Consider the following 60948-nt stretch of genomic DNA (forward strand, 5'->3'; position numbering starts at 1 on the left):
CTAATGTTCTTGTTGATTTTGTGAAGGGATAGCTTTATGTAGGTCTTAACTCTACCATCTCTGCTGATGTCTGGGCAGAGAATTAAACATGTAATTATGATGAAATATACTTAGCTTTTTGATAGAAAAAAAAAGATAGCTAAAGAGGCATATATTGGGGAATGTGCTTAGTATCAATGTAGCTTTATATAAAAATTAACATTTAATATGAGAAGTGAAAAATGAGCAGAAATTTTCCAGGTGAATAGGGCAAGGGAAAAGCCTTTTAGATAGGAGCAAATAGTACAAGCCTCAGAGGTGAGAGGAAAGATGGTCTAATAGAGAAACTGACAGAAATTCAGTAAAGTGGGACTCAGGAGAGAAGCAAGAAATAAAAAACCAAATAAATGCAGTTAAATAATCTAGAATTATTCCAACCACAGTGCAAAGTCTCTAAAGTGTTATAAATTGGGGACTGACTGAGATTAGATACTTATGTTTAGAAGTACTGCTCAGGCTGAATAGTACAGGGCAGGTCTAATAACCATTAGGAGTGAGAGATGATTGTATTCAAGACTAGGTTGGGTGCAATAGAGATAAAAGAAAGTTGTGGAATTAAAGACATGATTAGGTAAAAAAAAAATCATTTGGCTGATTGGATGAGGGAATTTAAGGAAAAGAGGTAATGAGAGAGAGTCAGAGTCAGAGGTGGTCCTTAAGTTTTGATTCACACAACATTGGGCAGTATTCCTTAAATAAGATGAAGAATAAAGATTCAACTAGGTATTTTTATTTATTTATTTATTTTTTATAAACATATATTTTTATCCCCAGGGGTACAGGTCTGTGAATCTCCAAGTTTACACACTTCACAGTACTCACCATAGCACATACCCTCCCCAATGTCCATAACCCCACCACCCTCTCTCGACCCCCCTCCCCCCAGCAACTCTCAGTTTGTTTTGTGAGATTAAGAGTCACTTATGGTTTGTCTCCCTCCCAATCCCATCTTGTTTCATTGATACTTCTCCTACCCCCTTAGCCCCCCATTCAACTAGGTATTTTAAGAGGAAGTTGGATATATGGTTTTAGCCTGACACAGAGGAGTCTGATCAAGAAAAGAACCTGTCTTCCCTATCCTTTGGTTTATTTATTTCTTATTTTTTAAAAAGATTTTATTTATTATTAATTAATTAATTAATTAATTAAAGAAAGGCAGAAACAGAGAAAGAGAGTTAGGGATGAGCAGAGGAAGAAGGACAAGCAGACTTCATGCTGAGTGCAGAGCCTGATATGGGGCTCGATCCCAGGACCCTGAGATCATGACCTGAGCAAAAATCAAGAATTGGTCACTTAACCAACTGAACCACCCAGTCACCCATATCTTTTGGTTGAGAAAGTGTCTTTCCATCTGCAGTGGATGCAGTGATGTATCCCCACTCTGGACTAGGTACCCAATACTTCAGCTGCCTGGGAGTTGGAATCTGAAAGCTTTAGTTGAAACGCTATGGCATGGCTTTTAGTCAACAGTACCACCTTCTCAAGGTCACACACTCTGTTGGGACTGACTGACTCAAATGACTGGTTCATGTTAGACTTTGGAAGCCTGGACTTCCTCCCTTGTATTGGAGCAAATATTAAGGGTCCACTCAGCTCGAGTTCCCTATAGTGTCCGCTATAGCTTTTGTTGGGATGGAATCACTGTTCAAAGTTTTCCTTTGCCCAGACAGAAGTATCTCCCAGGTTTTGATTTTGAAATAGCTCCTTAATTAGCATTCTGTATGCAGACCCCCATCTGAGAGTGTTTCTTTTTTTTTTTTTTTAAAGATTTTATTTATGTATTTGACAGAGAGAGACACAGCGAGAGAGGAAACACAAGCAGGGGGAGTAGGAGAGGGAGGAGCAGGCTTCCTGCTGAGCAGGGAGCCCGATGGGGGGCTCTATCCCAGGACCCTGGGACCATAAACTGAGCCAAAATCAAACGCCTAATGACTGAGCCACCCAGGCACCCCTTAGAGTCTGTTTCTTGAGGAACTTGACCTACAATAAAATCTGAAGAAATATTGGTAATATATCCTAGAAAAAAAAGTTGAGTTCCATCCTTGATCTATTTATTTTTTGAATGATACATGCAATTTTTACTCCCTAGGAGCAGTACTACAAAGGAATAAACAAATGTAGAATTTCTCTGCAGTCTATATCTCCCCCCCCCCCAAGCTAGAGAGAGAGAGAGCACAAGCAGGGGGACTGGCAGGCAGAGGAGAAGCGCACTTCTAAGCAAGGAGCCTGATGCAGGACTGGATCCCAGGACCCTGGGATCATGATGTGAGCCGAAGGCAGACACAACCACCTGACCCACCCAGACGTCCTGCAGCCTATATCTTGATGATAGCTGCTTTCCCAACTCCTCCTTGAATCTGACATTCTTGAAGAATGGTGATAATGAATATTTTGACTCTGTAATAACAGCTGGATTTGAATATTTTGCAAGAAACCTATCATATTTCTAGAAACCATAAAAATGATTGATACAAAAGAAAAACAAAAATGGTTCTATTTACTGAGATCAGAGTGTATAGATTCATATTTTATCTCACAACATCTTCATTTGTCCATTTTAAAGTAATGACTTTAACCAGAGGAGTGGTATACTCTAGCTGACAGCCTCCTAAGACCATATGATGTAAGCAAATGATTATTTCCAATGAAATAGGAAGGAAGAGGTTGTAAAGACAAAATTTATAATCATGACTATCATAGCTGAGGCTGTATATCTATTTAAATGTATGTTTTTTTTCTTCATTAACCAAATGACTGATAGGCTTAAGTGGTAGGGGTCCTGAATTGAATGAGATTGAATGGTAAGGTCAATGAGCACCTAGTGTCTGGAAGAACAGCAGAGCTAGTCAATATTAAATTGATGAATAAAATAGGAAATATCTTTATTATCCAATTTTTCAACTGCAAAGGTCTAGTGTCCCACACTTCTCAATAGCGAACAGAAAAAGAAAAATATAATTACAAAATGATACAACTACCCAAAATGGTAAAAGGAAAAGATTTAACAAAAAGCCTTGCTAAGGGCTTATATGGAAAACCAGTTGTAGATAATATACTTAACAATCTTGCTTTCAATGTTGAAACAGTTTTTCAACTGGTCAGGTTTTGGGAAAAATCACCTTTCACTTTTCATTAAAGTCACAGAATTCATTTGCAACTCGGTAAGGGAGCAACGCCTATGCATCTGTTTCCTTTGCATGTTTCTTTTATTTTACTATCAAAGCTGTGTAATTTATAGGAAGTCAATTTGGTTTCCTTACATAGAAACAAGAAGTTACAAATTTCAGGGGGTATTTTTTAGGGGTACCGGAAGTTCATAATTTTACTTCAGGTTTAAGAAAAAGAATTGCTTAATTAAGGTTAACATTTGTAACTCTTATTAGTGTAAGAAAATCCTAACATAAAATATAGGTCAAAGTAGCAAATAACTGAATTAATTCTAAAGAAGATAAAATAAGAACATGGGCGCCTGGGTGGCTCAGTGGGTTAAGCCTCTACCTTTGGCTCAGATCATGATCTCAGGGTCCCGGGATAGAGCCCCACGTTGGGCTCTCCGCTCAGCGGGGGGCCTGCTTCCCCGCCACCACCCCCCGCCTGCCTCTTTGCCTACTTGTGATCTCCCTCTGTGTCAAATAAAGAAATAAAATCTTAAAAAAAAAAAAGAACATTAGCAAAGAGTATAAATATAGAATTCAAGGTGCCTGTGAAGCAAAAAATATTTTTCTTAAAATGGTTGTGTCTATAAGAGTCTTGAGTGGCCTGGGATTGTAAAATTCTTATAGTGACAGCAAGATCACCTGTATGTCATGACTATAGTGAAATCGGTGTCTCCTGTCACAGCTCTGTGACTTGACTAATATCATTTGGCTATTCCTACATATTTAAATCTACTTTTCTGTTGTCTTATACCTGAATAGTCCTTGAATAGATCTATCCAGCGGGGGAATAACATAAAACCAGGTTGAAATGTCTCATTAGAAAAGAATATACAACTCTACATAGGTTTTTGTTGTTAGTATTTCACCTTAAACTTTCTGTCAGGATCAATAATGACCCTCATTTTGCAAAACCAATGACCGATTCTCTCTGTTTTCATCCATTTAATGCTCCAGCAGCTTATGACCCTGTAGATTGCTCTTTTTTCCCTTCCTCCCTTGCCCTTCCCTCTCTGGCTACCTCTCCCTACTCACCCCCCAAACCCTCTCCTCCTCCTCTTCATTTTATCTATTTGGCCTGCATGAGACTCTCTCCAACTTACTGAACATCCCTTCTGTCTCTTCTGCAGAACCTTTTCTATCCTCTTTTATTTTCTTACAATACTCTATATACATCAGCTTCTTAAGTGACCCCATCTAGCCCCTTGGCGTTAATGCTATCCAGTTCTCATAACCTATGATCTCTTTGCCACATTCCATACTTGTCTATCAACTGTTTATTCACCCTATTTCAATAGACACCTTGAACTTAAAATGTTCAAAACTAATCTTCATACCAAACGATTCTCCAGTTTTTCATCCCAATTAATGGTATTTTCATCCCAGTACCTGAACCTAAAAATACAGAGTCATCCCTGTCTCTTTTTTCTTTTCCTTAAACACTACATTGAACTTTCCTATGAGTCTTTGGGTTCTTTTCATACAGCCAAAATCCACCTCCCCTGCTATCACTGCATTTCAAGCTAACGCAAACTCTTGTCTGCCAAAAAGGTTTTAATTGGGATCTTTCGACCTTGCAGAAATTGCAAAGCAATCCTTATTTTTATAACTGGATCTTGCTCTATTTTTTCCTTCTTCTTCCTCTTTTTTTTTATTTTATAATTTTTTATTTTTTATAAACATATATTTTTATCCCCAGGGGTACAGGTCTGTGAATCACCAGGTTTACACACATCACAGCACTCACCAAAGCACATACCCTCCCCAATGTCCATAATCCCACCCCCTTCTCCCAAACCCCCTCCCCCCAGCAACCCTCAGTTTGTTTTGTGAGATTAAGAGTCACTTATGGTTTGTCTCCCTCCCAATCCCATCTTGTTTCATTGATTCTTCTCCTACCCACTTAAGCCCCCATGTTGCATCACCACTTCCTCATATCAGGGAGATCATATGATAGTTGTCTTTCTCTGCTTGACTTATTTCGCTAAGCATGATACGCTCTAGTTCCATCCATGTTGTCGCAAATGGCAAGATTTCATTTCTTTTGATGGCTGCATAGTATTCCATTGTGTATATATACCACATCTTCTTGATCCATTCATCTGTTGATGGACATCTAGGTTCTTTCCATAGTTTGGCTATTTTGGACATTGCTGCTATAAACATTCGGGTGCACGTGCCCCTTTGGATCACTACGTTTGTATCTTTAGGGTAAATACCCAATAGTGCAATTGCTGGGTCATAAGGCAGTTCTATTTTCAACATTTTGAGGAACCTCCATGCTGTTTTCCAGAGTGGCTGCACCAGCTTGCATTCCCACCAATAGTGTAGGAGAGTTCCCCTTTCTCCGCATCCTCGCCAGCATCTGTCATTTCCTGACTTGATGATTTTAGCCATTCTGACTGGTGTGAGGTGATATCTCATTGTGGTTTTGATTTGTATTTCCCTGATGCCGAGTGATATGGAGTACTTTTTCATGTGTCTGTTGGCCATCTGGATGTCTTCTTTGCAGAAATGTCTGTTCATGTCCTCTGCCCATTTCTTGATTGGATTATTTGTTCTTTGGGTGTTGAGTTTGCTAAGTTCTTTATAGATTCTGGACACTAGTCCTTTATCTGATATGTCGTTTGCAAATATCTTCTCCCATTCTGTCAGTTGTCTTTTGATTTTGTTAACTGTTTCCTTTGCTGTGCAAAAGCTTTTGATCTTGATGAAATCCCAGTAGTTCATTTTTGCCCTTGCTTCCCTTCCCTTTGGTGTTGGTCCTAGGAAGATGTTGCTGCGGCTGAGGTCGAAGAGGTTGCTGCCTGTGTTCTTCTCAAGGATTTTGATGGATTCCTTTCGCACATTGAGGTCCTTCATCCATTTTGAGTCTATTTTCGTGTGTGGTGTAAGGAAATGGTCCAATTTCATTTTTCTGCATGTGGCTGTCCAATTTTCCCAGCACCATTTATTGAAGAGGCTGTCTTTTTTCCATTGGACATTCTTTCCTGCTTTGTTGAAGATTAGTTGACTGTAGAGTTGAGGGTCTATTTCTGGGCTCTCTATTCTGTTCCATTGATCTATGTGTCTGTTTTTGTGCCAGTACCATGCTGTCTTGATGATGACAGCTTTGTAATAGAGCTTGAAGTCCCGAATTGTGATGCCACCAATGTTGGCTTTCTTTTTCAATATCCCTTTGGCTTTTCGAGGTCTTTTCTGGTTCCATATAAATTTTAGCATTATTTGTTCCATTTCTTTGAAAAAGATGGATGGTACTTTGATAGGAATTGCATTAAATGTGTAGATTGCTTTAGGTAGCATAGACATTTTCACAATATTTATTCTTCCAATCCAGGAGCATGGAACATTTTTCCATTTCTTTGTGTCTTCCTCAATTTCTTTCATGAGTACTTTATAGTTTTCTGAGTATAGATTCTGTGCCTCTTTGGTTAGGTTTATTCCTAGGTATCTTATAGTATTGGGTGCAATCGTAAATGGGATTGACTCCTTAATTTCTCTTTCTTCTGTCTTGCTGTTGGTGTAGAGAAATGCAACTGATTTCTGTGCATTGATTTTATATCCTGACACTTTACTGAATTCCTGTATAAGTTCTAGCAGTTTTGGAGTGGAGTCTTTTGGGTTTTCCACATATAGTATCATATCATCTGCGAAGAGTGATAATTTGACTTCTTCATGGCAATTTGGATGCCTTTAATTTCCTTTTGTTGTCTGATTGCTGAGGCTGGACCTCTAGTACTATGTTGAATAGCAGTGGTGATAATGGACATCCCTGCCGTGTTCCTGACCTTAGCAGAAAAGCTTTCAGTTTTTCTCCATTGAGAATGATATTTGCGGTGGGTTTTTCATAGATGGCTTTGATGATATTGAGGTATGTGCCCTCTATCCCTACGCTTTGAAGAGTTTTGATCAGGAAGGGATGCTGTACTTTGTCAAATGCTTTTTCAGCATCTATTGAGAGTATCATATGGTTCTTGTTCTTTCTTTTATTGATGTGTTGTATCACATTGACTGATTTGCGGATATTGAACCAACCTTGCAGCCCTGGAATAAATCCCACTTGGTCGTGGTGAATAATCCTTTTAATGTACTGTTGAATCCTATTGGCTAGTATTTTGTTGAGTATTTTCGCATCTGTGTTCATCAAGGATATTGGTCTATAGCTCTCTTTTTTGATGGGATCCTTGTCTGGTTTTGGGATCAAGGTGATGCTGGCCTCATAAAATGAGTTTGGAAGTTTTCCTTCCATTTCTATTTTTTGGAACAGTTTCAGGAGAATAGGAATTAGTTCTTCTTTAAATGTTTGGTAGAATTCCCCCGGGAAGCCGTCTGGCCCTGGGCTTTTGTTTGTTTGGAGATTTTTAATGACTGTTTCAATCTCCTTACTGGTTATGGGTCTGTTCAGGCTTTCTATTTCTTCCTGGTTCAGTTGTGGTAGTTTATATGTTTCTAGGAATGCATCCATTTCTTCCAGATTGTCAAATTTATTGGCGTAGAGTTGCTCATAGTATGTTCTTATAATAGTTTGTATTTCTTTGGTGTTAGTTGTGATCTCTCCTCTTTCATTCATGATTTTATTTATTTGGGTCCTTTCTCTTTTCTTTTTGATAAGTCGGGCCAGGGGTTTATCAATTTTATTAATTCTTTCAAAGAACCAGCTCCTAGTTTCATTGATTTGTTCTATTGTTTTTTTGGTTTCTATTTCATTGATTTTTGCTCTGATCTTTATGATTTCTCTTCTCCTGCTGGGCTTAGGGTTTCTTTCTTGTTCTTTCTCCAGCTCCTTTAGGTGTAGGGTTAGGTTGTGTACCTGAGACCTTTCTTGTTTCTTGAGAAAGGCTTGTACCGCTATATATTTTCCTCTCAGGACTGCCTTTGTTGTGTCCCACAGATTTTGAACCGTTGTATTTTCATTATCATTTGTTTCCATGGTTTTTTTTCAATTCTTCTTTAATTTCCCGGTTGACCCATTCATTCTTTAGAAGGATGCTGTTTAGTCTCCATGTATTTGGGTTCTTTCCAAACTTCCTTTTGTGGTTGAGTTCTAGCTTTAGAGCATTGTGGTCTGAAAATATGCAGGAAATGATCCCAATCTTTTGATACCGGTTGAGTCCTGATTTAGGACCGAGGATGTGATCTATTCTGGAGAATGTTCCATGTGCACTAGAGAAGAATGTGTATTCTGTTGCTTTGGGATGAAATGTTCTGAATATATCTGTGATGTCCATATGGTCCAGTGTGTCATTTAAGGCCTTTATTTCCTTGCTGATCTTTTGCTTGGATGATCTGTCCATTTCAGTGAGGGGAGTGTTAAAGTCCCCTACTATTATTGTATTATTGTTTATGTGTTTCTTTGATTTTGTTATTAATTGGTTTATATAGTTGGCTGCTCCCACGTTGGGAGCATAGATATTTAAAATTGTTAGATCTTCTTGTTGGACAGACCCTTTGAGTATGATATAGTGTCCTTCCTCATCTCTTATTATAGTCTTTGGCTTAAAATCTAATTGATCTGATATAAGGATTGCCACTCCTGCTTTCTTCTGATGTCCATTAGCATGGTAAATTCTTTTCCACCCCCTCACTTTAAATCTGGAGGTGTCTTCGGGCTTAAAATGAGTTTCTTGGAGGCAACATATAGATGGGTTTTGTTTTTTTTTCCATTCTGCTACCCTGTGTCTTTTGACAGGGGCATTTAGCCCATTCACATTCAGGGTAACTATTGAGAGATATGAATTTAGTGCCATTGTATTGCCTGTAAGGTGACTGTTACTGTATATGGTCTCTGTTCCTTTCTGATCTACCACTTGTAGGCTCTCTCTTTGCTTAGAGGACCCCTTTCAATATTTCCTGTAGAGCTGGTTTGGTATTTGCAAATTCTTTCAGTTTTTGTTTGTCCTGGAAGCTTTTAATCTCTCCTTCTATTTTCAATGACAGCCTAGCTGGATATGGTATTCTTGGCTGCATGTTTTTCTCGTTTAGTGCTCTGAAAATATCATGCCAGCTCTTTCTGGCCTGCCAGGTCTCTGTGGATAAGTCAGCTGCCAATCTAATATTTTTACCATTGTATGTTACAGATTTCTTTTCCCGGGCTGCTTTCAGGATTTTCTCTTTGTCACTGAGACTTGTAAATTTTACTATTAGGTGACGGGGTGTGGGCCTATTCTTATTGATTTTGAGGGGCGTTCTCTGAACCTCCTGAATTTTGATGCTCGTTCCCTTTGCCATATTGGGGAAATTCTCCCCAATAATTCTCTCCAGTATACCTTCTGCTCCCCTCTCTCTTTCTTCTTCTTCTGGAATCCCAATTATTCTAATGTTGTTTCGTCTTATGGTGTCACTTATCTCTCGAATTCTCCCCTCGTGGTCCAGTAGCTGTTTGTCGCTCTTTTGCTCAGCTTCTTTATTCTCTGTCATTTGGTCTTCTATATCACTAATTCTTTCTTCTGCCTCATTTATCCTAGCAGTGAGAGCCTCCATTTTTTATTGCACCTCATTAATAGCTTTTTTAATTTCAACTTGGTTAGATTTTAGTTCTTTTATTTCTCCAGAAAGGGCTTTTATATCTCTCGAGAGGGTTTCTCTAATATCTTCCATGCCTTTTTCGAGCCCGGCTAGAACCTTGAGAATTGTCATTCTGAACTCTAGATCTGACATATTACCAATGTCTGTATTGATTAGGTCCCTAGCCTTCGGTACTGCCTCTTGTTCTTTTTTTTGTGTTGAATTTTTCCTTCTTGTCATTTTGTCCAGATAAGAGTATATGAAGGAGCAAGTAAAAATACTAAAAGGATGGCAACAACCCCAGGAAAATATGCTTTAACCAAATTAGAAGAGATCCCAAATCGTGAGGGGGGAGAAAGGGGATAAAAAGAGGTTCAAAAAGGAAGAAAGAAAAAAAAAGAAAAGAAAAGATTTAAAAAAAAGAAAACAAATAAGAAAAATATAAAAAAGAAAAAATATATATATTAGATAAACTAGTTAAAAAACGTTAAAAAAGAAAAAGGTAAAAGTTAAAAAAAAATTTAACCAGAAGGCGAGAAAAAAAACAAAAAATGAAAAAGAAAAAAATTAAATTAAGTGTAAGACTAAAAAAAATCACAGGGAAAAAGCCATGACTTCCGTGCTTTGCTTTCTCCTCCTCTGGAATTCTGCTGCTCTCCTTGGTATTGAAACCGCACTCCTTGGTAGGTAAACTTGGTCTCGGCTGGATTTCTAGTTGATCTTCTGGGGGAGGGGCCTGTTGTAGTGATTCTCAACTGTCTTTGCCCCAGGCGGAATTGCACCGCCCTTATCAGGGGCCGGGGTGAGTAATCTGCTCGGGTTTGCTTTCAGGAGCTTTTGTTCCCTGAGAGCTTTTCGTAGAGTTCCGGAGGATGGGGAATACAAATGGCGGCCTCCTGGTCTCTGGCCCGGAGGAGCCGAGAGCCCAGGGCCCCACTCCTCAGTGCGCCCTCAGAGAACAGCGCCCAGTTACTCCCGTCTGCCTGACCTCCAGCCGCGCTCCGAGCTCACTGAGCCTGCGACCGGTTCAAGGTAACACCGAGCTGTGAGCTTACTGTCGACTCTGTCTCTGTAGCCGGCTTTCCCGTTCCAGTACCCGCAAGCTCTGCGACATTCAGACACCCCCGATCCTTCTGTGACCCTGCGGGACCTGAGGCCACGCTAACCCCGCGTGGGCTTCGCCCCGGTTTAGCCTCTGGAGCGATGTCCCTCAGCGGAACAGACTTTTAAAAGTCCTGATTTTGTGCTTCGTTGCTCCGCCGCTTGCCGGGAGCCGGCCCCTCCCCCCGGGGTCTAGCTTCCTGTCGCTTTGGATTCACTTCTCCACCGGTCCTACCTTTCAGAAAGTGGTTGTTTTTCTGTTTCCAGAATTTCTGTTCTTCTTCTCTTTGATCTGCAAATGGATTTCCAGGTGTTTGCAATCTTTAGATAAGCTATCTAGCTGATCTCCGGCTAGCTGAAGTAGTCTCAGCCTGCTACTTCTCCGCCATCTTGACTCCTCCCTTCTTCTTCTTCTTTTTTAAAGATGTATTTATTTATTTGAGAAAAAGGTAGAGAGAGATCAAGGAGTCAGGGGACCGACAAAGGGAAGGGAAGAGAAAGAAACTCAAGCAGACTCTCCATTGAGCGTGGAGCCTGATGCAGGGCTCAAGCTCATGACCCGGGTATCATGACCGGAGATGAAACCAAAAGTTGGATGCTTAACTAACTGTACTACTGAGTGCTCTGGATCTTGCTCTGTTTCTATTCAACGTACTTGCCACTATCTGAATCTATATAACTGTCTTGTTTTGTTGTGTTTACTGCTCTCTCTCACTATTTGAATGTAAGCAGCATGACAGCATCGGGTTTTTTTTTGTTTTTTGTTTTTTTTTGTATTCACTGCTATATATCCAATGCTGAGAACACTGACAGACAGATAGTTGGTGTTCCATCATTATCTGTTGAATTAATAGATAAATCAATGTATGTGTATGATATTGAGCAACAAAGGGAGTAGATTGAAGGTGGTCCTACTAGAAAAAGTGCTCAGAAAGGACTTCCCTGAGTAATTCTGGAGGTTTATTCTAGGCTTTGTTTTTGTACCAACAGTAGTGCCCAGGAAAGAACTGAGCAGACAGAGGTGGTGTGCAGGTACCAACTCCAAGAAATAAGACACAGAAGCCTTATAACTCGGAGGCACCAAACATTCTTTTCAGCTGTACCTTGATATGAAAGGTACCATGATTTTATAGCTCTCAAAACCCTCCTTTCTGAATGATTCATTGTATACCAAGCTTTAGCTCTTCCCCATCCCCTCCTCCCCTGGGTAGATGAAATTGGCAGTAGTTTGGGAGGGAGTCCCTAGATTGAAGAATCAGAATTTTTCATATGGTTTGTATTAAATTGATTTATCTTGTGTCAGTTAACGACCAAACATTCATCATGACTTAAGTTTCCAAAATTCAAGCAGCAGTGGTATGTAGACCATAGAGATACAGTGAGGATGACTACGTTGGCTTTTATGTGGGTTTTAGGTAGATGCACCGGACTGACAATGTTGTCTCCACATCTAGTCTGACTGTTCCAAAATTTAAAATTCAGCTGAAAATTAGACGGTGGTTGTTTTTATTATCATTTATAAATGGTTGCTATTATTTTCTTTATTTGATTCTGATCATTGAAGACACCACAATATTCTTTCTTTAGGGGAAAGAAATCTGAGCTCTTCTTCTGTCTTCTCCTGGATAAATCTTCAAATTATTTTTCTGATGTTATCAAGGTCATTATTAATCTATCATTGTATTCTGTATTCAATACTCAGTTTTCTTCCTTCCTTTGTCTGCTGGAGAACTAGTATTAGCAATACCATTACTATCAAAACCACCATCTTCACTACATCTAGCACTTCCCCTGACTCCACCACTGTTAATCTTCCCATGTGAAATTTGTGTAAAAGTTCTTTGTTTCATATTGACTTTCTTGGTTTTTTTAAATTAGTCATATTTGTAGCTATAATAAGTAGTTTCCTCAGTGATCTGATTTGGCAGTGTAAGATATATATATATAGACTGTTATTTTCATAAGCCTGCATTGAAATTTCATACTTACTGTCGAGATTTCTTTTGTTAATTTCCTCCAATAAGTGTTTCCATATATATAATTAGTCCATTGCCAAAATCTGTCTCTGTTCACTGGGATAGTCTTAATTTTTTCCTACTGAAAGTAGACTAATTCCAGGATACTGAATAAGATAGGTTTATTTTTTTCACTCCTCATTTTATCTCAGTTCAACAAAATATAAAACATTTAAATATAATCTGGATTGGCCGGCTTCAAACCTCTGCTAATAAACTTTCTTCTTTCTTTTGCAAAATTTCCCACCACACTTTTTTGGGTTAGTGGACCTAAATGCTTTGGTTTACAATTAGCCTACTGTTTCAAAAAGCAGGGGATGGAGGTGGGGGGAGGAAAGGTAATCAGTCTTTTGACTATTATATCATAAATTAAAATAATTGGCTATCATGGGATGAGTTCTAATGCTAACTCCGTTATTTAACTTGAGCTGTGTTAAAAGTGCACGCTCCACTTTGTTTTCTTGGTAGAATATGAAACAGGAAGTCAACATCATTTGGGACAATGCCTTCTCAGAAAATTTTTAAAAAATCATGTTTTTATTCATTGCAATTTTAAAAAAAGATTTTATTTACTTATTTGACACAGAGAGAGCACAAGCAGGGGAGCAGCAGGCAGAGAGAGAGGGAGAAACAGGCTTCCTGTGGAGCAGGGAGACCCAGGCAGAGCTTGATCCCAGGACCCTGGAATAATGACCTGAGCTGAAGGTAGATACTTAATGGGCTGAGCCATCCAGGTGCCCCTCACTGCAATTTTTGAAATGTAATTTTTTAAACTAGATTTAATTACTTTTTAGAAAGAGAGGGATCAAGAGAGAGCATGAATGGGGGGAGGAGCAAAAGGGGAAGGAGAGGAGAAAAAAAGACTCTGTTAAGCAGACTCTGCAATAATCACAGAGCCGGAGTGGGAGCTCGATCTCAGGACACTGAGATCATGACCTGAGCTGAAACCAAGGATCATCCTTTTTTTTTTTTTTTTTTTAAAGATTTTTTATTTATTTATTTGAGAGACAGAGATTACAAGTAGGCAGAGAAGCAGGCACAGAGAGAGAGGAGACAGCAGGCTCCCCGCTGAGCAGAGAGCCCTATGTGGCACTCAATCCCAGGACCGTGGGATCATGACCTGAGCCGAAGACAGAGGCTTTAACCCACTGAGCCACCCAAGCACTCCAAGGATCATCCTTTTAACTGGCTGAGCCACCCAAGACCCTGTGAAATGTGACTTTTTAAAAAATGCTTTACACAGGTCTCAGTGTGATTTTGGCAAAATACTTAACAAATAATTAATTAATTCCATTTTTTAATCCTTAAAGAAAGAAAGAAAATTAATTAATTTTACAGGACTGTTAGAGTCTTGAGGCCTATTGAAGGGTACTTGACTTAGAGTGTCCAAAAGAGATTGGCACTGGGAGTTTTTCAGCTTAATCTTTTGTAAGTCATTTTTACTCAGCATTCTTAAAAGGAAATATGTTTATAAGGCAGTAAAATCTGTTAATTTGTAGCAAACATATTTTTTGTATAATAAAGTTAAAAAAATCCTATAATTTCATCACGGTTTCAGGGCCATTGACTTTAATGGAATTATGAATCAATAGCATGGATGCTTACTGTTTTTAGAAGTTGCTATTGTCACAAACTTGAAATGCATATTCAGGTATCTCATGCAGTATTCAATAATATAGAAAATCCTAAATCTAAATTGCTACATTTTATTTTGATAATTTTAATTTTTGGGTAGGGAAGTTAATCCTAAAAACTAAATTTTTAAAAAGAATAATTTATTACACCAGCATAACAGCCTTGCTGAATGAAGGCAGATATTAGTATGTAGCAGGTGACGGTACTGAGCACAATGACCAACCAGATCAGCACAGATAATAAATATTCAGCAAATGTAACTTGATTGCTGTTGTATGCTTTAAAAAGAGTTAGATTAATTAAAAGAAGGCACAAGTCAGTGCATGAGAACACATTACATAATGAGTTTGTCTTCCAAAAGATTGCTTAGGTTTGAGATCTGCAGACTGCTGACAACAGGCTGCCTTCAGGCTTTCTTTTTCCGTATCCCTTTAAAAAAATTCTTTTCTTAAAAAATCCGTATGATTCTATTTATTTATTTGAGGGAGAGAGAGGGAGGGAGAGGAGAGCATGAGAAGCAGTGAGGGCCAGAGGGAGTAACAGGCTCCTCACTGAGCAGGGAGCCGGATGGAGGAGTTGATCCAGGGACTCCGGGATCATGACTTGAGCCGAAAGCAGTCACCTAACCAACTGAGCCACCTGGTGCTCACTTTTTTTTTTTTTTTCTTTTTCCTTATTCCAGCCAGGATTCTCACTCACACACCTTCAGCTCTGCTAACCAGCTGGTGCTCTCTAGTGGTTGCATGATGCTTTAAACAAGACCTGCTACTTTGTGATCATCCTCTTGAAAGCAGCTTCCTTCCCCAGGCTGGATACCATCACCAAATCCTAGCTTCCCCTCCAGGCACTATCCAGACCCGTGTCAGACACAAGCTAATAGGTCAGTGGCTGATGGATGCTGGACATACAAACCTAAAAGTTACAGACTTTTTCCTACTTCACATGTTTTATAAATTATAGTCTGCAACAAAAGTAGAGATTAGTTCAGTGGAAACTCTAATCATTGATGTTTGGTATTTCCTTTCTTGTTAGTCATTATTCTTAAGTTTTTGTACTGTCAAGATCTGCAACATGGTAGCTATTAAATTAACACTGAATAGATGAATGAATGAATGAATGAATGAATCTGTGGTAGAAGCTGTTTCAGGAAAAACAGCCTTTGCAGAGCTTATTGAAAAAGAGGAAAAGCTTGGATATGCAAGCAAAAACTGGGAAGAGAGAACTTCATGATTCCTTTTCTGAAACACACTTTTTCCCTACTTCATATGAGTGCTCAATCATAAGGTTTTAATACATTTTCATATATGATTTTCAGTTTTGTATGATGTGAAGTTTTTCAAAGATTAAACCATCCATTGCATTTTGTTATATAGTATCTACTGTTTCCAGATACGTACAAATACTAGAGGGTCTTTCTTCATTTTGAAGGTCATTGTTTACATAGACAGAAAAAACAAAATCTAATTTAGGCAGGTATTTGACTTGTAGACCAGTGTGTTTGTGGCCTTGGAGGACTAAGATGAAGGGCCTAAGAGAATATAATATCAGCCGCATTACTTGTTACTATAGGAAAAGCTGGTGTAGGGGGAGAGACCAAATCTGAGGTCTTCTAAGTTCTAACCTCGAATTTTCACCATCCCTGGGTTATCTTGGGAAAAGAACATAGTCTCTCTTACGTTCCTCTTCTTCATTTTCAAAATCAGATAACAATCCACTGTGTCAATCTGTTGACACAGAAGTGCGATCATAAATTCTAATGATATAACGAATATGGAGCACATTTAAAAATCACTTCATATTTGAATTACTACTACTATGAGCAATACTCAGGGAAACTATCCTACTCCCCCGCCTGATTCAGTCTTTTTGTTACCCTTATGTCCAATCAGATGTACTTCTATAGCCTTCTAAGACTTTCAGTCCTATGCCTTTCCTCTGGTCTTGAACTTGGCCTGTATTGTAAACAGGGAATACTTTGAGACAGTTCTAGCTTTTATCAATATCTTCACTCCCCAGTACCTAGCAATACTTAGCACACTACCTAACAAAGAATCTGTGCTTAGAATTCTTTTAAATATTTGATGGCTGCATAGTATTCCATTGTGTATATATACCACATCTTCTTTATCCATTCATCTGTTGATGGACATCTAGGTTCTTTCCATAGTTTGGAATATTTGGACCATGAATGAATAAATATAGGGCATATATTCATTGGGGATGTATCAGCAAAAACATGATAAAATCTGCAGCAAAGGGTCCTATAATTTTTAAAAAAGATGATCTGTGATAGTTTATGGTCTTGTACTTTAAGACACTTTTGGTGTAAATATACTTATATGAATGCTATGAAGACAGTAGTGAGCCAGTAAGAGTGACTCTAGGTTTCATTATCAAGGAAGATCTTGAGGAAATGGTGCTTGAATTGACATCTTGAGACATATCACTTCTATTGTTAATATAAGTCAAATAGGCAGACAGAATATATATTGATCTATCCATCAATAGGTACATGGACATTTACAGTATGGTTAATGAGTGTATTTGAGTTCAATAACAACAAACTCCCCAAAATAATTCCTGTATATGAAAAGGTCAATGGGAAAACTTCATGACATAATATGATTCTTTGCATGAATCACTTCCATAAGTGAAACCTCCATCAAGGTTTCAAAAGTAAATAAATAAAAGCTACAGGAAATCAGGAAGTAGCTTCTTAGCTGCATATTTTAGCTGTGAAATACAGTTATAAATTATTTAAGGAATTTTATGAATCAAAATGTTATTTTATTATAGATTCTTTTGAATATTTAGTAATAAAATAGTTCAATTTAAACTAGTTCAATATGCATTTGTATAGATGTTTTTAATTCAAGTATAATTAACATATAGTATATATTAGTTTGGGTATACAATATAATGATAAAGCAATTTTATACTCTTTTCTAGGCTCATCAAAATAAATGCACTCATATTCCCTCTATTGCCTCACCTACCTCACCTCATTTTTTCACATATGGATAACCAGATGTGCTAGCATCATTTGTTGAAAAGTCAGCCCTTCCTCTCCTGATCTGCAAAGCCACTTTTGCTATAACTGTCTGTATATCTGTGCACCTGTTTCTGGGATCTATTTTCTCTTTTAATTGTCTATCATCCTTACACAGATACTGTGCTGCTTTTACATATATATATATATATTTATCACTTTATATATAAATGATACCATTTATATATAAAGTGATATATATATTTAATAAATGATATATATGATATATATCATGATATATATGACATATATAATAAATGATATATATATATATATAAACTATCCAGTAAACTTTGATATCTGGTATAAAAAATAGATTGTTAGAACTCTAACATATTTTATGTAAATCTTAAGCTACAACAAAAAATACGTATAGAAGTTATACACGCACACAGAAGAGAAAGAAGTCAAAGAATACTGATGCAAAAGATCAGCAAAACACATAGGCAGACATCAAGAGATAAAGATACATATAAAAAAATAAGACTAAGGGAAAAGAACAAGATGGCAATAGTAAATTCTTCTCTATCCATAATTACTTGAAAAGTAAATAATTCAACCCCCCCATAAGAAAGACATTGAGTGCTTGAATGGGCAAGCAAATGGACAAAGCACAAGACCTAACTGCATGCTTTCTAGAATAAACTCACTTTAGCTACAAAGGATACACATGAGCTGAAACTGAAAAGTCAGAAAAAGATATTTCATGCAAATGATAAAGAGAGCAGAGGTGGCTATATTTATATCATAAAAAAACAGACTTTAAGTTAAAAACTGTCACAAGAGACAAGGAAGGACATTACATAGTGATAAAAGGATCAATTGAGAACATATAACAGTTACAAATATATATGCACTCAACATCAGAGCACCCAAATATATAAAACAAACATTGACAAACAGAAAGGAGAAATAGAACAGCAACACAACAATAGTAGGAGACTTGACTACCCCACTCCCAACAACAGATGGAACATCCAGATAGATATCAATAAGGACAACAACAGACTTGAGCATATTTTAGACCAAACGAACCTAACAGACATATAGAAAGTACTCTACTCAATAGCAGAACACACATCTTCTCCAACACACAGAAACATTCTCCAGCATAGATTACATGTTAGATCCCAACACAAATCTTACAACATTGAAGACTGAAATCACACTAAGAGTCTTTTCTGACTATAGGGGCATGGAATTACAAGCCAGCAACAGAAGGGAAACAGGAAAATTCACAAATATATACATATTAAACAAGCTCTGTACAAGAGATAAGACAAAATGGATCAGATATTTCTGGGGCTGAGAGCCTTGGGCAACAATGGGCAGAGCAAATTATTAAAAACATGGTTTGCTAAGTCTTAGTAAATAGTCATGGGTATAATATGAATAAGTAGACAAGTCATGCCAGAAAGACCTCATATTCTTCGTAGTTTTACACTAATGTGTCTGAAAAAAGACTCATGATAAAGTATATGTGGTGTTCATTGAGATATTTGATAAAATCTTCCATAATACCAGCCTCCATGGAAGAAGTTTTACTCAGATTAGGTGTCATTAGTTGGAAAGAGATCATTAGCTATATGCCAGATGTATTGTCTTTGCTGCCATCTTGTCCAACATTTTAAGGATGTTTCAATTAACATAATGAATATGCAGATGGCACACAACTTGGATAGCTAATGCACTGAGTGACAGAGTCATATATTCCAGACACTCTGAAATTAAGAGAAACTGAGGAATCTGACAAGATGAATCTTTTAAGTTTGTATTAAAACCTAAACTGAAAAAGTAATGGGGTGGGGAGAATTACCTTAATTTATAGAGGCTCAAAAAAGCACGAGGGGAAGTTCAGTGACCACGTTCTTTACTTCCACAATGATTTGCATATTTATTATAATTACTGGCTTCCGGTTCATGAGGAACTTGATCATGTTCCTTCTTAGAACAGTCTTCTTTTGGGCATTGGAAGCTCTAACCCTGACAAAGACAGATCTTGGGTGAAACAAGTGATGGGGATTAAGGCGTGCACTTGTGATGAGCACGGGGCGATGTTGGAAGTGCTGAGTCATTACATTGTATACTTGTATATTAACTGGCTGGAATTTAAGTAAAAACTTTAAACAATGTAAAAAACCCCCACCATATCTTGGGTAAAGGAAGCAATTTTCTTCGTGTGGATTATTAGGTGTAATGATGGGAGGGGAGCACTTTGTAGTTGAATCCTAACTCCATGTGTGGATTCACAGACCTGTACATTCTGTCTATGGCACCAGCTGGGGTCACTAGTGGGCCTTCAGAAAGTCATTTCGGCATCCTGCCCAGCAGGTTGCTTATGGAGGAGTAAATTCTTCAGGTGGGAACTGACTCCCAAACTTTCTATTCCATAAAATGTCAAATGCAAGAGTGTGTGGAAAATCATGATGACAAAGAAGATGTTCTATGACGTTGTGAATGGTGGTGCTAGCAGAAGCATTGCAGGTAGAGAAGTGGAATCGACTCCTAAAATATGTGATTATTCCCATGAACACAGAGCACTATCCGGGGCATGATGGAAGATCCTTATATAATAGGTCGGCCATCGAGGTTGGCTGGCTTCCCTCGGAAATCTTTGGTCTTTGAGTCTAACAGGCTGGGCATTTGGCAAAGGTTTTAGCAAAATCAGCCGTGATGGCAGAGGGCCTTATTGTATGAGCATTTGTAACTTCCATCCTTACTGTCCTGGATCATTTTACAGGTGCTCATTTCATAAGTTCCAGGATATCTGAGGAAAGAGGCTGACTAATATCCACAGGAGAGGTCACTTTGTCCACCCAATTATTGGTAAAAAACAACAAAATTTGAAGACTCTTGGTGAAAAATGCACAGCAGGAACGTAACTGGAATTTTTAGCCAAAATTGTGCTACTGTATCTGTGAAAATATCAAATGTAATTATCATTAAGTCACTCCTAAATTTAAAAGGCTGATTTTTGTCCCTCAAGCTCTGTTGTGCACCTTCTACAGTTCATTCTTTGCCCTGGAAGATGGACCCATGGAGACAAACTTGCCCTGAGCCTCCCGCTTACTGATTTAGGGACAGGAAAGCATTGGAATGAGATGAGTGTTGGGCTAATGGGCCCGGGCCCCCTCTGTGAGAGCAGGACTGGCTGTGCTCCAGGCAGGGGTGCCTGATTTACTCAGCAATCTTTCCTCAGTCTTCTGCCTCACCAGTCAAGTCTTCTGGTGCAAAGCTTTCACTTTCTGTTCTCCATTTGCTACAATGACCAAAGAGCTGGGATTTATGTGTCAAATGTTAAATTTCATCTCAACTTATAAAATTAATATTTCCAGAATTATATTACTCCTTTGAGATTGGCCTCGAAGGAATTTTTTAGTAATAAGAAAGTTCCCAAACTAGATTTGAGTGGTGGTTGCACAAATCTGTTTGTTTGCTTATTAAAATCAGCTAATCATGTGCTTACAATGAGGGCATTTTATGGTATATAAAGTATACCTCACTACAGCTGAGGAAAAAAATCTGAAATTTCCGGCCTGTCTTGTGAATATTGGGCTTTTTTTTTCAAATACCAGAAAAGGTAACTGAAAAATATGGTTTATTTCCCAAGTTCTCCCCACCCCCTTTTTTTTTTTTGTATTTAAGATGTCTTTAGAATGCTAAAAATTGCCAGTGTTTATTTTCTTCAAATTATATTATTAAATTATTAGCATGATTTGTAAGCAATGTTGTTTTTGGATCAGGAAATTTAACTTTTAGGTAATTGCAAGCTATTATATTGAATCAGATATCACTATATTAGGAAGTATAATTGAAAACTCACATATTTTGGCTCAACCAGGAGACACCTATGTATCCTATAACTCTAAAAGGTGTACAATTTCCATTTGCCTGACTTTATGTGTTAATCAGGGAACATTTTTTAAAGAACCACATACTGGGTTCCTGGGTGGCTCAGTCTTTAAGCAACTGCCTTCAGCTCAGGTCATGATCCCAGGGTCCTGGGATCCAGGCCATCAGATTCCCTACTCAGCGGGAAGTCTGCTTCTCTCTCTCCCACTTTCCCTGCTTGTGTTCCCTCTCTCTCTCTGTCTCTGTCAAATAAATAAATAAAATCTTTAAAAAATGAAGAACCACATATGATGTTAAATTCAATATGTGGTGGACAGTTGAGAAAATCACATGTTATCTAAGTCAAGAGAAATGAACTGAAAAAAAAAGAGAACACTTCCTTTGTGGTTTTCACCAATAGATGAAAAACTCTGCGCCCTTGTTTGTACTCTGAGTGGACAATTTGAGGACTAGCTCTGATTAACAGCAGATTTTATTTTTTTATTACATATCATACTTAAAAATAAAACGCACATATATATACACATATATTCACCCACATCGAAGATGGAAGACGAAGACAGATATATGACATTGAATTTACAATTGAAAAAAAGGAGTTCCAGCCAAACATCCCAAGTTAAATTTAAAGGTATGGAATTCAGTTTTTTTTTTTTAATTGGTGTGGGTTAATATGAGTATAGATTTAATATGGGTTAATATTAATATGAATATGAATGTGGACCATAATTTCCAGTATTCTACTTTTTACTGTTCTTGGACTATTTTAATTTTTGGTGTTTTTCTCTTTCTGTCTCTGTCTTGACTTTCTGTCTCTCTGTCTCATTTATCAAGGCGAGGACTAACAATTATTTACTTATTTTATTTTATTATTCAATTTAAATTTTTAAAAAGTTTATTTACTTATTTGATGCAGAAAGAGCACAAGCAGGGGGAAAGGCAGAGGGAGAGGGAGAAGCAAGGTCTCCTCAAAGCAGGAAGCCCAAAGTGGGGCTTGATTCCAGGACCCTGATTGTGAACTGGGCCGAAGGCAGACGCTTAACCAACTGAACCACCCAGGTGCTCCAAGTTATTTTCCTTTTAAAGTAGCACCTTGAAGGGTCCTGGGATCCAAACCCACATCAGGTTCCCTGCTTAGTGGGAAACCTGCTTCTCCTTCTCCTGGTTCCCCTGCTTGTGTTCCCTCTCTCTACTGTTTCTCTCTCTGTCAAATAAATAAAAATCTTTAAAAAATAAAGTTAACACCTTAAATCATATAATTTCCTGAGGATTCTCAGGAAAAATACAAATAAGTTAAAATTAATCAAATTAAAATGAATATTTAGTGCCACTTATCAACTGCTTTATCATTCATAAAAATGGCATCTTTAATACCAGTTTTTAATTCAATGTGTCAAAAACTTTAAAATATGTTTTTCACCAGATGGAAAATTTCGTTTTGGAAAATAGAGATGTTAACCTGAAAGACCACAAATGTAACGACTCTTCTGTGCAAACTTTTTTTTCACACTCAGTTTGTAGATGACACTTTGAAACCAGAATGTGTTTTGGTTGAGGAAAGGAGCTCAGGAGGCTGCCAATGATAAATGTGCAACTCCTAGCTATTTAAGTGGCGTATACTGATACTTATCCTTTATCAATGTATCCTTCGCTAAGAGTAAAGTTTGCTAATATTTAGTAAAGCTTGTGGTTTGACATACATTTAAATCTAGCTGACAATTTAAGCCTTGTCATTATACACAGAGATTTTATTTAACTTTGTGATATATTTGTATATGTTTTCTCATGTCTTGGTGCTAATGGAAATAAGAAATTACATTTTTTTGCTACGATCTAAAGCTTCAGAATCACTATAGAAATAGAATTACTAATAATATAGTTACTTAAAGCAGATTGAAATGTTTTTGCAGGGCTTTTTGTCCTTAGAATATATTCTATTAGGCAAGTACAGTCAAATTATGTTAAATTGCTTGAGGGGAACCTGGGTGGTTCTCAGTTAAGGGTCTGCCTTCAGCTCAGTTCACTGTCTCAGGTTCCTGGGATCATGCCTCCCCATGCCCCACAGTCAGGGCTTCCTTCTCACTAGGGGATCTTCTCCATCTCCCTTTGCCTCTCCCCACTTGCTTGTGCATACATGCGCACTCTCTCTCTCAAATAGCTAAATAAAATTTTTTAAAAAATTAAAAATAAGAAAAATGAAATTGCTTGAAATACTTCCTCTCTACGGGTTAGAGCCCTTTATTTCATACTCCATTTTATTTGGGGGGATCACTTTTTTCATTTTGATGTAATTATAATTCTGTATAAATATACATATTATGCAATCATAACAATATACATAATGCCTATTATATAATTAGAATCATTTTATAATTATTTAAAACATTTATCTATTTCTAAAGTCTGTATAGCAAGGTACTTCCAGAGATCTTCAGCTCCCAAAGATCCAGCTTCTGTCTTGTTGCCTTCACCCTGCTCTCTCCCTCCATACATTTCAATCCTATATACAGCCTAATATTTCTCTATTAAGTGGGTATACACCATACTTCATTCAACTAGTTCCATTACTGGGCACTTAAGATGTTTACATTCTTTTCCTATTCTACCCCTATTATAAATAGCATTGCAATGCCTTGCACATATGTCTTTCCATATATTGCTGATGTGTAACTTGGATGTTTTCCTAGAAGACAGACTGCTGGATGTCAACATAAATGTTTATATAATTTTGCTAGTTTTCCCCCAAATATCCTCCACAGGATTGTACCATTCTATGCCACAATGATCATTGAATGCAAACATCTTTTTGAAATACTGATTTCAATTCTCTAGGATATACCCATGAATGAAATTGCTGGATTATATGATAGCACTATTTTTAATTTTTTGAGGGATTGCCATTCTGGTTTCCTAGTGACTGCACCATATTACATTTTCACCAACAGTGTGCAAGGGTTCAAAGTTCTCCACACCCTCACCAACACTTGTTAACTCTTTTTGGTAGTAGCCATTCTGACAGACGTGAAGTGATATCTCATTATAGTTTTGTTTGCATTTCCCTGATGATTAGTGACATTGAACAACTTTTCATGTACTTGGCCATTTGTAGGCCTTCTTTGGAAAACTATCTATTCATATCCTCTGCCCATTTTTTAATGATTTTTTTCCTGAGTTGTGTAAGTTGTATGCATTCTTGTATATTTTGAATGTTGACCATTTATCAGATAGTTACATAATTTTCCAGTGTTTTCTCCCTCTATTTTGTTTTCATTCCTAGTTCCTTAATGTTTAAAGTTAGGTGGTTTATTTGAGGGGTGCCTGGATGGCTCAATGGGTTAAAGCCTCTGCCTTCGGCTCAGGTCATGATCCCAAGATCCTGGATTGAGCCCTGCGTAGGGAGCCTGCCCAGCCCCCCCGCCTGCCTCTCTGCCTACTTGTGATCTCTGTCTGTCAAATAAATAAATAAAATCTTAAAAAAAGAAGTTAGATGGTTTATTTGAGATTTTTCTTTTAATATAAAATGTAGTTGTTTCTCTCTTAGAAGTACTTTTGGAGCATTGGGTGTGGTGTATAAACAATGAATTTTGGAACACTGAACAAAAATTAAATTAAATTAAATTTAAAAAAAAGATTTGTCAGGGTCCTTGGAAAATCTAAAAAAAAAAGGGGGCTTTTGTTGCATCCTTTAAGTTCAATGTATTTTCACGTTTGTTTCAAGATTTTTTTTTAAATTTTCATTTTGATTTCTTCTTTGACTTGTTAGTTGTTCAGGAGTGTGTTGCTTTATTTGACATATCTGTAAATTCTCCAGTTACCCTGCTGCCTTGATGTGTAGTTTTATACTATTGTCATTGAAAAAATCCTTGATATCATTTCAGTCTTCCAAACTTCTTTTGTAGCCTATCATATGATCTATCCTGGAGAATGTTTTGTGTGCATTTGAGAAGAATGTGTTTCCCACTGTTGTTGGATGGAATGTTCTGTGTATGTCTGTTAGGTCCATTTTGTCTAAAGTAATAGCTCACATCCCAGATTTTTGTAGTGATTTTTGGTTTGGATGATCTATCTGTTGTTGAATGTGAGGTATTGAAATCACCTGTTATTAAGGCATTGTTGTCTATTCCTCCCTTTCAAATCTGTTAATATTTGTTTGATGTATTTAGCTACTCTGATGTTGGCTGCATATATATTTATGATTGTTATATTCTCTTGATAAACTGAGCCCTTTATCATTACATAATAACCTTCTTTGTCTCTTGTTACAGTTTTTGACTTAACTGCTACATTGTCTTATATAAGTATAGCTACCTCTGCTCTCTTTAGTTTCTATCTGCATGGCATATCTTTTTCTATCCCTTCTCTTTAAGTCTATGTGTATCCTTAAAGATGAAGAGAGTCTCTTGTATGCAGCATGTAGTTGTGTCCCTTTTTTTTTTTTTTTGAAATCTATCTAGCCACTCCATATCTTTTGATTAGAGTATTGAATCTGTTAAGAATTAGAATAATTCTAATTCTTCATATGAAAAGACATAAAACAGCCAAATATCAGGTAATAAGATGGCATTAGTAATTCCTTTATTCTTTTCTCCTTCTCTTGTGGTCTTCCTTTGTGAATTGACTTTTCATAGTGGTATGCTTTGATTCCCTTTTTTTTTTTTCTTTCTTTTTTTTTTTTTTTTTAAAGATTTTATTTATTTATTTGACTGAGAGAGAGCACAAGTAGGCAGAGAGGCAGGCAGAGAGAGAGAAGGAAGCAGGGTCCCCACTGAGCAGATAACCCAAATGTGGGGCTCGATCCCAGGACCCTGAGATCATGACCTGAGCCGAAGGCAGAGGCCCAACCCGCTGAGCCACCCAGGACCCTGATTCCCTTTTCTTTTAATGTGTGCATCTGCTGTAGGTTTTGCTTTGTGATTACCATGAGGTTTATATAAAACATCTTATAACAGTCTATTTTACACTGATAACAACTAATTACAATTGCATGCAAATCTCTACCCTTTAAATGCCTATCTTTTATGTTTTTGATAACACAATTTACCTCTTTTTATATTGTGTATTCATTAGCAAATTACTGTAGCTATAGTTACTTTCAAGAATATTTTCTTTTAGGGCGCCTGGGTGGCTCAGTGGGTTTAGCCGCTGCCTTCGGCTCAGGTCATGATCTCAGGTTCCTGGGATCGAGTCCCGCATCGGGCTCTCTGCTCAGCAGGGAGCCTGCTTCCCTCTCTCTCTCTCTGCCTGCCTCTCCATCTACTTGTGATTTCTCTCTGTCAAATAAATAAATAAATAAAATCTTTAAAAAAAATATATTTTCTTTTAAACTTTATACTAGAGTTAATTTTTTTCCAAACTTTTGTGGAAAACTTCTGACATTTCTCAATGAACTTAATTAGACAAAAAAACTTTGCATATTGAACAAATGTCCATCGATCCTTGCTTCATTTCTAGTTTAAAGTTGTTGGATTTTATCAATTGCACTTTTTACATCTATTAGGATGATGATACATTTCTCTCTAGCTCTATTAGTAAGATAAAGTGAATTTCTTACTATTGGACAATACTTGTATTCCTAGAATAAACCCATTATGGTGAAGGTATAACATATATAATAATATACTTCATATATTATAATTATTATATTATATATTATAATTATCTAATAATTATAATATATAATAATATATTTAAGAATTTTGTTTGGACACTTAGGAGTGACTGATCATAGGGCTTTTTAATTTTTAAATTACTTTTATTTTCATTTTCTGTTATTAAAAGACTTGCAAGTTAAAGTCTGTACAGGAGAATTCTCTACAGCTTCTCTAAAGGAGAAAATACAGAGTAATGAAAATGTTATTTCCTGCAAAACTGTAAGCCTTATATGCCTCAAATTCATACGGTGAAGCTCAACTCATGATACTTAGAAGAAATAATTGAGTTTGAATTGAATTTGAAAAGGCTTCCACACCCTTTCTCCTAATGTTTTCTGATAGTCATGTGTTTTATTTTTTTTAAATGAATAAATGACATTTTTTACATGTGTTGAATACTTTGGATTTGTTGATTATAAATTTTATTATATTAAAATATTTAAAAATATCTGGGGAACATAAGGTATTCATTAATTGAATTACAATAAATCTTATTTTATGATCTTTGGCATTATCATAAGATAAAAACTGTGTACTCTTTCTCTCACATACTGTTTTATATGGTTTATTATGCTTTTTCTTGACAGATTTCAGCATCTTCAAATGTGCTTTTTTTTTTTTTATTCCCACAGGTTTAAGGGGTATTTGGAACATGAAGCTCAGTATTTAGTAACTCAATTTATTGACTGAACTCTAAGGATAATAATAGTTATGGGGAGTGGCTCCTTACTGTGATGCATTTATAAAAATTATCTTGGATGACAAAACTATTATGCAAAATATAGACATTAATTTATTCAGTATATACTAATTGCTAATCCAATTCTATACGCTAATGTCCACCAACCCATGTCCTATTTAATGAGGTTGAGAAAAATAACAACATATTGTGACTATTTCCTTTCTGTTTTATCATATCAATTTGTTCATTAATAGCCATCACAGAATGCACATCTCATTTCTAATGTAGCAGCATAAGCATATGAAAAATAAAACAGTCATCACTCTTAAAATGTTTAACATTTAACGAGAAGCTGAAACATCATTATTACATTGGTTAAAAAAAATTTTAAGATTCTTTTTAGGTTAGTTCTGATTTGTATTACATCCTCTGTAAATTAAATAGGTTGAATACTTGGGAATATTATATTAAAGTAAATTATTAATTAGAAAGTATATATTTGTGTGACTATGTATGTGTGTATCTGTAAGTGCCCATGAACTTGTGTATGTGCATACACATGCACACTTGGGGAATTATTAGGTGTATACGTTAATATTTCTTTATCCCACTAGTCAATTATGTCAAATATTAGCAATTTCTTAAGATGCAAAATAACATGCATCATAGCTCTCCCTATGCAGTGTTACCATTACTAAATAAAGTAGGATTGCATTTTTCTACTTAAGTTTTAAGCTTTTGATTGCCTAACATCCTTTAAAATTCAAAACCCATATTATATGCAATCCTATTACTACAGTTGCTTTCACTACTTGGAAATGTACTTTTCTGAGCTAATTTATGTGATTAATCTCTCAGATGGTTCTGTGATGTCACACTGGTATAAAATCTTATTGGGGATATCAGGAACAGTAAACGGTATACTGGTTTTGACTTTGATCTCCCTATCTTTACTGGGTAAGTTAAAAGATCTTGAATAAAAATATGGAAAATGTTTACTCTTTTCTTATGACTTTTCATACTCATTCATCCATTTGTTCATTTTTTGTTAACAAACTTAAAAAGAAGCTACTATGTATAAAGCTGTATATTGTACTCCATAGTAATGTATTTAATATGTAATCAAATCAGATAAGTATCTTGTTCTCAAATGGCATAGAATCTAAAAGGAAGAAAATGTGTGTATGTGTGTGTGTGTGTGAGAGAGAGAGAGAGAGATGTATATTAGGAAGCCATGTTTTTTGATTTCTTAGAAACCTGTGAATAGATAGAATTCCATGATTTTTCTTAGAAATTTTTATATGTTGTATGTAAAATTGTATTTAATTTATACTATGTACTACTATATCCCAAGGTTTACTGCAAATTTCCAGAATTAAAAAAAAAACCTCTCAAAACAAAAAAAAAAAAACAAAAAATGAATAAACATGGTGAGAAATCTCTAATGAAATAAACAGATTTTTAAATAAGTAATTATGGTAGAATGGGCTAAGCACAGTGTCATAGGTTTCAGAAAAACATGACATCAAGAAAGCATGGAAAGAGCATGTATACTCTTTAGAGAGGGAATTTTGCTTTATTTACTCCTGTATCACCAGTTCTTAGCATGATGCCTGGCACAGAATAGTTCCTCAACAAATATGTATTCTGTAAGTGATTTAATTATGTAATATTTGAAATTATTTTTCATTAAATAAACATGAAAATAAGAAAGAAACTTTCTAGTTATCTCTTCAGTTGTTTCTTGTTCTAATCATCAGAATCACTCCAAAGAATTTCTGTCTGGAGCACTGCACAGGGAAAAGATATTTACCCAGTGTTAAAATAATTCTGTTTTTAAGTTTCTCAGGGAATATTGCTAAAATGCCAAGAAGCAAAGAATTCAAATATCACCCAACATGATGATATTGGAAACCTGATAATGAACAGTGACACAAGAGGAAATATAACTAATAAGGATAGAAGTTACTGTGGTTCAAAAGCTACAGGTATATCTCAAGATTTTGGCCTGTATTTGTTTTAATTGTTTTGGCTTTCTAAGTTTAAAAAATCTTATTTAACAGTTATGCAGATTTACATTAACAAAGATTTGATATCAATCTACTTTTCATTCAAAATTTCATATATCTATATCTACATATACATATGTATATATATATAATTTATTACTTTTTTTGTAGTGGGAGGGTAGTATCAGTGAAAAAATAACAAAGAGGCTCTTCCTTGCAGGAGTTTAAAATCAAATTGAAACCCATAAACATGGCAAGTCAATTGTGATTATAAGGCAGTATGTAAATAACTATATTTTGTCTCTTATTTATTCTGTTTTGAAATACAAAATGAATAAAAGTAATTTTATGTAATAAATGATTCATTATGATTTTGTGCTTAGAACTTCCAATTATACAAAATTTTGGAAAAACCATGCTTTCTACTTCCAATTTTGCTTTAGTTTAACTTTAAAGTGTTTAACTTTTGGGGCCTTCAATATCTATTTTATAGTAATGTACAAAGTGTGTAGATTAATTTGTTTTATGATTATTTACCAAAGGATTTTCCCTAGGGGTGCCTGGGTGGCTCAGTCAGTTAGGCGTTGGACTCTTGCTTTCTGGTCAGGTCACGATCTTGGGATCCTGGGAGCGAGCCCCAAGTAGGGCTTCACACTCAGTGGGGGGGTCTGCTGGAGTTTCTCTCTCCCTTTCTCTTTGCTCCTCCCTCCATTCTAAATAAATAAATAAATAAATAGATAAAATCTTTTAAAAAAAGGATTTTCTCTAGTCTACTAGTTTATGTTATTCTCTTGATCACATATGAAAATGTCATATATATTTTGTTTACTTATTGATACTGTTTTGTTTTGGATTATCTATCTGTTTTACATGTACAAGTCCCAAACTAATTGAAATACTATAATTTTAACACGTATTTTTGACCATGACTATTTAATTTATCATTATGTTGGGTATTATAATGGAACATTTTCAGAGATAAGGAAACTTTGATAGGTAAATGTGGAATCATATAGATAACATTAAGCCTTCCTTAAAATTAGTCTAACTACTGTATATCGAGCTGTAAGGTATTAATTTCCATTAGGTTTTTCTTCTTTTTTAAATGAGGAAATATCCACAAACATTTTATTTTAAAATAAAATAATTCAGGGTGCCTGGGTGGCTCAGTTGGCTAAAGCCTCTGCCTTTGGCTCAGGTCATGATCCCAGGGTCCTGGGATTAAACCCCGCACTGGGCTCTCTGTTCAGCAGGGAACCTGCTTCCCCCTCTCTCTCTGCCTGCCTCTGCCCGTCCAGCCGGAGAAAGACACCTGAAAGTAGGGCTGGGAGATTTAAGGAAAAGAGAGAGAGAGAGAGAGAGAGCGGGCTCAGGAGGACTACTCCATCTCAGGCGAGTAGCAACTTTATTTCTTCATGTAACCACTTTTATACAGCTTCAGCACAATGCTGGTATCAATACTCAATCATATACGTCAGTGAAAAATGAGTCAGGCAGGATGTTAATAGGCTATTAGCCTCCAGACTTTTGTGATAATCTTAAGGTTCCAAGAATGTGTTTTTTCTCAAGATAAGTCATAAGTGAATCACATAAAACTACACAGATGTTATTTTCACCCTGAATAGCCTTTCAGAGTCAAGCCATGGGAGCATCCCCGCTGGACTTGCTCCAAGTTCCCTTGGCACACAAGGGCGTCCCCAGGTGTGTCCAAGTTCACTTCTTATCCAGGCTTCCAGAGCCATAACAACGCAGTTCCCAACATGCCTCTGCCTACTTGTGATCTCTGTCTGTCAAATAAATAAGTAAAATCTTTATAAAAATAAAATAAAACAATTCAATAGCATTAGGACATTTGAATGTGCAACAACTATATCTATCTAGATCCAAAACATTTTCATCACCCAAAAAGAAATTCTATTCTCAGTTAGCAATTGCCCATTTCCTCTCACCCAGCCTTTAACAGCCACTAATCTGCTTTCTGTCTCTGTGGATTTACCTATTTTAGACTTTCATATAATGGAATCACAGACTATTTCACTTTTTGTGTTTTGCTTCTTTCACTTAGCATAATGTTTTCAAGATTCACCCATGTTGTATCATATATCAGCATTTTATTCCCTTTTATGACTGGAGAACAGGTTCCTCTGAATATATATCACAATTTGCTGAAGATGGCAATACTGATCAAAGAGATCTGCATATTCAAAGAAATTCTTATCAAAATTCCAATGGCCTTTTTTCATGAAAATGGACAAGGTGATCCTAAAATTCATGTGAAATTGAAAGAAATCCTGGATAGCAAAAACAATCTTGAAAAAGAAGAATTAGCTTGGAAGATTCATATTTTCCAATGTTAAAACTTAATAGGATGGGGAGAATGAATAGTGACTGCAATTTACAGGATTTTATTTTGGGGTGATGAAAATAGTTTGAAATGAGATAGTAGTTATGCTTACACATTGTAGCTATACTAAAATCCATGGCATTTCAAATTTAAGGTAATTAAAATGGTGATTTTATGTCAGATGAATTTAACTTTAACAAAGATAGGAGAATTTAATGGCTGGAAGTTTGAATAGTTACACTGACCTGAACTCATATTTTTTTTTTATTTTTTTTTTTAATTTCCAGCATAACAGTATTCATTATTTTTGCACCACACCCCGTGCTCCATGCAATCCGTGCCCTCTATAATACCCACCACCTGGTACCCCAACCTCCCACCCCCCGTCCCTTCAAAACCCTCAGATTGTTTTTCAGAGTCCATAGTCTCTCATGGTTCACCTCCCCTTCCAATTTTATTCATTCAATTCACTTTCTCTCATTATTATGCCAAAGTTTCAGATATTCTCAATTGAAGACCTAGGTTTAATTTAATTTAAGAAAATCAAAGAACTTGAACTTATAATTATATAGAGGCCAAAAAACTATTATGCTCAACATTATTTAATATCAAAAGGGAGTTATTAAGTAAGATTTATGCATACAAAAAGAGAGAAATCTTAAAGCTTTCTATAATTAAATTCTAAGTGAATGGTATAAATAATATTTAATCTCACATATAGCATTAATGCAATTTACAACTTAAATGGCTGATGTTATTTTAGTAATTACATTAGATCCGGGAATGAAAAAGAAATCCCCTTTTGTCTAAGTTTTTCTTCATCTTACTAAATTAATTTTTTAATTCCCAAGAATTATCATTTGTAATTTGGACATCTTGTAAATCTGAACACTTTGTTGTGAGTGATTTTATCATACAGCTCCACTCTTATTTATACAACACAGAAGTATTCAATTTTCAGAGATACATATATAACTTTATTTTCTTTATTTCCTCCATTTCCCTGTAGAGTTGTGCCCATCGGAATGGCTCAAATATCAAAAAAAGTGTTATTGGTTCTCTAATGAAATGAAAAGTTGGAGTGACAGTTATGGGTATTGTTTGGGAAGGAAATCTCATCTACCAATCATTCAGGACCAACTTGAAATGGTAAGTGGTTTAGTGTCAGGGTTATGGCATTAGTCTCTGTACAGATAAAAGTGGTTTTCCTCAAGACAATTATCAGATGATTTCACTCATATGTGGAATTTAAGAAACAAAACAGAGGATCATAGGGGAAAAGAGGGAAAAAAAAAAGATGAAATCAGAGAAGGAGACACACCATAAGAGACTCTTGACTATAGGAAACAAACTGAGGGTTGCTGGAGGGGAAGTGGAAGGGAAGATGGGGTAACTGGGTGATGGGTATTAAGGAGGGCACATGATGTAATGAGCACTGGGTGTTATATGCAACTGATGAATCACTAAACTCTACCTGTGAAACTAATAATACACTGTATGTTAATTACTTGAATTAAAAAAGAAAACATTATGCTAAATGAATGAAAAAAAAAAAAAAGAAAGAAAGGTTTTCCTCAAGGGGTACCTTAGTGGTTCAATCAGTTAAGCATCTGACTTGATTTCAGCTCAGGTCATGATCTCAGGGTCCTGACATCAAGGCCCCCTTTAGCTCCCCACTCAGCACAGAGGGTACATGGGATTCCCTCTTTCTTTTCCCCTCTGCCCATCCCCTCACTCACACACACACACTCTCTCTCAGTCCTTCTAAAATAAATCAATAAAATCTTTTTAAAAAATGGCTTTTCTCAAATTTCTTCCCATTCCTTCTATTAAAGTATCATTTATCTTGATTACTGAGTTTTTGCATCCTCCTAAATTTTGTGCTCAATGCCAGTGCCTCACTTGGCTCATGCTAATCCTGGGCGGAATATTTATATTCAATTTACAAGTGATATACATGTATGTGTATGTATGTATGTAATATATATTGTATGTAAATAAGTTATGAATTCATTAGTATAAGAATGTTCATGTAGGATGCTAACTGTCCAATAAAATTCTAAATCTTACTTAGTATGTCTACGTCATTAAAATATTCTGTTCATTGAGTTACTCTTTACTCACTTCTTAGGCTTTTATACAGAAAAACCTAAAACAAGCAAATTACGTGTGGATTGGGCTTAACTTTACATCCCTAAAGAGGACATGGACTTGGGTGGATGGTTCTCCATTAGATTCAAAGACGTGAGTCTTTCCAAAAACACTGTCTGACTTTCTGTCTATTGTAGAACTTATCTTCATAAACTACCTCTAAGTTCACCAAAATCTAATCTGAAATAATTCTTGATACTAATGAATTTGAAAAGATGAAAATCAATTTAATGTTCACTGGAGTAATGATGGATATTTTGGTTTGTTTTCAAAACAAAAAGATTTGAAAACAGTAATTATTTTGCATTTATTGTTTAAATATAGAACAATGGAAAAAAGACTAGAACAGGGATATGGACACAGATTTACTCTTAGGTCTGTCATTTCTAACAGATTCTTTGCGAACTCCGTGCTAATCACAAAGTGAGTCTAAGTCACAGAGATATTGTAACTTCTAGTAAATCAAGGGATTTGAAAATGCCCTGAAATCTGAATGGCCTTTTAACTAAAGGAGGGTATTAGCTGCAAACACAAATGGATGTCTTCAGCAACAGTGATTAACAATATATTTATCCCTTCCTCTACAGATTTTCCATAAAAGGGCCAACTAAAGAAAATAGCTGTGCTGCCACCAAGGAAAGCAAAATTTATTCTGAAACCTGCAGCAGTGTTTTCAGATGGATTTGTCAATCAATCAATAATCAATGATCAAAGTTTTTTGCCAATTAAGTTTTAAAATTAATATTAAGGAGTAAGAATTTAAAAGCACAATTAAAAAATAGAACTTGATTAAACAACAAAATGTCTTCTCTATTTCCCCTCCATCATCTACATGGATCCCAACCTTAGAGTACACCATGTAAACAATCTAAAATATGCCCTTTCAATGTTTTATGTGGTAATATAATAAAGTATGAGTCCATGCATTCATACTCAGGATTTTTATTCGCTTTCATTTTACAACAAATGTGATCAAATTACATCTGCTTTTCTGTATTGTGCTTGTTTAATTTGTAACAATATCCTATGCAAATTTCATACAATTCTGAGTTGCATTATAGTGTGGATTTATATATATATATATTTTTACTGGTTTGTTGATAAGCATTAACTTTGTTTTCAAGTTTTTTCTGCTGTAAACTATGCTGCAATAAACACTCTGAACATCTTTTTAAAAAGTAGTACCTTTTTTTCTTTGATATAAACCTTAAAACTGGATTTGTAACTCAAAAGCATTAGATATTTGGTTTGCTTTAGATTTTATACAATTTTCATCTAAATTTAGAAACTCTCATAAACGTATAACATTACAGGTACAGAGCAAAAGCACTTTCCTTCTTCCCGAACCTCTTGAGAATTACTTGCCAGATTGATACATTTTATTATGAAAATTTCAAGTATCATTGGATACTTTTGTGCATATTTTCTACAAAAATTCCTCCACTTAATCACAACTAAGTGATCAAAATTAATAAACTAGCATCAACACAGTGCTACCATCTAGTTCTCAGACTCTCTTTAAGGTTTGTCAGTTGTCTCTAAAGGATCCAGCTCAGAATCATCTTCTGCGTTTAGTTATGCCTCTTTAATCTCCTTCCCTTTGGAATAGTTCTTTGGCCTTCCTTGTTATTCACAACTTGACACTTCGGAATACTACAACCCAGTTTTTCTGCAAAATGCTCTTTAATCTCAATCTGTCTGATTATTTCTCATTGTCATATTCAACTGCTCCTTGGCAGAAACAGTGAGAAGTTCTTATTGCATCCCGTCAGGAGGCACACATATTTATTTGTTCCATTGTTGATGCCATTGACTTTGTTCACATGCTTAATGTGATATCTATCAGACTTCACATAAAGTTTCTCTTTCTCTTTGTAATTAATTAATATTTTGTGGACAATAACAAAGATGGCTTTAACATTCCCTTCAGCTTGGTTAAATTTTAGACAAGCTTTGTTCTTCCTATCTTATGAGGCCCTGACTCCTCATTTTTAGACCATTTAAGTTAGGAAATTTGTGATTGGAAATTCTGTGTCTGCTTCTTTGAGATGTAAATCTTTCAAAGAGCTTTTTAAAGGCTTTACAACCCAGAAGTGCCTATCTTAAGGACCAGAGAGTCATTCTTTTGAAATGTAACTAACCATCAAGAAAAGTGGCACCTCTATTTCTTAGCTTCTGTGGGAAGGTAGGGGGCTAACTTCAGTGGGCACCTAGATCCAAGTTGTAAAGCAAACATTACAGGTACAGAGCGAAATCTCTGTCAGGCTCCTTGCTTGGTTGGGAGCCTGCTGCTCCTCCCTCTCTCCTGCTGTGCTCTCTCTCAATAAATAAATGAAATCTCTCAAATAAAAGAAATCTTTAAAAAAGAGAAAGAGCCAACTGTTAGAAGCATTTTCTTTAAAATGTGAAACTAATTAAAAAAACAAGAGTTGTAAAACTCTCTCCTATCATGAAGACCCGCAAAAGCTGGCAGACACATATGGTGTATGATCGCCGCCCCCGACCCTAGCTCTGCAAAACACTGCTGTCCTCTGTTTCAGCAGATTGTAGTTCTCTAGAATAATGTAAACAATTACATTTCCATATAAAAAAGTAACTATTTTAAAAAATAATAAAATTACATAGTTGGAATAGCATAAATTTCAGATACATTTAATGGGGACACATATAATAAATAACATGACTTATTAGAAAAACTATAAATCATACAAGATGATAAACACAATACAACATATATATTATAAATTAATAAAAAAAATTTTAAATATAGCACTCTCCAAATTGATTTGTAGATCCTGTGAAATTAATTACAGGCATTTTCTAAAATTGATATAGAAAAAAAAAGATCAAGGCAACCTGAAAAGAAGAAAAATAAGTCAAAGTAAGTTATTTTGACAATTATCAAGATGAATTATCAGGTTCGAACATTAAAGTAGTGAAGTGTTGAAAATTAAATTATACAGAGGGAAAGAAAAAAAGGGTGACAAATATCAGGTATCCATGTCAGTTAATGCATTTTCCGCCTACAAATCCATTTTCTTTCTGTGTAGCATCTAGCCGTTGCTGCACCATTATCATCTAAGTAAGCACATTTTTCACTTCCTCTCACAGGAAACCTATGATAAAGGGATTAAACACCAAGAATGAAAAAATCCTGTGATTTCTCGCTTGCCCAATAACCCCATTAAAAAAAAGAAAAATCTTTCCAGTGTCCTGAAAAGTGTGCTGTGGTACAGTACTCTCTTGTTAAGGGGAAGATAACCTGTACCAAATTAGACCCTAAAAGTTTCTCTTCCAAGAATTTATACCTGTTAAACTGACATTAAGAGAGTTATGTGTAATCAGCAGAACTACCAGTTTATATGAACCAATAGTTCTCAACACAAGGTGATTTTTGCTTTGTGTTCCCTACTTCACCCCCCAATACACACATACACAAGTGACACTTGGCAACATCTGGAGACATTCTGGATTTTCATAAGTGGAGGGGGGCACCTCTCTAATAGGCAGAAGCAAGAAGCTCTGCTAACATTCTAAAATGCACAAGACAGAACTCCCTCCCCACAGCAAATAATTATTCAGCTTAAAATGTCAGTAGTGTTGCTGTTGAGAAATTCTAATATGAACTAAATGGCTAAATGGCTGGTGGTCACCATTTAGGGAGGTTATGTGGAGGTCATATGTGCAGTAAATTTTGCAAAATGGAAGATATGAAGATATAAATCAAGTTAAAATGAACAGGAAGTTTAACTTGAACTGTAAAAGGTGTCAGCAAACAACATGAAGCTTGAAGAATAAATACAAATTGGAGAATATAGGTTAAAAGCAGGCATATGTTTCTTGGAATTTTTTTTTTTTTGGTCTGCGTTTATGAATCTATGGTCTATATTTTCAAAATAACCAGCAAAGATCTTCCTTCTTATATCTTGATTTCCAACCTCCCTGGTTGATTCTTAGAACTAATGCATCTTAGAACTAATTGATTTTCATCCTTTCAAATTCATTAGTATCAAGAATTATTTCAGATTAGATTTTGGTGAACTTAGAGGTAATACATGATACAATTTTCCCTATCTCATTTTTCCAACACACACCCAAACCTTGGGCTCTAGAGAAAGGCAGCTAATGTAGTTTCTGGAGAAGGCTGTGTTATCTAAATTTAAATAATCTCTCAAAGAAAGAAACTCACCGTTTGTTAAATATGGTTCCTTTTACCCATCGTCCTGTTTGATTTTCTGTCATCTCCAGCCCAATCCAGTGATCAGAAGTGCATTTGTATCGCTTAAGAAATCCCTTTAGAGACAAAATAAATTTCGTATGTTTTTTAGTTTTTGCTACAACCTATTGCATCCCCCCCTGCTTTGCAGGTTTTGAAGGGCAAGGCAACAAACGTTCAACTCCCACTTCACCAGAAAATAGCTATGGGATTTTGAAAAAGCATTTCACCCTCTGACCCTTAGTTTTCTAACTTGTAAACAAAGATGTGAGGTAAGTTTTCTTTAAGATACCTTTTGATTCCAAATTGATAAATACTCAATATGGAAATCTATAACTCCAGGATTTTAATATTGTAAGTGCCTGGAAAACTAAACGTTGCAACTGACTTCCTACACAGCTTTTCTAATCATCGGATATTTATTATAATGTTTTTCCACTTCACAGTAAATATTAGTATATTGATTTTAATATTATATTTTACTTCATATTCTCTCCCAAAAGTATTGCATGGACACATGCACATACACACATACACACACACACACACACCTTTCATATATCCAATTCTTTTAGAATTTAATTCTCAAATTTTATTTTTCAGCCAAAAATTTCTATTTCTAAAGAGATCTTTCAGGAGAAAAATATAACTATATCCTCATATTTCTCCTTTTCTCCTTATTCATTCAATGCTGAAATTTCTTGCTGCCTTGGAACCTTTTTAACCATACAGTTATATACAGAAAGTCATTGAGTCTATTATGCCACTTAATAGCTGGGAAACCACAAAATTGGTATTGTATCATTCCATGTTCCAATTTTATGATAAATATAAAGGATACAGTTTACAACACTATGGTCCATTCCTGTCTATAACAGTGACACTAACAATAACCTTTGACATTTTAATATACCATTTTTTGCATAATTTAATAAATTTATTTGAAAAAAATTAACTCATTGAGCTAAGCTTTGGGTTTGTAAAAGAACAGATTAGTCAAACACTGTGTCTGAATTCACAGAGTTTCATTTATAGTGAAGAAACTAATGTAAACGTAGGGTTAGAAAATATCTTCCTGGATAAGGAGAAGAATGTCACTGTAATAAATACAAAGTGAAATTTTAGTTTACAAGAAGTATCTGAATCTTTATAAGGCAATTGCATAGCAGGTGTGCTTTAAGAGGTGTATCTGGAAGGGAAGAATAGGATATTCCATAATGAAAACAGAGGATAAGGAAGAAGAGGGCAATTCATATTCTAGCCTTAGGAAAGAGCTTGCTTGAAGGAAAAAAAAAGTGAGAAAGGATAAATGTATTGACAATCACAGTATGTATGTTATTGGATAATTGGGAAGATCGGATGAGTTTCAGTAGTTGTGGTCTTAGTGACATGGAACAGAGATGGGCATTTCCTAAAGCCTCTCCTAGGAAACATGTTAATTATTATTTGCCTTCTAAAAGAATACCCATGTGGTTTCTTGTTAAAGCTGCAAGATAATTTTACATAGGTGGAAATAGGTATGAAAAATATTTCATGAAACAAGCTGTCTTTCATTTTAACTAAGGAAAACATTTTGTAATTTAAGTAAACAAATACGATATTTTAATTAAACCATTTTAAATAAACAGTCCTTTATTTTTATCACTCCTTCACAGATAGCTTTACTTCATTTTGTTGCTTAAATTTTGCCCAGATTATATAGTAAATATAGGCATCTATTACCTTCAAAATATATCAGGAAATTGTAAGATCAAAGTCTCTTTTCTTGATCCAAAGAGTACAATCATTTTTATCTGATATGTTTAATAATGTCTCTTAAGTTCAAAACTAATTATTTTGGTATGCTCTGATCTTTGTGTTCTATGATATTCACTATTTTTGTCAGCTTTTGCTGACAAGAGTCTTATAAGTGAAGGTTTTAAAAATATGTTACCTTGATTCTTTACCTCTCAAAAATTTTACTAGCACTCAATATTTTTCCATCTTGCTGCTAATTTAGACATTTCCCCCCAAGAGAAACTGTAAAGGACAATTTAAGAATTTCTCAGGATGTTCATTGCAAAAATCTTGCAAAAGTTAACAATGAAACCACTGACTACATACAGAAGATCTTCTATGAACTCAAGTTTGCATCTTACTTGTTGATTTGCTGTGTCTTACTCTTAACATACCTAGTTTTTAAAAATTTATTTGGATTTCTATACATTTTTCTGCAACCAAAATAGTTCTTTTCTTGCACTGGTCTATAAATTGCCCCCATCCTGTTCACATCCACTTAAATTTGAACCAACCTTCATGCAGATTGCCTAAATATATTTTATTGGCCACAGAATTAAGAGAATTCTCTTTTAACCACTTTAAATGCTGTGTTGTGCTGCTTAACATTTTAATACTTCTTAACTGCAAATTATTCAAGTTATCTTACCTCTTATAATGACCCATTACCTAATTTTTAAAATTTGAGTATAGTTGGTGTATAATATTACACTAGTTTCGGGTGTACAACATAGTGTTTCAACAAATTTATGCATTACGGCATACTCATCACAAGTGTAGACACCATCTATCACCATACGAGGCTATTACAATATCATTGATTGTTCCCTATGCTGTGCCTTTTTCTCCCCATGACTTATTCATTCTATAACTGGAAATCTGTACCTCTCATTCCCTTTCACCCATTTTGCCCATCCCACCACCCCCTTCCCTCTGGCAACCATGTTTGTTTTCTGTATTTCCAGGTCTGATTCTGCTTTTTGTTTGTTTATTCATTTTTTTTTTTTGAGACCATACATGAGTAAACCATATCTTGACCTTTAACTTTTAAAGAGACTAGACAGAAGTAAAAACATATGCTTATCGCATAGATAATTGAGGGAAAGAACAAATTTCATAAATGCAGAAGTATGTAGTTGCACAATCCTCTGTTAAAGTTCTAGGAGATTTCCTTTATTCATAGGATTTTTGCCATGTAAATCAATACTTATTTTAAAATGGGCCATAAGCTTTTAATTTGTACCTGCCTTTATGGTATAGCAAATGCAATAATTTCAAATAAGACATAGTGTGTTCAGCGGAAGCTCATGATTCAGTCTAAGAAGACTTTCAATTACATACCTATTCTTTACTTGTAGTGAGTGCTCTGATGGAAGCTGTGATGGGACTTCAGAGAGAGCAAAGCAAGACTGAGAAGTCAGAGGAAGTTTCCTCAAAGGGGGTAGATTGGGGAATCCCATCCTTCCTAAAACAGTTGTTTTCCTGCAGTACTGACTTTTAAAAGGATTCCAAATAATATCAAGTTCTTTGATTTATACTTAAAATACAAAAATATCTATCAAGTCTACTCCTTGATATAAGTCTTACACTATTCAAACCAAACATTACCAAGTTTTGCAACTGTATCTCACATGGCAAGCTCTAAAAATCTTTGGCATAGACAGGCATGTGTGAAAAAAATTTTAAAATCATAATATCATTTGAATATTTCCAATGGCCTATACTGAAGAAATTGCATAAGAATTGTGTATCAAATTACCATTTCCTCGTCAGTGTCAATCATAGTTAGGTCAGCATGTTGAGTGACACAGTTGTGTCTACTTGAATTCCAATCTTGTTCTTCTTTAGAGAAATAATAACATTTTTTTTGGAAACCAATCCAATCATCTGGGCAAGAATCCCGAGTACTCTTACATACTAAACCTGGAAATGAGACAAACACATTTATTAAAGGCCAGTAGAAATAATATGCCACTGTATTTTGAGATCAATGGCGAAAGACAAGATTGTGATGTAAGATTTTGATTATGACCAGAATTGCATATCTGTCATGCAACAAATTGAAAGACAAATTTCATGTTGCGTTAAAAGACAGCAGTTCAGGATTTGATAGGACACTGATATTCCATTGAACCCAAACCCCAGTGGTCCATCATCCGTCATAGGGCTACCAGTGTGATTTTTATTTGAGTTAAGTCACCTATACCACTTTTGGGTAAGTGAAATATAACAAAATCCTAGCATTATCCGGGGGTAAAAAAGTACTAATTTATGTTAGGCTGTTGTAATCTAGAATGCATGTTTTAGTTTCTAAGGAAACAATGAAAAGAATAAAACAGAATATATAATTAACAATATGTGTGTTTGATTGCCTATTGTCAGCTAGGTACCACCATCATTGTATGGCTCTGAGTTAGCCACTGAAAAGAACCCACATGAGATTTTGAAGGTAGAAATAAAGCAGAAAATTTTATTCTTAGAGACCTAGGGCATAGGGAATTCACAGGCCTTTAATGAGTTTGCTCTTGGTAGACTTGGCAGCTTGAGGTCTTTTTTAGACTTTATCTTTAGGTTCTCCAAACTCATTAGTGCTTTAAGCCAAAATCATTAGTGACTATTTCTCCTCCAGCTACACAGCTTTCAGACCAACACTCCTCAGCTCCTTCCACAGTCATGTCATTCCTAATTACCATATTAAAGTCCTATGCTTGTAACATTTTCAGTGTCTGTTCGCCTGAAGGCACCCAGAATGAATCAGTTCTGGGTACCAAAAGTGGGTCTAAAGGAGCAAAACCTTAAGGATGAGCTATGGTATTGATTGTCCACATGATTCACTTTAAAGGCATTGATTCAAACACCAGTCATAAACGGGATGCTGGTGATATATGGTATATGACCATAAAACAAATTATCACCTATAGTAAACCTGATGCCAAGTACCTATAGAAGGTAAAGCTTTTAACACCCTTTTCTTTTTCTTTTTTTCTTTCTGAAAAAAGATTTTATTTATTTGACAGAGCAAGAGAGGGAACACAGCAAGGAGAGTGGGAGAGGGATAAGCAGGCTTCCCACTGAACAGGCAGCCAGAGTCAGGGGCTCAAACCCAGGACCCTGGGATCATGACCTGAACAGACGCTTAATGACTGAGCCACCCAGGGGCCCCACCTTTTTCTTTTCTTTTTCTTTCTTTCTTTTTTTCTAAATTTAATTCCAGTTAGTTATCATACATTGTTATACTAGTTTCAGGTGTAAATACTGTGATTCACCACTTCCATACACCCCTCTGTGCTCATCACAAGTACCCTCCTTCATCCTCATCACCTATTTAACCCATCTCCCACCTCCCTCCCCTCTGATAATCATCAGTTGGTTAGTGAGGAGCCTGGATGGCTCACTCTGTTAAGCATCTGCCTTCGGCTCAGGTCATGATCCCAGGGTCCTGGGATTGAGCCCCACACTGGGCTCCCTGCTCATGGGGAAGCCTGCTTCTCCCTCTCCCATTGCTTGTATTCTCTCTCTTGCTGTTTCTCTGTCAAATAAATAAAATCTTTAAACAAAAATCATCAGTTTGTTCTCTATAATTATGTTTGTTTCCTGATTTGTCTCACCATTTTTCCCCTTTGCTTGTTTTGTTTCTTAAATTCCACATGTGAGTGAAATCATATGGTATTTGTCTATCTCTGTCTGACTTATTTCACTTAGCATTATACTTTCTAGCTCCATCCACCTCATTACAAACGGTGAGATTTCATTCTTTGTCATGCCAAATTATATTTCACTGTAAATATACATCACATCTCTTTTACCCAGTCATCTACTGATGGACTCGTGGGCGACTTCCATACCTTGGTTATTATAAATAACGCTGCTATAAACATAAGGGTGCATGTACCCCTTTGAATTAATGTTTTCATATTCCTTGGGTAAATACCCAGGAGTGTGACTGCTGGATCATAAGGTAGTTTGATTTTTAAATTTTTAAGGAACCTCCATACTGTTTTCCAAGGTGGCTGCTTTGTTTGCATTTCCAGCAAAAATGCATGAATATTCCTTTCTCTCCACATCCTCACCAATACCTGTTGTTTCTTGTGTTGTGGGTTTTAGCCATTCTGACAGGTGTGAGGGCATATCTCATTATAGTTTTGATTTACACTTCCCTTAATAGGTGATACTGAACCTATTTATGTGTGTGTTGGCTATATGTATGTCTTCTTTGGAGAAATGTCTGTTCATGTCTTCTGCCCATTTTTAAATTGGATTATTTGTCTTTTGGGTGTTTAGTTTTATAAGTTCTTTATGTATTTTGGATACTAACTCTTAATGGAATATGTCATTTGCAAAATATCTTGTCTCATTCCATAGTTTGCCTTTTAGTTTTGTTATTTTCCTCACTGTGCAGATGCTTTTTATTTTGATGTAGTTTAACACCTTTTTCTTTTTTTTTTTTAAGATTTTATTTATTCATTTGAGACAGAGAGATACAGAAAGTTCTTTATATATTTTGGAGACTAACTCTTAATGGAATATGTCATTTGCAAAATATCTTGTCTCATTCCATAGTTTGCCTTTTAGTTTTGTTATTTTCTTCACTGTGCAGATGCTTTTTATTTTGATGTAGTTTAACACCTTTTTCCTTTTTTTTTTTTAAAGATTTTAGTTATTTGAGACAGCGAGATACAGAGAAAGAGAGAGAGAGCATAAATAGGGGGAGAGGCAGAGGGAGAAAGAGAAGCAGACTCCTTGCTGAGTGTGGAGCCCCGATGTGGGGCTCAATCTCACGACTCAAGATCACGACCTGAGCTGAAACCAAGAGTTGGCTGCTCAACTGACTGAGCCAGCCAAGTGCCCCTAAAAGTACCATGCTTAATGGAGAAATATTTAAAAACTTTCTCATGGATTTAAGAATGAGGTAGTGATGCAACCCTAACTATTTTTCTTCAACCCTGTACTGGAAGTTCAAACCAGTAAAAGAAGGCAATACACTGAAAGGTATAAAGATTTCAAAAGAATAAATAAAAACATTTCTATTTGCTGATAATCTGAATGCTTACATAAACTTCCAGATGAAGACTGATAGTTATTTAAATTAATAACGTAAAACACACATTAACAAATTTAGAAGAAAGGAAATCTTTCTTTCAGATCACACAATGGAGTTAATCACATTAATCACAATGGAATTTCAGATCACACTGCAATTAAATCAGAAGTCAATAACAGAAAGATGGCTGAAAGATTTCCCGAACCATGTCGATAAAACAGCACAGATCTAAATAGCACATGGAACAAAGAAGAAATCTCAAGAGAAATTTTAAAATGTTTTGAACTAAAGAAAAATAAGGACACAACTTATCAAAACTTGTGGGATGCAGCAAAAGCAACGCTTACAGGAAAATATATGGTATTGAAAACATACTTTAGAAAAGAAAAAGATCTGGGGCACCTGGGTGGCTCAGTGGGTTAAGCCGCTGCCTTCAGCTCAGGTCCTGATCTCAGGGTCCTGGGATTGAGCCCCGCACCGGGCTCTCTGATCAGCGGGGAGCCTGCTTCCCCCTCTCTCTCTCTCTGCCTCTCTGCCTACTTGTGATCTCTCTCTCCCTCTGTCAAATGATTAATTAAATAAAATTTAAAAAAAAAAGAAAAGAAAAAGATCTAAAATCAATCATCTAAGTTTTCATCTTAAAAAAACTAATAAAAGAAAACTAAACCCAAGTAAACAGAGGAGAAGAAATAATAAGAAATACAACAAAAATCAATGAAATAAAAGTAGGAAATTAACAAAGAAAATTAAAAAAATTAAAAGTTTTTCTTTGAGGAAAAATAAAATCAGCTAACTTCTACCCAGGTTAACTATGCCAAAAAAATAAAAAAGAGAGAGAGAGAGAGAGAAAGGATGCAGATTAATAATATCAGAAATAAAAGAGAAGACATCATTACAGATAATGGAAATCAAAATATAATAAAGAAATACTATGAATAGGGGCACCTGGGTGGCTCAGTGGGTTAAGAAATACTATGAATAACTTAATGACCCAATATTTGCTAACCTAAATGAAATGGACCAATTCCTTGAATATCACAATCTTGCAAAATTCAAATGAGAAGAAACAATATGCATAGGCCTATATCTATTAAAGAAATTGAATGAATAACTAGTAATATCTCAAAACTTCTGTTCACCAGACCCGGATGGATTCACTGGTGAATTCTACCAAACATTTAAGGAAGAAATCATACCAGTCCTCTACAATCTTTTTCAGAGGATAGAAGTATATGGAATACTTCCTAACTGAATCTATGAGGCAAGCATTACCCTAATACCAAAACCAGACAAAGTTAAGAAAAGGAAACTTTTCTTACATATATCTCATGAACATAGACAGAAAAATCCTCAACAAAATATTAACAAATTCAATCCAACAATATATAAAAAGAGGTATGTGCCTTGACAAAGTGGAATTTATCTCAGATCTGTAAAGTTGGTTCAGCATTTGAAAATCAATTAATGTCATATATCATATCAACAGGCTAAAAAAGGAAAGTGACATGATTCACGATCATATGAATGAAAGCATTTGACAAAAATCTAACACTTGCGACACAAACTCCCAATAATCTAGTAAGAGAAGGGGCACTTCCTCAACTTGATAAAGACTATTTACAGGGGCGCCTGGGTGGCTCAGTGGGTTAAAGCCTCTGCTTTGGGCTCAGGTCATGATCCCAGGGTCCTGGGATCAAACCCAACACCGGGTTCTCTGCTCAGCAGGGATCCTGCTTACCCCACCCCGCCTCTGCCTGCCTATCTGCCTACTTGTGATCTCTGTCAAGTAAATAAATAAAATATTTTTAAAAAGACTATTTACAAAAATACCCTACAGATAATATAATACTTAATGGTGAGAAACTGGAGGCTTCCCTACTGAAATGAGCTTTCCCTTCCCACCACTACATTTTATTATCATACTGAAAGTTCCATGTAATGAAAAAATGCAAGATAAGAAAATGACAGGCCTATGTATTGGAAAGGAGAGATGTTCAGAGATGACATGATCATTCTATAGAAAATCTGAAAAAAAAAACCCTAAAAAAATCCAAAACAAAACCTAATTCCTTTGTTCAGAAATGACATGATCACTTCTGTAGAAAGTCTGAAGGAAGTAAAACAACAACAACAACAACAACAAATAACCCCAAAAAACAATTCCTTGAACTAATAAATAATCATGGCAAGTTTGGGGAATACAGGTTAACGTGCAAAAGTCAATTGTTTTCCCTTGTACCAGAAATAAAGATGTGTAATTTGAAATTAAAAATAAAATAATGGAATTGTGATGCCATGCCATTTGCGACAACATGGATGGAATTAGAGCGTATCATGCTTAGCGAAATAAGTCAAGCAAAGAAAGACAACTATCATATGATCTCCCTGATATGAGGAAGTGGTGATGCAACATGGGGGCTTAAGTGGGTAGGAGAAGAATAAATGAAACAAGATGGGATTGGGACTCTTAATCTCACAAAACAAACTGAGGGTTGCTGGGGGGAGGGGGTTTGGGAGAAGGGGGTGGGATTATGGACACTGGGGAGGGTATGTGCTTTGGTGAGTGCTGTGAAGTGTGTAAACCTGGTGATTCACAGACCTGTACCCCTGGGGATAAAAACATATGTTTATAAAAAATAAAAAATCAAATAAATAAATAAATAAATAAAAATAAAATAAAATAAAATAATGACTTACATTAGAACCCTCCAAAATTGAATACTTACATATAAATCTAATAAAATATATTGGGGTACCTGGGTGACTCAGTGGATTAAACCTCTGCCTTCGGCTCAGGTCATGATCTCAGGATCCTGGGATTGGGTCCCGCATCGGGCTCTCTGCTCGGGAGGGAGCCTGCTTTCCCCCACCTCTCTCTGCCTGCCTCTCTGCCTACTTGTGATCTCTGTCTGTCAAATAAATAAATAAAATCTTAAAAAAAATAAATCTAATAAAATATATACTATATTATCTATACAAGGAAAAGTACAAAATTCTGATGAACAAAATCAAAGAACAAAACACTTTTTAGAGATACATTCTATGTTCATAATTAGGAAGACACAATATTATCGACATATTAGTTCTTTCCCAACTTGAGCTATAGATTTGTTAAAATCCCAATCAAAATCTAGTCAGGTTATCTACGAATACCAGCAAATTAATTCTAACATTTATATTGAGAAGCAAAATGTAAAGAGTAACCAACTCAATTTGGAAGAAGAACAAAATTGGGGGACTAACACTACCCAGCATCAAGACTTACTATGAAACTACAGTAATCTCTAAGACAGTGTAGTATCGATGAAAGAATAGACAAATAAACCAATGTAATAGAGAAGGAAGATCAAAGATAGATTTACATAAATGTAGTCACCTGAACTTGAACAAAGGAGCAAAGACAATATAATGGAGCTAAGATAGTCTTTTCAACTAATGGTGCTAAAACAACTAGACATTCACATACAAAAAAAAAATGCATCTAAACACAGACTTTCCATCCTTCATAAAAATTAACTCAAAACATATCAAAGACCTAAATGTAAACACAAAACTAAAAAAATTCTGTAAGATTTCATAGGAGCAAACCTTAATGACCATGGCTATGGTGATGATTTTTTTAGATACAATGCCAAAGTCACAGCCTATGAAAGCAATAATTCATAGGCTGTACTTCATTACATTTAAAAAAAATATTTTATTTATTTATTTGACAGAGATCACAAGTAGGCAGAGAGGCAGGCAGAGAGAGAGGAAGGGAAGAAGTCTCCCTGCTGAGCAGAGAGCCTCTTGCAGGGCTCAATCCCAGGACCCTGGGATCATGACCTGAGCTGAAGGCAGAGGCTTTAACCCACTGAGCCACCCAGGGGCCCCAAAATGTGCAACATTTCACTAATTTGCATATCATCCTTGTGCAGGGGCCATACTAATCTTTTCTGTATCGTTCCAATTTTAGTATATGTGCAGCCAAAGTGAGCACTGCTTTTTTTTTAATTAAAAAGTTTTTAATTGTGGCAAAAAGCACATAATGTTAAATTAACCATCTTAACCCCAGTTCTAAGTACAGTTGAACAGTGTTTATTTACATTGTTGTGCAACCAATCTCCAGAAGTTTTTTAACTTTCTAAACTGAAATTCTGTATCCATTCAATAGCAGCACCCTGATGCCCAGCCCCCACCCCTCAGCCCCTGGCAATTACAGGAAGGAAATGGAATTACATGGTAATTCCATGTAAGTGGAATCACACAGTATTTATAGTTTTTGTGATTGGCTTATTTCACTTAGTGTAATCCCCTCCAGGGTCCAGCCATACTGAGGCATAGAGCAGGATTTCCTTGCACTTCATTAAAATTAAACATTTTTGCTCTGTGAAAAGCAATGTCAAGACAAACCACAGACTGGGAGAAAATACTTACAAAAGACTCATCTGATGAAGGACTATTATCCAAACATATAAAGAACACTTAAAATTCAACAATGAGAAAAGAAACAACCTAAAGCCTGAACAGACACCTCAGCAAAGAAGATATATAGATGGCAAATAAATATAAGAAAATATGCTCCACATCGTATGTCATCAGAAAAATGCAAATGTGAACAACAACGGGATACTACACACCTGTTAGAAAGACCAAAATCCAGGACACTGACAATACCAAATGCTGGTGAGGATGTGGAGCAACAGAAACTTCCCATTCATTGCCGGTTGGAATGCAAAATGGTAAGGCACCTTGAAATGTAGTTTGGAGGTTTCCCACCAAACTTAACACTCTTACCATGCAATCCAGCAATTGCACTTTTTGGTATTTACCCAAAGGAGATGAAAACTTTTGTCCACACAAAAACCTAGACATGGTTTTTAAGCAACCAAAATGGCCTTCAGTAAGTGCATAGATAAATAAGCTGTGATACATTTGACAGTGGAATATTATTCAGCGCAAACAAAAATAAAACCTCTCAAACCATAAGACACAGAGGATCCTTAGATACATATTACTAAGTGAAAAAAAGCCCATCTGAAAAGATTATATACTATATGATTCTAACTGTATGACATTCTGGAAAAGTCAAAACAATGGAGAGAGTAAAAAGATTAGTGATTGCCAGTGGCTGGAGTTTGAGAAGAGATAAATATGTGGGGCATAGAAAATTTTGGGTGCAGTGAAGATGCTCTGTAGGATACCAGAATGAAGGATACATGTCATTATTCATTTTTCCAAATTCAGAATGCACAAAACCAGGAATGAACTGTAAAGTAAACTATGTACTTTTCAATAAATTGCTTCAGATCAGAAGACTGTTAATGGAGAAAAGCACATTTGACATTATGCCCAAACACTTATAACAATCAATTTCAAAAGCATTATAGTTCTGGATGTGAGATTAATAGAAATATAATGAATGCTACAATGGAAACTCTAGAGTAATATCTTCATGCATGTGGAGTACAGCAAATTTCCTAAAAAGAATGTAAAACATAGTAAAAATAGAGAAAAAAATTTAAAAAATTCAAACTATCTAAAAATTAAGAACTTCCCTTCATTGAAAAACATTACAGAAAATAAATGTAAACTTCAGAAAGATTTTTAGTATACTTATATTTAAATAGCAGAAGATATTTACAATAGAAATGCAAAACATTTTTATTGATTATATTAAAGAATACCTATGAATCTAACAAAAAACAAAGAGCTAACGCAAGTATTTGAATATACCCATCACAAAATATTGTGACTAAGTGAGCTAAGTTCAATACAACAAGGAGCTTAACAGTGTTGGTCATCAAGAAAACGTCAATTAAATTCCCCAAAAGGTAGTAGAGCACACTCATCAGAATGGCAAAAATGGGTAAAACTGACAACAAATTGTTGACCAGTATGTTAAACAATCAATATGTCATAAACTTTGGGCTGGGTTGTCCTCAATCTATGGAATTATTTACTAAAGTTGACATTTATATACTGCGTGGTTTAATAATTTTTCTTGTAAGTGTATCCCAAATGATACCCACTATTCACTAAAAGTCTAAAAGCGTAAGGATGTTCAAAACAGCATAATTTGCAGTAGTAAAAATGTGGCACTATCCAAATGTCCATCATGAGTAGAATGATTAATAAAGTAATATATAGCATGAGATATTCTACAGTGAGGATCTGTAAACTACAGCCTGAGGCCAAAATCAGAGTAAAATGCAAAATGTTTTTACAATTTAAAATCATCAATAAAATAATAAATAATAGAAACTCAAAACAATTAAAAAAGGAGTAACATTTTGTGACACATGAAAATATTCAAATTTTCATGTTTAACTACAGTGAAACACAGGAAGCACAATTGTTTACATATCATGTGTGGCTGCTTTTTCACTACAAATGCAGAATGGAGTACTTAAAACACAAATTGTATGGCTAACCAAGATAAATTTATTTAATATCTGGCTTTTTGCATAAAAATTTTTCCAACCCCTTTCAAAAATGACTCAATGAAATTTTGCTACCTGTTATGAAATGGAAGAATCACACAAACATGATGTGGAACAAAAACAACAAGATGCAAAGAATAAGTAAAAATTGTATGATCTTATTTATGGAAAAATTTTTAAATGGGCAAAACTAAACTATTCAACAGAAATCAAAATAGAGATTGCCATTGGTATGGGAATGATGGTGGAACAAGACATTATCAAGGTGAATGATTTTGTCTTAATCATTTTTACATCTCCCAATGCTTTATATAGGTCATGTAATTCATAATAATCCATTCATTGATACCCATTAAATAGATCATGGATAATGGGAAAAGAGTGAGAAAAATAAGAAAAGATCATTCAATAGAGGCCATAGAAAAGTAAAAAATAATAAGTAAAGAATTAAAAATGTAATTTACTCACCTATTCCAGTAATTGCAATATTAATGACAATGAAAGATATTGCAAGCAAAATATATATGAGAATCTTCTTATAGCTGTTCTTAAGACCTAAAAAAATTAATTTTAGAAACAGGTAAAAGAAATATTAAATTTTCATTCATAACCATAACTAACAAACTCCTTTTAGCAATTTATTCCACTATTTCATCAGATAACACAAACCTACCATTTCTGTTTGTTATATGGAAAAAAAAAAAACTTGCTTTTTTTGGGAAATGTCTCAGTTTATCCTTACATTCAATCTAATGTTATCAATTGACCTTACTGTCAAAGTCCAAGGAATCAAATATGTATAATTCTTTAGGGTAGAATTTCTTAAGATCTGGAGCCACTCCCAGGCCTTCAATATCCTTCTTCTATGGTACAATATCAGCATATCTTAACACTCCTTGAATCGTTCTAAGATCATCTACTTTTTAACTAATGAAAACTTTATTTTAAAGGATAGGTAGCATAACATATTTGAAAGTTCATAAATAATCAATCCAAAGATTTGGAATTGAAATTTTTGCTGCAAATGATCAAAGGAACTTGAACAAGACACTACTTTCTTTTTTTCCTGGCCTGGTATTTCTTTGTCTACAAAGTCAGCAGAACAGAAAAATTAGTGCCCATTTGGAGAAAAAATAGACATAAGTTTTTTTTGAAATAAAACAACTTTGTCATTTAATGTGATTATAAACATCCTTACTGTAAAATTTTATGATACTTTAAGATAGACAGTAAACTTATTGAGGGCATTTATCATTCCTATCTTTTTCCTGGTGAAGAGCTATCCTTTTGTTGAATAAACATTTTTCCTTTGTGGATGTACAGAAGATATTAAATTTAAAAGACATCTAAATTTCTACTACTTCAACATTACCAGCATTATCACTTGGGTTAACATCCTTCCATCCATATATCTCTCTAATCCTTTTTTCACACATATAACCTTGCCTACAAATACACATGATTTTATATTAGTACATTCATTAAGTACCCACTATTTTATATTCTAATGTTTTCAGTTAACAATTTGTTCTTCTCATATGTGGTTGACTGTTAAGAATGGCCCCCAGTGAATCATGGCACCCCCTGTGTCCACCACCCTTTTGACACATGATCCTGTTCCTCCTCCCATCAAGAGATATACTGTATTCCCAACACTTGAATATGAACTGCCTTATGCCTTGCTTTAGCCAGGAGACTGGGGCAGATGTGACACTGAAACTTTAGAGCCCAAGCCTTAAGAGACTTTGTAATTCCTACTTTCACTGTTTTTGAGCCCCACGTAACAGAGGAGACATATGCCATTCCTACTGAATCTGTATTTATCCCTAAACCTTAGAACCATAAGCAATAGCCACTAAAATTTGGAGGTGGTTGTTCATTCAGAGAAACAGGTAAATTTACACATCATGTAGAAGAATAATTTGACATAAGAATTTGAATGATGGATTTTAAAAAAGTCCTCTTCTAATGAGTATTTAGGTTGTCCCACCCTTTTGAGTTAACCATAATTAGAATTATAGTTTAAATGTCTTGCATATATTATCTTCTCAAGACAAAAATCTCAAAAATAAATAAATTGGCATATATCGAATAGATATTCTTCCAAAAGTATGGTAGCAATCTACACTATCATGCACAACATGTGAAAACATTCGTACTTATAAAAATTCATAATAATTGTTTAAAAGTACCATAAAGAGGGAGAGGGAATGCAGCTAGAGAAAACTAGCATTGTTTTTGAGCCACCAGACGGTTATTTCAGTTATGTTATAAATATAATTAGAAGACATGTCTAACCTGCGTGTTTCTGCCAAATTTCTGAAAAGTCCTGTCATTAGTTGTACGTTTCTTCTAACCATCTGGGATTTCAAAGCTACATAATAAACATGAACTACAGTGCTTCACTTGTGAGCCAGCATCATGTTTATTTGTTCATTCTTTGACAAATATTTACTGATCACCTACTATGTGCTAGTTTCCATAAATATAATAATAAACAAAAGCTCTCCTGTTTATATTTGGTGAAGAAGACACAGTCACTTAAAAAAAATTTAAAAATTGCAGATTGCAACAAGAGTTGGAAGGCGATAAGCTGGGTGATTGATAAAGGCAAATAACCAGAAAAGATGGTGGGTGGGAGGTGGAATTCTGTGGAACTGACATTAAAACCAAACCTAAAATATGACCAGTGGCCATTTATGTGAAATAAACCAGAGAAAGGATTTTAAGCAAAGAGAAGAGCAAGTTCAAGTGCCTTAAATCAGGAAAGAATGGAAAAGAATATGGCGAAGTAGGAGTTTGATTTGGTCAAAAGTAGCAGGGAATACTGACTAGTTGGGAACAAAATGATGCTAAACATTAAACTTTGGGAAAGAACTTGACTTTCTTCAAAGTATAATGGGAAGCCACTGAATTGTTTTAGGTGGGTGTTTGGCACTGCCAAATTTATGCTTTTAAAAGTTCCTTGTGACTAGTGAGTAAAGAGGTCATTTAGGGAGCTATAACTCTAATTATATCTAATTATGGGGATCTCGTAAACAAGGGTGGTAGAGCTGGAGATATAAAAATCAAGTGGAGCACTTGGAGGGCACTGGTATCCTTGATAGAGTGCCTTCAGTCACACAGAATAAGGGTACACTGTTGGAATAAGGAATTAAAATCAGCATTTCAGAGAAACTTGTGCTGTATGTATTGAAGCAAGCAAAGAGGTAGTTAAAATGAGAGGAGTGGTTATCACGAGGTTCTTTTTTAAACATTTAACACATAATGTTTCTTTTCTTCATTTGGAGGTGATTTAATATGGAAGGTATAGACTGCCAATACAGGCAAAAGAGGGAGAGAAAAATTAAGAAGAATTCTTGCACTGGCTATGGGGGATGTGGTCTGAAGTACAAAAGGAAGGGGTATTCCTATGTAAGAGAAATGACACTTCCTCCAACGCAGCAAAAGTCAAAAAGAGGAGAAACAAAACATACACCTGTCTTTTCAGCCTTTTGATTTTGTTTATGCCTTGGTTCCAAGCTTCAGTTCATGCTCTTTCTAGTATTGTTGTTGTTGTTTTAAAGATTTTACTTATTTATTTGACAGACAGAGATCTCAAGTAGGCAGAGAGGCAGGCAGAGAGAGAGGAAGGGAAGCAGGCTCCCTGCTGAGCAGAGAGCGGATGCGGGGCTCGATGCCAGGACGCTGGGATCATGACCTGAGCCGAAGGCAGAGGCTTTAATCCACTGAGCCACCAAGGCGCCCCTCTAGTGTGGTTTTTCAAGACACTTTTCAAGTGTCACCATATTAATTTCTCTAATTCCCTACTAGTTTTCTTCAAATATCAGGTATCAAGAAAACAAGCACATTCCTCCTTTTTCTATAGCATCAAGCATTTAAGTCAATGTGTCATTATGACATTCTATTTGTGAATTGGCAGTGTGAACAAAAGAACGTTATTGTTACAAATATTACAGGTCAAAATCTTGATAGACGTTTTATAGTGTATAACTATTTTCTTACCTCTTTTGACCCTGTTAATCTCTTCATCCACTAAATAACATTCTCTCTCTCTTTTATATTTTTTAAATTTAATTATTTTGAGAGAGAGGGAGCATGCATGTGACAAGAGGGACAGGGAGAGAACCTCAGGTAGACTCATTGCTCAACATGGAGCCTGACTCAAGGCTCATCCCAGGACCTTGAGATCAGGACGGGAGGATGTCAGACACTTAAAGGGCTGAATCCCCAGGCCCCCTCCCCTATCTCTCTCTTTTTTTTTTTTTTAAATTAGAGAATATATGTGTGCTATGTTTTCAGAAGTTCTGGCATATAATAGTAATTAAATAAAAGAAAGCTTATGCTATTGTTTTTTCTTCTGTTATAGCTCTCCCATCTTTCCATATTTTAATTATTGTGTGTGGGGGGGAGGGAACATGAAGATCATTTACTGCAATATTAAGTGGAATTTTTAAAATGTAATATTTCTATTTATTATTTTAAGTAGGTAGTGAGCCTATTTGTAATCCTTTCCTCCAGGATGATTGTTGAAAGAAAACCCAAAACTGCTTAGAATCAATGACCCTTCTTCAAAAAAAAAAAAAAAAAAGCTTATTAAAGGGATGATTCTAAGAATCGTGGAGGTGTTTTAAAAAGAGGAAATGCCTCCAAAATCAACAAGAAGAAAGACGCCTACCTCCTGACAATGTGAGAAATGCTCATTTGCATTACAGAAACAGAGAGTCCTTTCCATAGCAAAGTGGACAAGATATTAGATCATTTAATTCCGTGGTGCAGTTGAGAATGCTAGATCCTGTACGTATACAACACCAGACTCAAAAAGATTCATCTACCATTGATGGGGTGAAGAAACAGTGGGGCTGTTATAACTGTAGCACAGAAACAGTGGGACTAGACCCAAAAGGCTAACTGATGTTGGGATGTATGTTTTCACAAATAATCAGAAAAAAGAGATGACTAAGACTCTCTCAATGTTTCAATGGCACAATAAAGCTAGGAAATGTCGTACAACCCCGAAGAACCCCCTCCCCCACACTCTCAGTATCACCAAACAGCAAAGATTAAATGTCCTGTCAGCTCAGTGAGATGCAGACTTGGAGTGACATTTAGTGTGATACAGGACACTAATGAATTGGACATTTGCTGCATCTCTCATATGCAGGTACACATTTAAGCATGCGACATGTTCATTCTCTAATCTAAATCTAAACCTAAAATCTAAATCTAATCTAAACCTAAAATCTACTTTTCTACATTCAATATAAATAGCTTCCACTTTATAAGTTCCTTCTCTTTACCCCTATACTCAATGGTCAACACTTGTACACTGCAAAATTATCCAAAAACCAAAAAGAACAGAACCTGTTGTTTTCCCACTGTGAATTTAGTAGTGAGAGATGAATTTCAAAGAAGTTGCTCAACCCTCATAATGTGTTCAACAAAGGAATGTAAAAGCAGATAACATCCCTGGGTAGCTCAATAAAAGTCTATTTAATTAATAATGTAACTAAAATGATTCTAAATTCATCCCTGTGATAATCTAAACAGCTAAGGATTCCAATTACTTTCCCCGTAGAAAAGCTGACTCAAGTAATTTCTCTCCGTTTCTGGCTCTGATCTCCGTGCTCGATTCCTCAGCACATATACTAAAATTGACAATCATCTCCAAGGAGAGATAAGAGGAAAAACCCAGGGTGACTAATGAATTTAAAACTAAATAAAATACACTTTTCCCTACCTGACAGCTATGGGGAAAAATCACAAATTACTAATATGAAAAAAGAATATAAAATAAAATATTAAAAAATAAATAAAATATTAAAAAATAAATTTTATCATGCACTAAATTAACTATTGCAATGGTGTTTATAAGTTCAAATTATATATCTATATATGCAACATATAATATTTACATATACATAATATTACTTAGTAAATTAAAGACTACATTTATGTAATATATATCATTTATTTATACATAAAATACATAAATTCATATTGTTGATCAATCTTTAGGATAGAAATTAACATTGATTTTATGAGTGGCTAGAAAACATTCTTAAAACTTTGGTTCTGATATTTTCATGTTATTATCTAATATTTGATCCCACTGTCCCAAAACCTTTTGATCTAACCTTAACAGAATTATTAAATTGTCAAAAAATGAGGAATAAGTATCTATGCATTCTAATATGAACTGTAGTAACAAAAACCTTTAACTGTTGCATGCGCTAATATATTGAAAAGAATTAAATGGCAAGTGTCTAGAATTCACCAGAGTCCCGAAATCAATCATTGTATTTAATGCATTTTAACCTCTCTTCTTCACTATATTTTGTTTAAGAAGACCCTTGTTGAAATAACTTTGAAAGATTTTTCTCCTTGATTTAGAATTTGGATCTTACATATTCTGAACTTGCTAGTTGGTAGGTCTAAAGCTACTAAGCTGTTTTCTAGTTTCTAGTTTTTTTTTTTTTTTTTTAAGATTTTATTTATTTATTTGACAGACAGAGATCACAAGCAGGCAGAGAGGCAGGCAGAGAGAGAGGAAGGGAAGCAGGCTCCATGCTGAGCAGAGAGCCTGATGCGGATCTCAATCCCAGAACCCTGCATGACTGGAGCTGAAGGCAGAGGATTTAACCCACTGAGCCGCCCAGGCACCTCGTCTAGTTTCTAGTTTTAATTTTAAAGTACATTTTCTTTTCTTATCCTTCTTGAGGTTGACAGAAATATCTTTAAGACATCAGAGTACTAATGATTCTTTAGATAAGACGAAGATAGGGAGATAATCTTTCTGCTATTAAGTACCCCCAAAGTCTGGCTTATTTTGATTCCACTCACTGTCCATAAACAACCTTTTAAGACATTAGAAATATTGGCCAAATTTTTCATACTTTGTCTTCATTCTGGGCCTTGAATGAGTATGTGGAGCAAATTTAACATCTTCTCCAGTATTTGTTTTATTAAATACTTAGTAAAAATGAAATTAAATCTTGAACAGTTTTAAGCTGTGATTAACCCCCCTCCACTATCAGTTAAGATAATCTCCATTCATAAGACAAAATAGCCAATTCCAAATCTGAATTTTATTGCCACAATTTTCATTTTATGGAGATGTTAATTCAAAAAAGGATTTTTCTGTTTGATGAAACAAACAAACAAACAACAAAACCTGTCCCATACCTTGGAAGGCTTTTAACATAATGTCATAATTTCCAACAATAACTTTCATTCTTAACAACTGTAAATGTCCTTACCTTGTTTTTTTTCATCGGTTCCTTGATTCCTGTGATCAGTCTGGGTAAGTATCAGGGGGCTTTGTGTCATCTTTTCCAAAACTTCTCTTCAAATTTGCAAATTAAATGTAAAAATGTTATTAGTCTCTTTAGAAGCAGCTTCAAACTAGAGTTATTCTACCTTAGAAAAACAGAATAATTTTAAGCAGTCTTTCTCAAAATGAAAGTAACTGCATCTGATTGAGTGAAACTATTGCCTAAACACAATTTCCTCCTATAGAAAAAAACAAAAAAATGTACAGAAAGAGGAAGTTCCCTAAAATATAAGAAATAACAAGCTTGCAGATTCTTATTTTCTCTATGGGGGATCCCCATCGGGAAAAAAAAAAATTCAAGAGGCTGTTTTTTCAATTGTTTCAAGAGTAGTATATAACTAGTGTCCTTCCAGGGCCATAGGAGATAAGAAAATTAATTAATTAAAAGTCATGATTTAAGACGTGAGTTTAGACATGTGCTCAGACACAACAATCATGTTTAGAAAGACAATCTTTTTTTTTTTAAGATTTTATTTATTTATTTTGACAGAGATCACAAGTAGGCAGAGAGGCAGGCAGAGAGAGAGAGAGAGAGAGAGAGAGGAGGAAGCAGGCTCCCTGCTGAGCAGAGAGCCGTATGCGGGGCTCGATCCCAGGATCCTGGGATCATGACCTGAGCCGAAGGCAGAGGCTTTAACCCACTGAGCCACCCAGGCACCCCTAGAAAGACAATCTTAAAGGTGATGAAATCAATAATGAGAAAGCTATGTTTCAAGTTGGCTACTGAAACAAGAATATAAACAATTTTCTCTCTTTCTCAGATGTATCACAGCAACGTGCACACCCTCACACTCTTACACAAACAGAAAGCAGAAAGAGAAAAAGGAAAGCTATCACAGGGGCACACACACCCACACAGTCCTACACAAAAAGAAAACAAAGAGAAAAAGGAAACTAAAGTTAAAAGATACTCAAAATATTATCAATATTCAAGATACTAGATTATCAGGAAAAAAAATTCCTTCTCAAATTTCTCCTCATCAGAATTTTCAAATGATTTCATATTCTCTTTCAGTAAATATATTCAAATTCCACAGAGATGCAGCTGATGTCCTACAAGTTCCTTCAGGATTAACACCATATCTGTTCTAACAGGGACTCTGTAAAGGGAAAAGGAAATGAGAATGGAGAGGAAAGTAGAAGGCAAAGAATTGAAAAGAAAAAAAAATAGAGACTATAAAAATAAAAGAGAATAATCCCATTTAATACAGGATTAATCTCTTCCAGACGGCCTTGAATATACAGCTCTGGTCACTTCCATCATCACCCAAAACAAAATTACGTGAGATAAAATACCGATAACAAAATTGTTCCATTTTGGAATGTAAAGAAGACTAAAAGTTTGGGCAGAAATGAACCTTTCCTTGTATGTCATCAGCAAAATATTCTAGGGATTCCACTATCATAGTTGAATGAAATTTAATTTTGTTTCTAAGGAGAAGCAATTAAGATATGAAATTTCATGCAAAATATAAAACATTTCTGTCAACTCAAAGTGTTTTCTGATGAACTTTTGCAGTTCATCCCAGGAACCAGGCAGCCACTCATCTAATATCAACAGAGATGAGTTTTGCTGGGTTTATAATTTTATTTAAATGGAGTCATGCACTCTTGTGGATCTGGTATCTTTTGCACAGTAAAATGTTTTGGAGTTTCATCCAGATTGTGACATAGACCAGTAGTTCATTCCTTTTCGTTGTTGAGTAGAATCTCTTTGTGTGACTATATAATAATTTGCTTATCCATTATGGCATTTGGTTGTTTCCACTTTTTGACTATCATAAAATCAGCATCAATATTTCTGTTAGTCTTTCTGTGGACATTTATTTTCTAATCTTTTGAGGAAATACATAGTAGGGGAATTTCTAGGTCAAATAGAAAATATGTTCGTATTTTTTGTGATAAGAAACTCAACATGTGATCTGGGAGATGATGACTATGTCTATTATCTCAATTGTGGTAATGGTACCGTA

The 60948-nt window shown here is 35.4% G+C and overlaps 2 protein-coding genes and 1 non-coding gene across 6 annotated transcripts; 1 reads left to right on the forward strand and 2 right to left on the reverse strand.

Annotated features, from left to right (window-relative positions):
• Positions 1 to 21763: 21763 nt before the first annotated feature.
• Positions 21764 to 35405, forward strand: KLRF1 (killer cell lectin like receptor F1). The gene is made up of 6 exons (XM_032347224.1): positions 21764 to 21981; positions 28542 to 28640; positions 29525 to 29671; positions 33046 to 33185; positions 34168 to 34280; positions 34775 to 35405. The coding sequence occupies exons 1-6, from the start codon at positions 21897 to 21899 to the stop codon at positions 34893 to 34895; spliced, it is 705 nt and encodes a 234-aa protein (XP_032203115.1). The 5' UTR covers positions 21764 to 21896; the 3' UTR covers positions 34896 to 35405.
• Positions 31062 to 59149, reverse strand: CLEC2B (C-type lectin domain family 2 member B). 4 transcript variants are annotated; one of them, XM_032347225.1, is made up of 6 exons: positions 58902 to 59149; positions 52111 to 52197; positions 41939 to 42102; positions 38377 to 38480; positions 31880 to 31886; positions 31062 to 31479 (listed from the first exon to the last, which is right to left on the reverse strand). In XM_032347225.1, exons 1-6 carry the CDS (start codon positions 58969 to 58971, stop codon positions 31288 to 31290), a joined length of 624 nt encoding a protein of 207 aa, XP_032203116.1. In that variant the 5' UTR covers positions 58972 to 59149; the 3' UTR covers positions 31062 to 31287. The 4 variants fall into 4 exon arrangements, with proteins under 4 accessions (XP_032203116.1, XP_032203118.1, XP_032203119.1 ...); XM_032347227.1 differs by having other exon boundaries at positions 52111 to 52210; positions 58902 to 59018; XM_032347228.1 differs by lacking the exon at positions 52111 to 52197 and having other exon boundaries at positions 58902 to 59145.
• Positions 49093 to 49199, reverse strand: LOC116594565. Its single transcript, XR_004287280.1, has one exon. It is a non-coding gene; the product is annotated as a U6 spliceosomal RNA (small nuclear RNA).
• Positions 59150 to 60948: the final 1799 nt, after the last annotated feature.

Source organism: Mustela erminea, chromosome 6 (assembly GCF_009829155.1).
Source record: "Mustela erminea isolate mMusErm1 chromosome 6, mMusErm1.Pri, whole genome shotgun sequence".
Taxonomy (NCBI): Eukaryota; Metazoa; Chordata; class Mammalia; order Carnivora; family Mustelidae; genus Mustela; species Mustela erminea.

Bases quoted from the DNA above. Each gene is read 5' to 3' on its own strand.
- KLRF1 (XM_032347224.1), top strand. From the start codon at position 21,897: ATGGAAGACGAAGACAGATATATGACATTGAATTTACAATTGAAAAAA. The intron at 29,672-33,045 runs GTATATCTCAAG...ATTTCCCTGTAG, and splicing joins CTGTGGTTCAAAAGCTACAG to AGTTGTGCCCATCGGAATGG. The intron at 33,186-34,167 runs GTAAGTGGTTTA...CTCACTTCTTAG, and splicing joins TTCAGGACCAACTTGAAATG to GCTTTTATACAGAAAAACCT.
- CLEC2B (XM_032347225.1), bottom strand. From the start codon at position 58,971: ATGACACAAAGCCCCCTGATACTTACCCAGACTGATCACAGGAATCAA. The intron at 42,103-52,110 runs GTGAGTAAATTA...TCTCATTTCCAG, and splicing joins TATTGCAATTACTGGAATAG to GTTTAGTATGTAAGAGTACT. The intron at 38,481-41,938 runs GTAATTTGATAC...TTGTCTCTAAAG, and splicing joins TTGACACTGACGAGGAAATG to GGATTTCTTAAGCGATACAA.